Below are 72,089 nucleotides of genomic sequence, written 5' to 3'. Positions count from 1 at the left end.
AAAGGCATGACAATGTCTTTCAGGGCTTTGACTTATTTCAGCAATCTGATTGCTCTACTGTTTAAAGTGTTAGTGAGGAAGAATTGGGATTAAAATGGACTGTGTTTTCCTGCATCGGACTCTGCATGGATTTTTTAAAAATTATTATTATCAATAAGTAGAAATCCTAGTCTCAGAAAAAAAACATGAATTAGAAGGCAGTTGTTTAATACACAGATGTCTATAGATTCATGTGAGAGTAAATTCTCAGATCTAACTATTAAACTTGTTAAGAGAATTTAGTCAATCTGTTTTATAGAAGAATGGCAAGCATTGATTAATGAGGAATTCCACTGAGTGAAAGTCATTTTAAAAAGCTTCAGCTCTACATCTGAATTCCATTTTATTCTTTGAGCCATAAATGACCATGCCACAGGTCCCTACAGTGCTTATATTACCAAGTCTGAGAAATCATCAGAAATAATCCATGGGATCTTGAGACCTTTTCCACATTTCATTTTCCTTAATTTAATAATGCTTCAAAATTATATAGTATTTGTAATTTGACAATCCCTTTTACATTTATTGTCTCATGTAAATGCTCACCTTGTGTAAGGAGTATAGCATGATTATAGAAAGCACATGGCAAATCCAGGGTAATCTCTTGTCTCTAATTCCTTCTATTGTACCACCTAGATCACTTTACTATAGGCATTTAAATGCATCCTTTGTATACTATTTGTGACATTTAAATTAAACGATTGATATAATTATTAAAAGTTTAGCTATTCAACAAATATAGGCTCTTATGATTATCAACTTTTAGAGAAGTAAACTAAGTGGAAAAGTTGCAAAATAAAAGTTTCTTAAAAGCTAAAATCACAAAATAAATGACAGCTATTATTTGGTACATGATTTCTAAAATCAAAAAATCCAAAAAACAAAACAAAACAAAAAACATATTGTGAGAAATACATGTAGGCACAGTATTTAAAGGACTTCTAAATTAATATTTTTCATAATCTAGGAACTTACTCTCAACTGTTTTAGCTTATAAGGCCAAAAATTTCACATGATGATAGTTTATCTGTTGTGAATCAGAGTATGACTGTACTATTTATTCTGTCTCATTACATTTGCAGGTAGTGTTATAGTCAGTTAATTTGCTGATGTGTGTGTGTTTCAATCTGCTGCAAATAAATTTTAGTTCATCACTTTCCAGTGCAAATGAATCATGCAAATACATTTTCAATGCTTCTGTGCTTTGAAGTTTCCAAATAATTGGTTTTATTTCAAAGATTGACATGGGAAATTTCAGAAGATTAAATTTGGGAAAACTTTCTAATAATCCTGAGATGGTGAAATAATGTACAACACTTGAATGCTAGAAAATTCCTATGCTCTTGGAATTGTGAAACTCTAAAACTTAAATAGAAAAAATGTCCTAGTAGTCGACAGCATGTTATACTGCTTCCCGCAGAACATAAATACATCCTCTGAAATATTATAATCAGAGAGACACTAGTGATTGTGATCAAACAAAATATAAACAAGAATATACAACCTCAGATTCTGACTAACTTGAGTGGCTTTGGGTATTTATTCATTCACTTGCCAATGACAGCCCTAGCTTCATCACAGTTGCATAGACTTAAATTTTTTCTTTTTGTTTTCTTCTTTTTTTTTAAGATCAATCTAATTTTGTTAAGAAGCACACTTTTCTTATTTGTATCCTACTAGAAAAAAGTGTTCGGTTGAGTATAAAACCAAATAGCATACATGTCTTTAAAAACTACTTAAAAAGCAAATAACTTTCCCCACTTAAATTGTTAACTCTGTTCTATTCACCTAAAGTATCAGGGTCATATTGGTAATATTCTAAAGATTTCCCTGTAAGAGTGGACTTTAATTTTAAAACTAACAATATCTGAAAAATTATTTTCAGCTTAATTGAATGAGTGTGATGTGCTTTTGGTATTATTAATACATACACAATTTCCAACATGGGTAACCTGGATTAGATACACTGATCACACCTGGATGTCCTGGTAATGTCAAATTGCTCTACAAGTTTTTTACCTGGCTCCCATCTTCATTAATGGCAGGTCAGTAACAAGGAAGACTGGATTGATTACAAAGGCTTCACCACAAATCTTTCTGGGAAACTTGATTTTTGCTTCAGTTTGAATATCCTTCTAAATCACTGCCACTAAGTTAGTGAAAATCCTTGAATATGTCTTTTACAAAAAAGAACACAGAATTTAAAATTCCATCATGCAAAAATTTTAAGTTCAGCCACATGTTTCACTCCACACACCTATTTCCTAAATTCTGTGAAGAAATGAAATAGGCTGAGTACTCATATGATCTTGCTCTTTTTGTTCTTAATTGATTTCCACAAGATGTTACTCATCAAGTTGAATTCTTGCACATGACATAATGTTTATGACTGTGCCCTCTACCCGCCCTAGTAGTTCACTGCACGTGTCACATGCCTCTTCCAGCAGCTGTGGCTCAGTTCAGATAGCTCACCACCACAGAAACGCTGCAGTTACAAGGAGCTGATGATGGGCTTTTGCGGATCCACTCTTCCGCACCTGCATAAACAGTTTTCTCCGGGCTCAGTCACTCTCAATGCAGGAGCAGCCAGGAACAAGCAGCGCGCCCTGGGAAAGCTCTGGCCAGAACCCGCGCCCACTGTGTGCGCTCAGCAGTGCAGACCTGCGTGTAAATCCTTAAACAAGCTTGTCTGCTCCCGGTGGAAGGGACTTTTTAACAGTCCTTTTGCTCACAAAGGGAAGATTTTTTTTTTTTTTTTTTTTTTTTTTTGCAGGAAGCCTCTTGGAGGGGGCTCGCTCTCCCTGTTGTACTTCTGTCTCTGCCCACACTGGACCGGGTCCTCATCCACCTCTTGATTATAGCATTTAAGGCAGAAGCACACGGGACTCCCCATGCCCTCTGCTTTTTCGGTGGATTCGAGACTCTGGCGGTGAACTCCAGGCTCGCTGGAGGAGAGGTAAGCACTTGTTCCCAAATTTTGCTGGTAGCGATCCGGCGATCGGGTGGGGTGCTGGCGGTGACGTTTCTCTCCGCGCGGGCCTTTGTCCCAGTAGTGGCTTTGGTTTCCTGAAGACTTGTATGTGCTATTCAACAACGAAGTTATCTTCTCTTCCCAGGGAAAATACACAATTTCCTTCTTCCTTCCGTCGGTACTTGGGTTCCACGCAGTCTCCCCACTTCCAGCGCCCAGCACACCGTGGCTAATTCCCCGAGGTGTAGCGGCAGCGCCCTGACAGCGCCACCGTGTGGTTCAGAAGGAACTGGTGCCGCAGGCTTTCTGGGTGACCCTTTGCAGGGGAAGAGAAACCAGAACCTACTGGAAGGCTCTAAACAGTTCAAAACTAGTTTTAAACCTGTTAAAACCTCAGGCCAAATTTCTTATTCCTACGGACTTGTGCAGTGGCTGAAGCTCACTTAGACTCAACAAATGAAGCACGAAAAACCGTTCTTCAGTACACTGAGGTCATGAAGCAGTGCTATAGGCCTAGTGTACTCCCTGCTCCTTTTGTTGTGCTCTTGTTGGGTTTGAGAGAACAACTGCATTTTATATGATAATTATTTTAAGTTTTGATTTTTTTTCCATGTAGGCTCATCAGGAGTATTAATAATTCCCCTATCTCCTGAGGTTTCAGTGCCAATAGTAGGTTTATTTTATAAGTTGAGATTTACTTATTTATTTTTAACTCAAAGGGTCTTTGTAAGATTGGTATTTTTTTTCTTTAAATGTCATAATTGCCCAAAGATTTCTTTATAACATTTTTTAAAAAAATATTTTTTAGTTGTAGATGGACACGATATCTTTATTTTTTTATTTTTATGAGGATTGAACTCAGGGCCTCGCAGTGCTAGGCAAGTACTCTACCGCTGAGCCACATCTCCAACCCCATATAGCATGGGGTATTTAATGACAAATTTAATTTCTTCAACAGATGCTGAACTACATAGTTTGTTTTTCCATGTGTTCTAATCAGCAAATTGCATTTTTTAAGGAATGTAAAAAAACAATTTAGTTCATTTAAGTTATCAGATTTATTGACATAAAGGTATGTATTATATTCTTTTATCTTTTGTTAGCTACACTATCTGCTATAATGTTCCCCTTTTTGTTATTTCAACTCTCTGTTTTCATGAGTCCTGACTGGTTAGGGGGATATCAATTATACTAATCTTTTCAACAGACCTTATTTCAGGGGATGGGGGTGTGGCTAAGTGGTAGAGTGCTTGCCTAGCACAGGTGAAGCACCGAGTTTGATCCTCAGTACCACATAAAAAATAAATAAAAATTAAATAAAGTTATAAAAGTGTTTTTAAAAAGACCTTATTTTAATTCTCAAAACAACCCCAAGGGGTTGTTAAGTAGGATGATGACTGCATAAAATGCTATATTTTTTCCTTCCCACTGGCTTAATGAAATCTGTTGAAAAAAAAACAAATTTCTGCTAAATGAAATTGAGAATAAGGGAGTTAATTGAATACTATTAAAAACTCACAAAGAATAAAATAATAAATAAGTATTGAAAAAAAGATTAAAAAATATATGAAAACTCATAAATTTTACTCATTAAGGAGAGACCTTGTAAACTGACATATCTTTTGCCTCCTGTCAGAGCATCCCAGTAAATTATCCTGCCATTCATTGCTCAGTTCACTTAGAAGACATTTCTTGGAAATGGTCTTAAAAGATCGAACTTGGTGGTTGTGGTGGTGGTGGTGGTGGTGGTGGAGGAGGAGGAGGAGGGTAGTTTTATACTAAATTGTGATGAATTTGCACCTTATGAAAGAGGAATTAATTTGTAAAATAGCCAACATTAATGGAAGCCCATTTGTTAATAAAGAAGAAAGGTTGATATTTTGGAAGAAAAATGATGAGAAATAATGATAATGAAGTTCTACTATAGGCTATGTCCTATGATCTACATTATGCATACATTGCTAAAATTTAGTGAATTTTGTGTATTATTTTTGTGGTGCTAGATATCAAACTCAGGACCTCACATTTGTTAGTTAAGTGCTCTCCAACTGAATTATACCTATAGCCCCTGATTTGTTGAGCTACCTGTTTTGACTCAGTCATAGCACTAAGTCCTTTACATTCTATTCTTTGTTAATTCTCATACAAGCTTGTTAGGTAGGCATTATTATCATGAAAATCCATATCCTGAGTCACATATGTTTCCTACAGTGACACAATCATTAAGTGCCAGAGGAACCGTTCAATTGTTTGTGACTCCAAGGATCAAGGTTTACCTTTGTAACATTCTGCCTCTCTGTAATTCATTTAATTACAATTTAAATGTTTAAATTACAGTTTATATGAGTTAATAGAATGAATGTCCCCCAGGCTCATCACATAAAGATGTGTTTGGGTGCAACTGGAGGTACTTCAGGAGTGCTTCTGGAGAGAGGGAGCCACATTTCTCATTATGCAAATTTCATATTGATAGGGAAGTCTGGAGTGGGCACCTGTTGACCATGTAACAATAGGAGATTTCTGATTGTGAGAAAGGGCCTTATTTGAAAAAGTCAGTGATTGGTACTCGCATGTCATTAGGTCATTTTATAAATGAGCACCAGTATTCGTGGGTCACCTTGCTGTCTTACTCAACAATCTCAAGGGTGGAGGGAGAGAGTACCACCAGGATCATCCATTTACAAAGGCTCTATATTATTTCATTGTGTGTATGACTTGCTGACTATAGACTGTGAGTATGTATTTGTCCTATTGTCTATTTAGTTCATCAAATTACTTTTATTTTGTGCTGTATCCCTCATGCAATATTTCTTATTTGTTGATCTGGGGCACTAATTGCTTTGGGTTCCACCTAGCCTCATCAAAGCATACAGGGATCAATATTTCAGCAAATGTGTGGCTCAATATACCTCTGCCTATGGTTTGGGGATTTCTGATTTATGTGTGGCAAGAATAATAGGGTTTTGTGCCCCACCTTGAAACAAGATTCAGTAAGTATCCACCAAGAGGTCCAAATTCTTCCAAGATTAGTGAGAAGTTAATAACTGACTGTTTGTAAACACAATTTACAAGTTCTAGTTCAGCTAACAATCAAATTTAACATTAGAAATCTATCTTTTTGGGGCTGGGGATGTGGCTCAAGCGGTAGCGCGCTCGCCTGGCATGCGTGCGGCCCGGGTTCGATCCCCAGCCTACCACATACAAAACAAAGATGTTGTGTCCACCGATAACTAAGAAATAAATATTAAAAAAAGAAAAGAAATCTATCTTTTGGCTTTCCCAGTAAATTATTTCTCATTTTCTTTGAATTATTTCTCCTGAAAGATGATTAGAATGTTCTCCATTGGCCTAACTCCTGTTTAATTTGCCACATGGAAGTTGGTACAGTTGACGTTATAACAATAGGAGATTTCTGATTTTGAGTAGTTACCTTGTTTGAAAAGCCAGTTCCTTTTTAACTTACCACAGTTTTATCACTTGGCAAAACTGAAACCTTTAGATTTGCACCCATCTGTAGTTCTCAAAGCTTGCACCTTGCAGGAACTTATCTCATTCTCTCTGCCTGTAAGGGAAGTTCTTCGATGTTTCTGGAACATGGGGTCATGCTTCTTGGCTTGTCTGGACAGTAGCTCCCTCTCTGTGCCAATGTTCCTCTTTCTTTCCCACATGGAACATTCAATAACTATTAGCTAAACACCATCTAATAGTTTTTTTTTTATCATGTTCAGGACATGTCATGTTAAGGACATTATCATCTATATAAACCTAGGAATGTGAATATATACAAGCATTCTCTAGAAGAACAGAATCAAGAAGATATATATGGGATTTATTAGATTGGTTGACACAAGAAGCTGGAGGATACTGCAACATCCTTCTGCAGGTTAGTAAGTTGGAAGAACCAGAACCTTCTCAGTCCAAGCACCTGGAACCTCAGAATGAGAGGGACCAATGATGAAGTCCCAATCTGGTCCAAAGGACTGGAAACTCCTTGGGTAGTTGTCAGTCTGCCTAGGAAGAATCTGGAATCTGATGTCCTCTGATAATCACAGCATCACTAAAAGCACGTGATCAAGAAGAATCATGCTTCCTTATGCTGCTGCTTCCTTATGCTGCTGCTTCCTTATTCTTCTGCCTTTTAGCTTCATCCAAATCCCCAGTGTATTGGACAGTGCTGCCCACATTTATGTTGGGTCTACTCCACAGTTTGCTGTCCCACATGCCAGTCATTTCTGGAAACACCTTCCTCAACATATCCAGGAGTCTCTTAATCCAATCAACTTGAGAATTAATACAAATGAAAAATATATAATAGACAACATATGCAGGAAGTATAAATATATATGTGTATATATATTAGAGTTGTCATATATAAATTAAAAATAGTCTAAATACTTCTAAATAAGAAAATAGTTCTATTTTCTTCCCATTTTATTAATTTAAATTTATTTATTTTCATTTATTACACATGGCAGAAGAATTCCTTCAATTCATAGTACACTATGGAACACAATTTTTCATGTTTTTGGTTGTTCAAAAATAGAGTCACACCATTCGTGTCTTTATACATGTACTTAGGGTGATGTCCATCGAATTCCACCATATTTCCTACCTTCATGTCCCCTCCCTTTTCCTTTCTCCCCTGTGCCTTATCTAAAGTTCCTCCATTGCTCCCATGCTACCCCACCATCTCCATTGTGGATCACCATCCACCTATCAGAGAAAACATTTGGCCTTTGTTTTTTTTTTGGAGGGGGGGATTGGTGTACTTCACTTAGCATAATATTCTCCAACTCCATCCATTTACCTGCAAATGCCATGATTTTATTCTCTTTTATTGCTGAGTAATATTCCATTGTGTATATATACCACAGTTTTTTATCCATTCATCTATTGAAGGGCATCTAGTTTGGATCCACAATTTAGCTACTGAGAATGCTACTGCTATAAACAGTGATGTGGCTGTATCCCTGTAGTATGCTGATTTTAAGTCCTTTGGGTATGAACTGAGGAGTGGGAAAGCTGGGTCAAATGGTGGTTCCATTACCAGTTTTCCCAGGAATCTCCATACTGCTTTCCATATTGGCTGAACCAATTTATAGTCCCATCAGCAATGTATGAGTGCCTTTTCCTCCATATCCTTGCCAACACTTATTGTTGTTTGTATTCTTAATAGCTGCCATTCTCAATGGAGTGAGATGAAATCTTAGAGTAGTTTTGATTTGCATTTCTCTAATAGATAGAGATGTTGAATATTTTTCATATATTTGTTATTTGATAGTATATTATCTTCTGAGAAGTGTCTGTTCAGTTCCTTGACCTATTTATTGATTTGGTTATTTATTTACTTATTTATTTGGTGTTAAGTTTTTTGAGTTCTTTATATATCCTAGAGATTAGTTCTCTATAAGATGTGCATGTGGTAAAATTTGCTCCCAAGATGTAGGCTCTCTAATCACCTCAGTGTTTCTTTTGCTGAGAAGAAGCTTTTCAGTTTGAATCCATCCCATTTATTGATTCTTCATTTTATTTTTTGGTACTATGGAGTCTTATTAAGGAAGTCAGGGACTAATCCAACATGATGAAGATTTGGGCCTACTTTTTCTTCTATTAGGTGCAGGGTCTCTGATTTAATTCTTAGGTTCTTAATCCACTTTGAGTTGAGTTTTGTGCATAGTGAGAGATAGGGGCTGCATATGGATTTCCAGTTTTCCCAACACCATTTATTGAAGAGACTATCTTTTCTCCAATATATTTTTGGCACCTTTGTCTAGTTGAGATAACTGTATTTATGTGGGTTTGTCTCTGTGGCCTCTATTCTGTACCATTTGTCTACAAGTCTATTGTGGTGCCAATACCATGCCCTTTTTGTTACTATAGCTCTGTAGTACAGTTTAAGGTCTGATATAGCGATGCCACCTGCTTCACTATTCTTGCTAAGGATCACTTTGGCTATTCTGGGTCTCTTATTTTCCCAGATGGATTTCATGACTGCTTTTTCTATTTCTATGAAGAATGTCATTGATATTTTGATTGAAATTTCATTAAATTTATGTAGTGCTTTTGGTAGTATCATCATTTTGACAATGTTAATTCTGCCTATCCAAGAGCAAGGGAGATCTTTCCATCTTCTAAGATCTTTAATTTCTTTCTTTAGTATTCTGTAGTTTTCACTGTAGAGGTCTTTCACCTCTTTCATTAAGTTGATTCCCAAATATTTATTTAAAGGCTATTGCAAATGGGGTGGTTTTCCTAGTTTCTTTTTCAGAGGATTTGTCATTGATATACAGAAATGCCTTTGATTTATGGGTATTGACTTTATGTCCTGTTACTTTGTTGAATTCATTTATTCTAGAAATTTTCTGGTGGAATTTTTTGGATCCTGTAGGTGTCATTAGCAATTAGGAAAAGAAGAACTCAAACTATTACTGTCTGTATCCCTTTAATTTATTTTATCTAATTGCTCTGCTTAGAGTTTCCAGAACTATGTTAAATAGAAGTGGTGAAAGTGGACATCCCTGTCTTGTTCTCATTTTTAGAGGGAATGCTTTTAATTTTTATCCATTGGAATGATGTTGGCCTGGGGCTTAGCATAGATAGCTTTTACAATGTTGAGATATGTTCCTGTTATCCCTAGTTTTTCTAGTGTTTTGAACATGAAGGTGTGCTGTATTTTGTTAAATGGTTTTTCTGTACCTATTGAGATGATCATATTTTTTTATCTTTTAAGTTTATTGATAGGATGAATTACATTTATTGATTTCTGTATGTTGAACCGACTTTGCATCCCTGGGGTGAACACCACTTGATCATGGAGCACCATCTTTTTAATATATTTTTGCATTTGATTTACCAGAATTTTATTGAGAACTCTTGCATATATGTTCATTATAGATATTGATCTAAAGTTTTCTTTCTTTGATGTATCTTTGTATGGTTTTGGAATCAGGGTGATATTGGCCTCATAAACTGAGTTTGGAAGTGTTCCCTCTTTTTCTATTTCATGAAATAATTTGAAGAATATTGGTATTAGTACTTCTTTGAAGGTTTTATAGAACTCAGCTGTGTATCCATCTGGTCCTGGGCTTTTCTTGGTTGGTAGGCTTCTGATGGCATCTTCATCAGATTTCATTGCTTAAAATTGATCTGTTTAAATTGTGTATATCATCCTGATTCAGCTTGGGCAAATCATATGCCTCTAGAAATTTGTTGATGCCTTCAATATTTTCTATTTTATTGGAGTACAGATTTTCAAAATAATTTCTTTATTTCTATAGTGTTCATTGTGATATTTCCTTTTTTAATCACCGATGTTAGTAATTTGAGTTTTTTCTCTCCTTCTCTTTGTTAGCATGGCTAAGGGTTTGTCAATTTTATTTATGTTTTCAAGAACTAACTTTTTGTTTTGTCAATTTTTTTCAATATTCTTTTGCTTGAATTTCTTTGATTTCAGCTTTGATTTTGATTATTTCCTGTCTTCTACTGCTTTTGGTGTTGGTTTGTTCTTCTTTTTCTAGGGCTCTGAGTTATCCAGGGGCCAATGACCAGCATCTCATTAAGGTGTTCTTCTTCCTGTCCAGGATACTCCAAGCCACCCTAAAACTTACAATCCCGAATAGTTAGTAACAAAGCACAAATACTCAGAAATTTATTTACAAAAAGTGAAAGCTCTTTAGACTAGATCTGGTAGATCTAGTCCACATGGGTTCTGAAACTCAACAAAGGCAAAATGGCTCTGGTGGTTTATTTACGGGGGTTCATCAAAGGCATGGATAAGGTTTTAACTGCAGTGTCTTGCTTAGTGATGTCTTGCAGTCAGCAGGTCACATCTTGGCAGGTCACACCCATCTCAGGTGGTGTGTGGGCCATGGCAGAGCAGGAAAGAGATTCACATTATCCCTGGGCAACTGACCACTGGTCATTCCCAGACACCCGATGTCTCTATCCACGAGGCTTCCATGTGCAGTGACCCACATGCAACCCATGGACGGCTCCTGACATTTGAGATATAATGTTAGGTCATTTATTTGTTTACTTCTTCTTTTAATGAATGAACTTTCCTCTTATTACTGCCTTCATAGTGTTCCTGAGATTTTGATATGTAGTATCAATGTTCTCATTTACCTTTAAGGATTTTTTAATCTCTTCCTTGATGTCTTTTGCAACCCATTGTTCATTCAATAGCATATTATTTAGTCTCCAGGTGTTGGAGTGGCTTCTATGTTTTATTTTATCATTGATTTCTAATTTCATTCCATTATGATCTAAGAGAATGCAGGGTAGTATCTCTACTTTTTTGTATTCGCTAAGGGTTGCTTTGTGGCATAATATATGGTGTGTTTTAGAGAAGGATCCATGTGCTGCTGAGAAGAAAGTATATTCACTCGTTGATGGATGAAATAGTCTATGTATGTCTGTTAAGTCTAAGTTATTGATTGTAGTATTGAGTTCTGTTGTTTCTTTGTTTAGAATTTGCTTGGAAGACCTATTCAGTGATGAAAGAGGTGTGTTAAAGTCACCAAGAATTATTGTGTTATGGTCTATTAGAAGAGTTTATGTGAGGAACATAGATACTTCATTGTTTGGGGCATATGTATTTATAATTATTATGTCTTGTTGACATATGGTTCCATTAAGCAGTATGAAATGTCTTTCTTTGTCCCTTTTGATTAACTTTGGCTTGAAGTCTACTTTATTTGATATGAGGATGGAAACCCCTGCTTCTTTCCGCAGTCCATGTGAGTGGTATGTTTTTTCCCAATCTCTCAGCATCAGTCTGTGGATGGCTTTTCCTATGAGTTGAATCTCTTGAAGGCAGCATATTGTTTGGTCTTTTTTTTTTCTTTTGATCCATTCTGCCAGTCTCTGTCTATGAATAAAGTGAGCCATACTAATTCATTTGAATTGCTTCCTTTGGCTTTTAAGTTTCTTGAAAAAAAAATAAAGAATAAGTTTGCTTCTAATTCGGTCTCCTGTTGTTGTTATTCAGCCTTCTTATTGGACTTTTCTTAATAACTAAATTTATTTAAATGACTAAAATTCTCACAGGTTGTTTTATCACAATTCACTTAAGGTAAGGCACCATGGATTATGTATGAAAAATATATTAAGTGCTGCTTATAATAGTTATCAGCTATCATGAATTATAAGTGGCATTCCAGTGTCAGTGATGTTAAAATATTAGGGAAAAGAATATCTAAGACTCTGAAAAACAGAGTACTTAAAAGACATATGCCAAATCATTATAATTGCACAATTTTATACTTGAAATATTACCTTTGTTAATTAGTAGTAGTAGGAATTATGTGGACAAGTGCATGGAGTACTGAGTATATGGCATATGTTAAAGGTGCCTGAGTGGCAAACTACTCCCCTCATGCTAGGCGAGTAGCAAACCACTTATCCCATAGGCATGGCCCTGGGTGTGAGACCACTTTTTGTGGTCCCAGTGCTTGATGCATAGTCTGCTCCTCAATTGGTTGCCACGGGAACAGTTGGCCAGAAATTGTATTGGTGGCTGCCTATAATCTGCTTAGTTACTGTCTGCGTATATATACATGGTAACTATGCAATAAAATCAGACCTGCTTCCAGCTTGGTATTCAGAGGTCTTGATTCATGACTCCACAGCCACATTCTCCTCTACCTTGTTCCCTGGACCTCCTTGCTGGATGAGAGAGAGGCCATGCAGCTGGTGCCTGAACAGGGACTTGAGGTAAGCCTATAAAAAAGGGTGTGGCACCTCACAGTGTGGTGAGGAAGGGGAAATGAGAAATCTACCAAGTTCTACCAAAGACACGCAGCTGTGAGTGCTGCCCACCCTCTTAGATACTAGAGGTTTAACCCTGAATAAGAGAGAAGCCAAGAAGTTTTGGGACATAGTAATAGACACTAGCCCCTAGATTAGTGCCGCTGATGTTTTTGATTCTGTGATATGGGACAAGATAATGGCAAATGTTTGGCAAGCTGAAGTGAGTCATAGATATTTGCCATTCAGCAAAGTTTAGGTGTCCCTACAACAGACCCTTCTCAAATAATGATGGCTCTGAGGGAAGACAAGCCTATGAGAGATAGACAAGGGGAAAAAGGGGGGAGTGAAAATCTACTTCAAAGCAAGCAAATACAACAGGTGCAGGAGGGAGAGAGACAGGAAGCAGTATGCTAGCTTTCATGGTGCAGGAAGAAGTGACCATAAATGGCATAAGTGTGCCTTCTACTGAGAGGCAAAGATTATGTTCTTCCCTGAGTCAATGGCAACTGCTTCCTTATGAGGTAACACCAAAGCCAGCAAGGGACTATGATAGCTAAGAAATTACCAGGCCGCTGGACAGGCCCCAAGTCATGGTCTCCAAGAATCCCATCCAAGAGGCCAGAGATCCTTTGGAAGATCTATGTAAGATAAGAGATGAAAAGTAGGGTAAGGGAATACAAGTCTCGCCAGTCAACATGGCCCCCACACCATAGTGCCCTGCCACTTGGTATTCTCACACATTGGGTACCCTGAAAGTGTTGAAGAATGCAATAAAAGAGGATGAGTCCCAGGGGCCAATTGCAGAGCAAATGCTCGAATCACTCTTGAACTTAATTGCCCTCAAGACTGGAAAAACCTAGCCAGAGAGGCTCTTGAGCCTGCAAAGTTTTTTGAAGAGGAAGAAATTCTTCTATGATGAGTATGAACAGCAGAGGGGTCATAATCCACACCACAAATATTTATCTCCCAATGGAGTGCTTGCAAGGAGAGGGAATCTACAGTTCCCCTGCAGTACAAGCTATCAGGTTCACCAATTTATTTCAATCAGGTGTAACTCTGTGCTTTGGGAGCCTGGAGGAAATTGCCATCTGGGGGAGGGACAGTTTCTATACAGAGGCTAAGGCAGAAAGCCACTGAAGACTTGCTGCAGTTTATTGACAGAGTAAACAAGGTGGTAGAAGGGAAAGTGTCTCATGAAGGAGCTAGGTTGGCCTTAAAAAAGAATTAATCTGGTGTGTGTGGGGGGCTAAATAACTTGCATAGAGCAGCAGTGGTGCCAGTATAAAATAGCATGTTTGATGACTGGATTTTGGCCACCCAGGACATAGGGACACAAGCAGCTCAAGCCTCTCTGCTGGCCTGAGCCATGGCAGTTGCATAAAAACAGGACTAAGGAGGCCTGCAGACAACTAGTCAGAGACTGCAAAAAATGTGCATCATTTTATCCCACTGGCCTTTTACAACCTGCTGAAGTGAATCTCTGAGTATTAAAACCTATTGTTTTATGGGAAATGGATGTCACATTATGCACACTTTTGAAATTTAAAATATATTCATATAATAATTGATATCTATTTAGGCTGTGTAATGGCCACAGCCTCCACAGGAGAAACCACAAAAAAGGACATCTCCCACCTACTTAAATGATTTGGAATTATGGATGTTCCCATGTCTATTAAAACTGACAATGTGCCAGCCTATATTAGCAAAACATTTCAGGCAGTTTGTGATGATTGGCATATACAGCATTTAACTGGGATCCCCTATAACCCTCAGACTCACGGCATCATAGAAAGAACACACAAGTAATTAAATAAAAAACAGAGGGGGACACTATACCAAGTCCCCTGGTGATGCCTTGAACAAAACCTAATTTGCTTTAAATTTTCTTTCAGTTTCAAAATATTCTACAGAAACAGCATAAGCATTGGTCCCCTCACAGGGTCCGCCCATCTATTGATGGTCTTATGGAAGGATTTCATAACAAATGCATGGGATAGTTCAGGGACCCTCGGTTGAGGGTTTGCATCTGGGTGCCTGTCAGAAAGTCAAGTCCTGGACACCCACAACTACCAACCAAGAAGGTGAAGGAACTAACTCGGGAGGAGAAACCTCACAAACAAAGGTCTTAACAAGGCAAACGGACCTCATGTAAAGTAATCTGTGGTGATAAAAACAAAATTCAAAAACCAAAAGCAGTGGCATAGGCATGTAATCCCAGTGCCTTAGGAGGTTGAGGCAGGAGGACTATATGTTTGAGACCAGTCTGGGCAACTTAGTGAAACACTGCCTCAAAATGGAAAATAAAAAGGGCTTAGTATTTGGTTCAGTGGTTGGGTTGGGTACCTTGGAGTTTCATCCCCAGCAATGAATACTAAAAAAAAAAAAAATAAATAAATAAAAATAAAAGGAAAATGTCAATGGAATAGACTGCTCAGTTGTTAATTCAATAAGTAATAACAGCTAGTTATTATGTAGTAAATTTTACACTTTTTTCAGAAGGAAATTATTTTTTGGAGGGATAGGAACTACATGGTATTTAATGTTCACAATTACATGAATAATTGTATATTTTGAGCAGTAATACTGTGGCCTCCTAACAAATCTCCTTACTTTCCTAGGTTTCCTCTACATTATGCCTGAAGCACCAGGCTCTTTAAGGAACAACTGTCATTTTCACTTCTGTGATAGTGACTACAACACACCACTGATTAAGGTAGATGTAGCTAAGGATTTCTGCAGGAAATTAATTCAATTAAAATATTTAAGATAAAAATTGATTAAGGTAATTGAAATTTATCTTGAATTCCTGAAATTTACAATGTATTTCTTGGTACAAAGCCAACAGGTCATCCAAAAACATGAAGGGGAATATGCAACTATTTTTCTAGAAAATGGTGCTGATCTAAATATTAGGAATTATAGGGGTGAAACTCTTCTCCACCATGCTCTCTCTTGCCTATTTCCCAAGTGACCCATATGGACACGGGTGCCTAATATTGGTGCCTGGGATCCTGATAACATAAATAGAATCAAGAGGGTTTGTATAACAGAGAGGAAACTTCTTTGTTATTGGAAAGCTTTTGAAACTATCTCCCTGCTACTCTAATTCCCCAAATATGAATGTTTGCTATGAAAAAGTATTATCAAATAGGTGTTAGCAATGGTAAGTGATTCTTTAATATTAGACACATAATGCACAGTTTTATATTTCTTTGGCAATTCTTTAATTCATTAATCAAGGACTTTTTTCTGATGAGGCTTTGTATTTCTGGAAATGTTGACATTCTTTGGAATATAGATTGACGATCTCTGCTCTCGATATGAAAGTTTAGCTCATTAATTCAATAAGATACTTAAATCCTTTTACTACTATGTTTTAGATTTTAGTTATTGAGAATAAAGTTATATTTCCTGTCCTCAAGAAGGTTTTGGTTTAGATAGGGAGAGCAATTATATAACTCTGAGACACATGATAAAGGCTATGACAGAGGCAAAGATTCCTGGGAGGAGTAAACATTGAAGCAAGTTTTGGAGATGACTGGAGTTCATGTAACCACGATAGGCAGAAGAGGGCTTTGTAAAGTAAAAGAGCAGCTCATGTGGAAGTGCAGGGTGGTAGAAAGAAGGGGCTACTCTTCATTTACCCTATATATTGTATGTTTGTGTTCATATGGTCTGTTATAAGATTTTCAGTTCAATTGAGAAATAATTGCTAATAAATTATCTTTGTTTTCCAGAAAGACCAAACACCACTTTTCCTTGCTCTAAACAAAAACAAACAGCAGATGGCAGAATTTTTAGTTTAGATGCAAGCAAATATACATGCTGTGGATGAGTAGGGAAGGTATAGTAGTTTGATCTTATTAAAAAAAAAGCTTTAATGGTGTTGTAATATCCACTCAAATCTGAAATATTAAATTGAAAGAAGAATGTTAAGTTATAATTATTATTGTGAGAAATATAAGCACAAACCACCTTTATGTTGAAAGGCAATTAATTGAACTGGGCAATAATACAAAGATATGTAAACAGTATGATTTATTCCTTTATAATATTGCCTGATGTTTTTTATTTGTAATTGGATTTTGTTGGTCACATGATCTTATGTTAGCCAAAGAGTTTTCATTTAAGTTTGTAAGTTATGGACTTTTTGTTTATTTTTTATTTAATAATGACCTTCTTAACCTTTCTGTTGTGTTTTTAACTTATGCTTCTTATATACTTTCCCTTTTAAATTGCAATATTAAGAAACAATAGATATTAAAAATCATTTTTTCATTTGTATGATTGTTTAAATTGCTTCCTTTGAAGTGATTGATGTTAGGTTATCCCTAAATGAGAATTGCCAGATGCTGTTCTTTTTCTAATGTATCTTGATACTTTTGTTTTTAATTGGCATAGGAGGAGAAAAGAAAAATAGGTTTATTGGAATAAACATTTTCTTTAATGAATATTAAAAACATATAGATGTCTAATGAAGAGAAAAGAGACTTTAGATTCACACATGACTGGGTTGTCTTCATAGACATCCTAGTTGCAAAGTGTGTCACCTTGGAAACATTACTTATCATTAAATATGTTTCCTGATATGAAAAGGGGATTAAATATATGCTTGATGAGTGATTGTAAGATTATACATATAACATTGAGCTCAGCATCTAGAAAATGCTTATCCATGTTTTTAATTGAAGAAATGATGACTATTATAATTAGCAGTATTATTATTTTAAGAATGCACATAATCTTACTTGCTTTACCTTTAGCTGATTGTGCATTACAATATATTACATCCGACTAGGGGCAAAAAGGAATATTCTTTATTAAAATATTTCCCTACTTAAGATAAATGACCTCATCATTGTTATTGTCCATCAAAGGATTTTAAGTTTCTAACTTCCCCCTCATTAGGACAAAAGATTTTTTTTTCTTTAAGACTTAGAAATGATTTGCAAAGATGAACACTTGATCTTTCAAGATGGTTATAAACAAAGCAAGCCGTAAAATTGGTAAATTATGTCATATTACCACTTAAATAACTTTTATTAAAGTACCTAAGGATAAAGTGATCTTTGTTATTGTAGAACAGCCCTCATGCTTGCTGTGAAATATAGATCAAAAAATATCATCAAGCTGCTTCTTAAAGGTGGTATTGATATCTTTGCTACAAATAATTTTGGAGAGAATGAATTAACTTATGCTATTGGTAGTGGTCATAATGTGTAAGTCTTTATATTAAAATACTAATCAACATTAAAAGGAGGTTAACAATAAATACAACTATTGTATCTTATACGTGAGGTGAGATTTCATAGTTCATGTATGTTTAGTATAGTAGTAAACAGACTTCATTAGCCACAAACTCTGCAAAAATCAAGATTAGTTAGAAGTAGAGATGAGTGCAGGATTCATCTGAGATCTCTCTCTCTCTCTCTCTCTCTCTCTCTCTCTCTCTCTCTCTCTCTCTCTCCCCCTCTCCCCCTCTCTCTGTCTCTTTCTATCTATCTCTCCCTCCCCCTCTCTTTCTCTCTCTCTGTCTTTTGGTTATGCTGAGGATTGAATCCAGGACCTCATGCACAATAGGCAAGTGTTATACCACTGAGATATACCAATAGTTCATACCAGGACTTTTTAAACCTTTATCCTTAGGAATCCCAGAATTATCCATTTAATCCAAATATAAACCCAATTTATGATGTACAAATAGTGTCATATCTTTGATTTTTTTCAATTAACTATTTGGGTCTGGAAATGTCTAGTTGTAAGGATGGCCTTAACCTACCTGTAAGGATGGCCTTAGCATAAGTAACTCCATTTTAAAATAAACCTGCAGTCCCACCAGGCACAGCCTACAGAGCCCTCCAATATGAATCAGGAATAGCCTGATAAGGACAAGTCACTTTCCACAACCTGATAAGAGAGTGAAGTCACATGTCATTTGACTTTGCCCTTATAAGAGTCAGAGGTGTAAGATCACGGCAGAACTCACCAAACCATATGGCCTGACTCTAAGATGTAAGATGTTACTAAGAAACTTGGTAACAGCTGATAGGGACTCAGAGGGTGAGCAGAAGCCCCCAAATTTAGTATAAATGATGGAGCAAATGAACAGACATTCAGACCAGCTGACACTGATGCACATGCAAGAGAGTCTGATGAGGACCTGGACTGACAGACATCCCAAATCTTCTCGTCATTTGCCTGATCCTCTGCATCATCCTCACCACTCTCAAACTCTACAGAAGCCTTTTGACCGTGGTGAGAATGGTGACCCCTCCTTTTGACCCATCTTTTCAGCCAGCCCTTAACTCCACACCCTCAACTAAGAACCTTAGGTGAAACCCCCATGATAACTCAAACCTTCATGGTGAGTTATCTTCTGAGGCCTTTTTTTGTCTTTCCTGGAAGCAAATATTAAATGGAATTGTTTAAAACCATCTGATAACTTCAAATGATGTCACAGGAAAAGATTGGAGTTTTTTGTGATCTTTTCCTTTCCTTTTATATCATGGAATATAAAAGCCTTATTGTATCCCATGAAGTACCTTTTCTTTGATTGTGGGAGACCTCATCTCACTGTTTCCCAGGGTGGGTACCAACTTTTGATTGGCACTTCTGGTGATTTGTTTTCCATACTAGTAATGCAAATTTCCCAAGCTCTTTTTACCTCTGCTTGAGGTTTTCAGAGTCTATCAATTCTGCCTTATAAGAAAGGCATTAAGAAGAATCTTCTGAACCTAAAGCAGAATCTTTGCACCTAAGAGAACTAAGCCCCATGTCGACTCATCAGTCTTTCAAGTCAGTTAGAGATCAACATGGAGATTCAGCATCACTCTTCTGGATCTGTTTGATTAGTTAGACAAGAAATAGTAGTAATCCAAGCCAGCCTTGAAGTTTATTAATTTCCTTCCCTTGGTGTGATTGATCAGTTTCATAATAGGGGATAATAATATTGTCTAATGTCTAATTTAAGGAGATAAGATGTACATATATAGTCATAAATTATTGAATAACTATTTTTCCCTGAGTTAAAAATCACAAAGAAGAGCACAGCCAATAACAAAATTAAGACTCAATAGCACTTTTCAATAACTATAACATTGGGTTATTAGAACCTGTGAAATAATAGACATTTAGAATTCCAAAAACGGTCATCATTAAAGAACAAATTATTTCATTATTTCACTGCTTTTCTTATCCTGCTTTGATATTATCTCATTAAATCTTTGTAACAACCCAGTGAACTAAAGCAGTACAACCCTAATTTTTAAAAGAACATTTTAAACCTAAGAGAAAGGACTTGTGTAAGAAAGAGAGCTATTGGTTACAGAGAGATGACACCTTCTGAATTCAGGACACTTTTATTTAAGTCAAGCTATTCTAATTAATATATTGAGTTGTATTGTCAATTCATGATCATTTCATCTTACCTCTTTTTTCTTTAATAACAAACAATTACAAACTTATGGATGCAGCAACATGTGCCTTTTCCTTAGCTGCTAGGGTGACTGAGGTAGAAGTGTTGCTTTAACGTGGGAGTTTGAGACCAGCCTGGGTATCCTGGTGAAACCCCATCCCCCAAACAAATCAAAACAAACAAAACAATAAATAAATAATTGTCAAGTAAAAAAAATATTCATAGGGTCTATAAATTTAAAGTGCATGGAATAAAGTTCTGATATTAGCTTTAATGTTGTCTAAAACACTATTAAAATGGAACAGATTTGGGTTAATTTTTTATATCAGTATTAAAATACTAATTTTATTACTTTTCTCATACATGGTAATAGGAACATAATTTTGAACATATGAAAGAACATAAACTGAGAAATTAGCAATCCAGGTAACACTTCTGAAAGTGAATTACTCTTGCATAAAGATTCCTGAAAGTGAATTACCCTACATAAAAAAGTAGAATAAAAAGATTTTGATCACAAATGAGTGGTGAAAAATTCAATGTAAAATGTGCATATTTTTCTTAATTTCTTTCTTAATAGTCTATAATCTGGAATTATTTAAGCAATTAGTTGTGGGAAATTTATAATCTGAAGTGATATTATCTGAAATAATTTTACACTAATTTAATTTTGGCCCCTGAAATTATATATATCTTTGTATAAATAAGAAAATGATCTTTAATCAATATGTTGTGTTTCCTCTATAATTACTTTATAGAAAATTTGACTTGTTATAAAAACCAATGTTCTTTTTTACTACAAATGTTGAGCCCTATTGCACAAATTAGTGGATTTGACTGACATTTCCATGCACACATATGTCATACTTAAATCCTATTCACCGTCCCTATTCCCGTTTCTTTCCCTCCCTCACTTTCCCACCTTCCAGTTCCCTTCCCTAATAACTCCTTTTCCATTTTCAGGTCATTCTTTTTTTTTTTCCTTCCAGATTTCATATATGAGGGTGAATTGGAAATTTTAAATAATATGACATGAAGAACTTCTTTTCCGATCATATTCACTTGGGGTTCTAAATGTTCTTGTATATGGATGTCCATACCTTTCCCAATATTTGAGAAAATTTTTGTTACAATTTCACAAAATAAATTTTCATTGCCTGTAGCCTATACCTCTACTCCATTCTCTGTGCTTACGATCCATAAGTTTGGATTTTTCCTCATTTTCCATTGGTCTTATATGTTCTGTTCATTCTTGCTTTATTTTTGATGTTGTTACTATCTGAATGTGATATTTAATCATAATCTTCTAGCTCTGATATATTTTCTACTGATCTACTTTATGCATATGTATGACTTCAACTGAATTTTTTGAGATATTGAGCTCCAAGATTTGTGTTTGATTCTTTTTCAGAATCTCTATTTATTGAATTTCTCTTTCATATCCTGCATCATTTTTCTTAATTGGCTTTTTATTTGTATGCTCTCTGAATTTATCAATCATATTTAACATTTTAAAAATTATTTTTCTGGCATTTTATCAATTGAACTATATTTGGAATCAGTAAATGGATAGTTATGAACATGTGGAGGAAAAACATGCTACTTTTTAAAATTTTTCTTGTATTTATTTCTTTGTTAACATGCCCATGGATGCGTAAATCTTATCTCTTCTGGATTTATGTGAGTGGCTCTTAGGTAATAGCCTTCTCTCAATGCATTCTAAGCTTTGGGTTTGTTGAGTACTGTTGGGACTTTATTTCCAAATAGAGCTTGTACTGTAGTAGCCCTGTGTCTTCTCTGATGTGAGTTTTGACACAGTTTGTACTGTAATAGCCTGAGAGGAAAACTTTCTTTGTTCATCCTGCAGGAGTAGAGTCATTTTAGTGGCAAGAGTCTTGTGGAAAATGGTGTATCTGGGATGCATTCTCTATACTCAACTCTTTCAACCTTGTCACTGAAGACCAATATAGGCACAGTATTCTTGAGTTGTGTCATTTCTTTCTGCTCTTGCTGTGGAGGTTAGTGTTCAGAGAATGGATTTTAGTCCTCTCTCTTCATACTTTCATGGGGACATGTCATCTGGGCTTTTATTTCCCTGGTTCTTTAAGTTGAAATATCTGACAAGGTTTCAATGTAACTATGTTTTGGGTGGGGTAAGGTGCAGTTTTTTTTTCACCTGTACTGTGAGCTTCAGGATGTGGCAAAGCACCCACCAGATGTGATTAAGGAATAGGATGGATCCTCAACACAAGGAAGAAAACAAGCAATAACACTCTTTAGACAAACCGGATATATATATATATATATATATATATATATATATATATATATATATATCCGGTAATGCCAAGAACAAACACCAATAACAATAAGAAGAAATTTCATTTGTAATTTTCTATTCTTTTTAATTATACACGACAGTAGAACATATTTTAACATACATACATGGAGGATAACTGACCATTCTTGTGGTGAGAACAAATATATATTAAAGTATAACAGATAATAAGTGCCCACACAGTCTGGCACCCACAGAGTCCCTGGGAGCCTGGCACCCTCTGGGTTGGGCACCGGTCTAGTCTCCTTGGCTCCCTGGCCCCCAGCCCAATCCTGTGCCTACTAGGCCCGAAGCTTCGCTGCTGGCCCATAGCCCAGCCTGCCAGACTCACCACTTCATAGCCAGGCCCACCTACTCCAGCCAGTGGCTTCACTATCTGGCTTGCTCCCTTGCCCAACAAGCCTGCCATTTTAGTGCCTGGACTGCCTGGCCCATTGCAGATCACCATCTACCAGGCTCTAGAAGTACCTTGATTCAGCACTGCCAGCTGAATCAGACTTGCAGTAAAGCAACTGGAACCTCACTAAATCTAAGTCCCTGCAACTGGGAACTCTACCCATAGGAACTCCTCGCACAGAACCCAGTGGGAACATACCCTGAGAATGGAATGGACATCTCTTTCCATCTCACCCCACACCAATCTTCCAAGAAGGGAAGTTGGAAAGTCTTAAACATCAACCTTCAACTTGATGAGCAGTACAATAAAAAGGAAGGACTCAACAGCCCATACTCTCATGCTCAATTCTTACTTCAAGAAGAAACAAAAAGAAAATTATTTGAATACAGGCAGAAAACACACATGATCACTGAAGATTTTGTCCACCATAGAATAGTAGAAACGACTCCTTAATTTCTTAACTTTTCACTTTTTTTTTTCCTGATGGGGTGTGTGTGTGTGTGTGTGTGTGTGTGTGTGTGTGAGAGAGAGAGAGAGAGAGAGAGAGAGAGAGAGAGAGAGAGAGAGAGAGAGATCTGTTTTTTGTTTTGGGTTTTTGTTTCATTTGTATACTGATTGGTTCAAGGACATCTATACGTATAAATAATTATTTCTCTCTCCTCATCTATAGCCATTTTTTGGAAGGTGTTATTTTTTCATGCTCTATTTTTTGAGGATTGTTTTTTGATTAGCATATTTTGATTTTGTTTTGTATAGTCTTTGTCACTACTCTATTTTCCTTGGCTTGCTCTTTCTTTTTTCTGTTGCTGACAAATTCCATTCTCTCTCTCTTCCTTTATATTCTTTTTTCTTTCCCTTCATCATTAACAACACATCCTAAGTTACCACTGCATGTGCTCTATTCACCCTGTGAAGTTATAAGTACTTTTCTACCCTCCTGTCTCTGTTTCTTTCCCCATACCCAACTCTGTCCTTAACACCTCTTAATACTGATATATATAGAATCTGCCCCACCACCAATGCCATAGCAATTATTAATACAGAGGAAGCCATAGACAAAAACTATTGTTTGATTTTATGCTAGACATAATTCATGAGTACTTACTGTTTTTACTGATGGAAATTGCTGGTTATACCATATCTGCATATTGTACCAATTAACACTGTAGATATAAAATTAGAAACTAAGTACTAGTCTACTGCTATATATTGTTTGCATAGATTGTTGCTATCATTGGGCTCCTCCCTTTAATCTGTGAAGACACTAGTAACAGAGAGAGACATTATAAACTCTACAGCTTCAGATCCACTCAGATGGATGGGTAGACATACAAACAATATGAAAAAGCAAGGGAACAAACTATCCCAACAACACCCACTACCTCAGCAACAAATTGCATTGACACCCCAGGGGAGGAAGTGTCCTAGATGGAATTTAGAAAGTTCATGGTTAAACTGATATACAAGGTAAAAGGTGATGTAATAAATAAAATCAGAGAGGAAATATAAGAAGTGAAAGTCCACTTCAATAAGGAGTTAGAAACCCTGAAAAAGAATCAGTTGAAAAGCCTCAGAAGAAAGAAACAAAACAAAACAAATTAAAAAAAAAAAAAACAAAACCTAAAATTCCAAAGAAAATCATCATCAACAGACTAGATCACTTGGAAATAGGTTTTCAGGACTTGGATACAAAAGTATATAATCTTGAAAATAAAAATGACTACAGAGAGAATTATGTTAAGAGACTCATGAGCAGAACTTTCAAGAAATATGGGATAACATGAAAAGGCTAATTTAAGATTCATTGAGAGGCGGAGAGGCCCAATGAAGGCAGGGTGGGGGGAACGCGGGAATGGGCGTCCCAGAGCGGATGAGCCCCCAGAACGCCCCGGGCATACCGCGAGGGAGAGGGCCCAGCAGCTGGGCCCTGCTGGGCGGGGTTTTAACATCTGGGACGAGTGGTAAAGCATCATCCTGCCCTTGGGGAGTCGGGAGGAACCCAGTCCCATCCAACTGTGCAAACAGAAGGAGGTCCCAAGCCTACCCTTGGGAGAGGGGCGAGAGGGGTGGTCAAGCCGCCGCCACGACGGCCCCAGCGGTGCGGGTTGTGCCAGCCTCCTCGGAGCCCGACGCAGAAACTTTTTGCAACAAACCAGCGACCGCCGGTGCCCCTAGCAGCCAGCGGCGGAGTGGGTGGGCGGGCGAGAGGGAGGGGAAGGCTGGCGGACGCCGCAGCGAACTGGTGGGCAGACCCGGAGTCGCCGCCTAAGCGGGGCCGGCTCAGTGCGGTGCGGCAGGCGCGGCTGTGCGGCAGCGGAAGTGCTTTGTTGCAGCACAGTCCCTGGCTGAGCCACAGTCTCTCCGCGCAGCCCAGCCCGAGCTCAGCGCGCCGCCGCCACTGCAGCTCGCGGCCCCTTCGCCTCCGCCCGCCTTTCCCGCGGCTGATTTGCCTTAAACTCCCTAAAATCTCCGCAGCCCGGGTTCCTGCTGCGGCGGCCCATAAGAGACTGAAATGGTGAACAGAAGGAGGTCAGCATACCTTTTAGAAGTAACAGCTGTTGGCTTGACAAGGGGACAGAAAAATACCAGCAAACCAACCAACAAACCACCATCTCCAAAAGCAGGTGTCTCTAATTAATAGAAGATGGCAAAACCCAGCCACAGCAGCTACGTTCTTCAGCAGCTAAACAACAAAGAGAATGGGGTTTTCTCTGTGACTGTTGTATTGCAATTGATGACATTTACTTTCAAGCCCACAAAGCCATTCTAGCTGCCTGCAGCTCCTATTTTAGAATGTTTTTCATGAACCATCAACATAGTACTGCACAACTGAATCTCAGCAATACGAAAATTAGTGCTGAGTGTTTTGATCTCATTTTGCAATTTATGTATTTAGGAAAAATTATGACAGCTCCCTCCAGTTTCGAGCAGTTTAAAGTGGCAATGAACTATCTACAGTTGTATAATGTTCCTGACTGCTTAGAAGATATACAGGATGCAGATTGTTCTAGTTCAAAATGTTCATCTTCTGCTTCCAGGAAACAGAACAGCAAGATGATATTTGGAGTAGGAATGTATGAAGACACTGTGGCTAGAAATGGAAGTGAAGCCAATAGGTGGTGTGCAGAGCCAAGTTCAACAGTAAATACACCACATAATAGAGAGCCTGATGAAGAATCTTTACAATTAGGTAATTTTCCTGAACCATTATTTGATGTATGTAAAAAAAGTTCTGTGTCCAAATTATCTGCTCCAAAAGAACGTGTATCGCGACGCTTTGGACGGAGTTTTACCTGTGACAGCTGTGGATTTGGCTTTAGTTGTGAAAAATTATTAGATGTTGGGCTGGGGATGTGGCTCAAGCGGTAGCGCGCTTGCCTGGCATGCGTGCCGCCCTGGTTCGATCCTCAGCACCACATACAAACAAAGATGTTGTGTCCGCCAAAAATTAAAAAAATAAATATAAAAAAATTCTCTCTCTCTCTCTCTCTCTCTCTCTCTCTCTCTCTCTCTCTCTCTCACCTCTCTCTTTAAAAAAAAATATTAGATGAGCATGTGTTGACCTGTACTAACAGACATTCATACCAAAACACAAGATCTTACCACCGAATAGTAGATATTAGAGATGAAAAAGAGAGTAATATCAAAGCTGAATTTGGTGAAAAGGATTCTTCTAAAACATTTTCTGCACAGATGGACAAATACAGAGGAGACACAAGCCAGGCTCCTGATGATTCAGCTTCAACCACTGGAAACAGGAAAAGTAGCACAGTGGAGTCTGAAATAGCCACTGAAGAAAAAAGCAGAGCTGCTGAGAGGAAAAGAATCATTATCAAGATGGAGCCAGAAGATATTCCTACAGATGAGCTGAAAGATTTTAACATTATTAAAGTTAATGATAAAGACTAACGAATCCACTGACAACGATGAATTGGAAGATGAACCCGGAGAGCCATTTTATAGATACTATGTTGAAGAAGACGTCAGCATTAAAAAAAGTGGTAGGAAAACTAAAACCTCGGATGTCAATAAATGCTGATGAAAGAGTTGGTTTAGAAAATATGAGACCCCCTAACAACAGCAGTCCAGTTCGAGAGGATACTGAAAATGCATCTTGTGAGCTGTGTGGACTCACAATAACTGAGGAGGACCTGTCATCTCATTACCTAGCCAAACACATTGAAAATATCTGTGCATGTGGTAAATGTGGACAAATACTTGTCAAGGGTAGAGAACTTCAGGAACATGCCCAAAGATGTGGAGTACCCCAAGATCTGACAATGAATGGGTTAGGAAATACTGAGGAGAAAATGGACATGGAAGAAAATCCTGATGAGCAGTCTGAAATAAGAGATATGTTTGTTGAAATGTTGGATGATTTTAGGGACAGTCATTACCAGTTAAACAGTATCCAAAAAAAGCAGTTATTTAAGCATTCTGCCTGTCCTTTTCGATGTCCTAACTGTGGCCAGCGTTTTGAAACTGAAAATCTAGTGATTGAACATATGTCTAGCTGCCTAGACCAAGATATGTTTAAGAGTGCCATCATGGAAGAAAATGAAAGAGATCATAGGCGAAAGCATTTCTGTAATCTGTGTGGAAAAGGATTTTATCAGCGGTGTCATTTAAGAGAACACTATACTGTTCATACTAAGGAAAAACAGTTTGTTTGTCAGACATGTGGAAAGCAGTTTTTAAGAGAACGTCAGTTGCGTCTGCACAATGATATGCACAAAGGCATGGCCAGGTATGTCTGTTCCATTTGTGATCAAGGAAACTTCAGAAAACATGACCATGTACAGCATATGATTTCTCATTTATCTGCTGGTGAGACTATATTCCAGGTCTGCTTTCAGATATTCCCAAATAATGAACAATTGGAGCAGCACATGGATGTTCATCTGTATACATGTGGAATATGTGGAGCAAAATTTAATTTGAGGAAAGATATGAGATCACATTATAATTTGCCAAGCATTTGAAAAGAACCTAAGTGATTTTCTACTGTACTAATGTCTAGTTGATAGCAGACAAAACACCAAAGCAGAAAGGATATGAGCTATTTAGAAATTGATTTTATAAGATGAATTGTTTTAAAAAAAATTCAAGTCCCTTTTATCTTTAATATTTTTGTTTAGGATATTAAGTTTCTACATTTTAGGCATTAAAATGTTTTTATCATTTTTTGTTGTTTCTAATAGCATTCTTTGTTTCTAGTTTTCTTAGCTTGGATTAAAATTACTTTTACATGTAGACGATAAGTGGCTGTTACCCCTTCAATGACTATTAAACTTTAGTTTTTTTTATCAAAAAAAAAAGATTCATTGAGATAGATGAAGACCCTGAAATACAAACTTAAGGAATACACAATCTTTTCAATGAAATAATAGTAGAAAATTTCCCAAACCTTAAGAATAAAATAGAAAATCAAAACAGGAAGCATACAGGAATACAAATATACAAAATTACAACAGACCCATTCCCAAGTTACATTATTATGAACATGCCTAACATTTAGAAAAAGAATTTTAAAAGCAAAAAGAAAATTATATTGACATTTAGAGGTAAGCCAATCTGAATCTCAGCCAAATTTTCAACCCAGACCATAAAAGCTGGAGGTCTTAGAATAGTATGTACTAAGATTTAAGAGAAAATGGATACCAACCAAAAATATGATATCCCACAAAATTAAGCCTCAGATTTGAAGATGAAATAAGAACCTTCCTTGATAAAGTTAAAGAATTCACAATTTAAAAACTAGCACTATAAAACATACTCAATAAAATATTTCATGAAGAAGAAATGGAGAGTAAAAATGAAAACCAGTGGAGGGAGATACAACACTAGAAGAATAATCAATCAAAGGATAATCTAATTCAATATTTAAATTCAAAATAAACCAAATTGTCAGGAATTAAAAATCATCTTTCAATAATAACACTGAATGAAATGATCTAAACTCATCAATCCAAAGACATAGGCTTGTAGATTAGATTAAAAAAAAAAAAAACAAGACCTCAAAACATGCTATCTCCAAGAAACTCACCTCATAGACAAAGAAATTCACAGACTAAAGGTGAAAGCAAAAACAAACAAACAAACCCTATCATTCACATGGATCACATAAATAAGTAGAGATTTTTTTTTAGAGAGAGAATTTTAATATTTATTTATTTATTTTTGGCGGACACAACATCTTTGTTTGTATGTGGTGCTGAGGATCGAACCTGGGCCGCACACATGCCAGGCGAGCACGCTACTGCTTGAGCCACATCCCCAGCCCGAGATTTCTATTCTTATATCAAATAAAGTGGACTTCAAACCAAAGCTAATCAGAAGAGACAAAGAAGGCCAACCTACTAATTACCATGCCCCCTTCATCTCATTAATCTTGTCAACCATTGATCTCTATCCCTTCCAGAATTTTGCTTTTTGTGGAATAATTATATACTTGGAACAATGTATTAGGCATCTTCTTGAATTTTTAAAGTATTAAATTCTCAGGTAATTAAATTTCTAGTCATATCTATCTTCTATTGTGGTGCTAGTCATTGAACCCATAGCATCATGCAATTTTAGAATGTACTCTATGACTGGGCTACATTTTTAGCCCTTGTCTTCCAAATTTTTTGTGATTTTTTTTCTATCAGCATAATACATAAGGGCATGTAGTTTACATGCTTAAAAAGCATGATGTCTATAGAAATTTGTTGTATAATAAGGAGGATTGAGAGAATTTACAGCATGCTCAAGGAAAATACTAACCTTAAACTTCTGGTCTATTGGGACTAGATAGACTCTTCATAATGGAAGTCTGAAGAATTGGAATTCATAAAATTATCCCAGAGTCTTTTATAAGTAAATACCTTTCCACTGGGATTAAGACTAGAAATTGAACAGTATGCATGAATTAAAATCTTCTACTTTTCTTTGAGAGATGAGTATGAAATCAGTCTATACTATTATCACAGCACTGACATTTTAAAAAATAATAATAATAATTATTATTATTTTATTATTATTATTATCTCAGTTCTATGGATTGTACCCAGGGCTCATGCATGCTGTGAAAGCACATTACCACTAAGCTCCATTCTCTGTCCTGACTACTTATCAGTACATTCTGTCTCATGGAAAATATCACTAGAGTCACATTGTTATTTTGTTTTTATTTCATACTTTACATGAAGTGAGAAGAATTGTTTTCTTCCACTTAGGGAGTGCCAATGGCTGACACATTCTGAAAACTTGAGTTAAGTTGATGGTTTTATTGAAATATTTTCTCATACAGGCTATTACTTCTTGGAAACTTTTTGCTACCTCCCTAGTTCTTTTTTTTTTTTTCCAATTTCTCTATGACAGTGAGATATGGATCAAAGTGTATGAGCTCCCAAGGGCATCATCTTTCTAATGGTTTTTCTATGGGAGGTAAAGCCTTATTTGCACTACACAAAAGCTGGAGAAAGTAGCTGGAACTAAGAGATTAGTATTGTCACCAGAACAGCATTAGTGAGGGTAAGCACATTGATTTTTAATGTTCTCAACTTGAAGCTGGAATGTCAATGTAAGCTTCCCAGTCCCCGGTCTGTTGCCAAAGTGCATTGCTCAAAGTGTCCTTAAGATAAGGTGTTCATCCTAAACTGAGCATAATTGACTGAAAATCTGGAGAAGCTTCTCTGTGTCATAACAATGTAAATATACTGTCTTATAATTGGTCTCATTGCCATTAACCCAGAAAGAGCATGCTCTTTGTTCACCATTGTCAGCTTTATGATCCTGAATCTGCTAATGATATTGTTTTTTGACAGTTTTCAGTTGGGATTTTGGTCATGGAACACAACAGTTTACATTTAGCTATCAGATTTTGATAAATTCCATTTTTCTATGCATTTGATAAATGTAAAGGAAGAGGACATAGGGACTCTTAGGCATTAATTGCCCATAAGCCATATAATTAATATTCATTCTAAAGTAATCTCCATGTATCATCCCAAAGAAATATTTATAACAAGGCATCAAGCATATACTTTTAATTTTTATATTTCTCTATTGTTGATTAAACATATTTTAGAATGAGAGTTCTAAAGAAGACTCTTTAACCAGGTAGGGTTTTACAGATTAGAAAAATTTATATGTTGACTAATTAGGGAATGTAGAGAAAAGGAACTAGTATGTGTTGAGTGTTCTAGTCTGGGATACAAATCACATTAGGTGTTTAACACTTCTTATAGTCATCACAAAGTTTTGAAAGTGTCTTTTCTCTTACAACCTATTATTTACCATTAAGCAACTATTATTGAATGAGAGGTTAACTAATTGATCTACAATCCCCCATTAATAGTAGCTGGCAAAAAAAAAAAAATAGTAGCTGGCCTGGGATTAGATTGTCAGCCTGCCTAGCTCACAATGACATTTTCTTGCTCCACTGCATAGATTGATAGGGATTTGTGCAACATTAAGATCAAGATGCAGATCCATATCAAATCAATTTAGAAATACAAAGTTAGTTACATGTTAATTCTGATTCATGTTTTATCTAGGAAGCCTGGTTACAATCAAAGAGTTTGTTCTGATATTTTTGACAGTTGCATTGATAGGTAATCAGTACCTTTTTCATCCATCAAATCATTTAGGGACAATCTCATGCAGCTGTGGCCATAGAACTGTGGATTTTCGTAAACAAGATCAAGCAATTCCTGGAGAGGAATTATTTTACTAGATGTGAAGAATACATATATGTAGATCATGTTATATGAATTACATTAAGCTTCTATTTATAGGATATAAATAGATTTTCCAGTTTGGTTTTCCCTTCAGGCTCCGACTCCTATCTGGTCATATGAAGACTTTTCTTCTTTTATACTCTTTTTTTTTTTTCTTTTTCTAATGACTTTAAACATTTTTCAAGCTTTTTTTTTCTTCTTGTTCTTGGTGCTTCCATTTTTTATTGATGAAATGTAAAACACAGACAATTTTAGGATTGTAAAAAAAAATTAGTAACTAATCAGAATACCCTCTAGTACTACAAAATGAGTTTAGTATGCTGGCCCAATGGTGGTTATGATAATGAAACTGAAACTTAATGATGTTAAGATGACTGTTCTGGGTATAGAAGGTGGCAGCAATGAGATTTAAACTCAGGTTCTTTAATTCTAAGCCAGTACTCTTCCTTATTATCATTCTGTAGGTTAAGGTTTTGCTAAGAGAATGAGGGAGTGAATTTAGGAACCCAACTTTAAGAATATAAGAGTAGAATTAGGAAGTGAATTCAGTGGTAGAGGATCAGAACAGAACTAACAGAGAAAGGGCAAGGTTGGTGAACCATGACCCTCTCTTGGGTAGGAATGAGGGTTTTGGAAAAAAGAACATTGGGGTTTATGACCATTTTAATAAAGACAAAACAAGAATAAATAACACAGGATATTGGGAGCTATCAAGAAAGGCATATTAAAATAGGGTGTCAAAGGGCATTCTAAACAGGTCATCAGGAACTGACATACTTCAAGGTTTCTGTTGAAAGTAGTTAAAATGATTTGAACCGCTGAGTAACACATAGGAATATGAAGGTGGTTTAAAGATCCTCAAGCACCAGGGGACTAGAATTTGCTGAATCTATGGCCCAGAGCAGGTGTCTGTTCACCTCCGCTTATTTTCCCAACTTGCTGATATCTTCCCTATGTACACGTAGGGTAGGGCATGGGAACGACTGGTTGGCAGAGTCATCATGGAGCTTCAACTGGGTAGTTGGTAACACACTTTTGCTGATGCCAGTGATTGAGATTCCATTTAGCTTGTTTACTAGGTGCCAAGGAAAGAGAATTCCAACCCTTGGTTTTTTTGAGCCCAATCTTGTGTCAGGTATCTGTATTTTATAGGATGTAGATTGAAAGGTTTTAGTAGGTGGTTTTCATGGTGAAGAACCAAGACTACCATTTCCTAGCTACTCGACTTAGTCTTTGATGTAGGGATATACAAAAGAGAGGGCACAGTATGTCTTTCTACCTTGTCTTAGATTATCAGAGGTTTGTTTCAATTCAGGTTACAAAAATTATGTCAGCCAACAATTGGATTATCAGTTCATTTTTCAAGACAGGGAATTTGTAAAGATGAATTATTCTCAGTTTCTACCAATATATTCATTGTCACTCTTTGAAATGGAACCAAGCGCCTTCATTGAATATTTCATAGATTGGAAAAAGTGGAGGCAATAAGATATAACAAGAGCTTTTAAAAACTGAGTCCATATTTTAATTATATCAGTCAAGAAACATCATTTAATATATTCAAACTCTCACCAGAGTTTATTTTTGTTAAAAAATGACTAACCCATTTTTATATTAGTTTTTGCTGTAAAGATTTTATAATAAACCTGGACCTGGTAATTCCTGGCCTATGTCATATGAGGGCAACAATCAATCTGATAACCAAGGAAAAGTTCTCTTTTGTGAACTTAATTTTATTGCTCTGAATTTTGAATTTTGATGTATTAGCTCTTAAAATTTAGCATTGATCTCTCTATTATAGTACATGGAAATTTGCTCAGAAAAGTCATTCCATTGAATTAGATTGACTTTTTTTGTTATTTTTAACTTTTATAAATAACAATGTTCTATCAAATACTTTAGGGTAGTAGGGGTTGGAATAATATACATAGTGATAGAAAAATTACATTAGGAGCAGTTTTTCAGCTGAAGAGGAAATAAGAAATTTGGTCAAGAATTATTTGTGTAAATTTACATTACTGTGACTTACAAACCATACTTACATGACTTATAATACTCATTCCTTAATTAATTAATGGATTGAATTGATTTTTTCAGAATCATGGGATTTCCCTGATGCCTTTAGTTTGAAATTTAAAAAGCAATTGAATGTAGTTTTTTCTCTTGGACATTTTATATTTTAGTATCATATAATTTTTAGGACAGCTTTTTCTCTATTATTGTCCTTGGTTTTGTATTTACACTGAAATACTATTGGAAATTGAGGAAATTTAGAAATTCAGAATCTGTTTCATAATACTTTTACAGAGGGATTATACTTTATTATCTGAGTCTACTAGAAGCATATTTATTTATTTTTTAAAAATTTTTATTTATTTATTTTTAGTCATACATGACAGTAGAATATATATATATATATACACACATACATTGAATGTACATACATCAATCATATTGTCTATTCTATTCTGCTGCCCTTCCTATCCTCCCTATTCCTCCCCTCCTCTCCCATCCTTTCTCTCTATCCAATCTAATGTGACACACTTTTTTTTCTTTTTCTCATTACAACATCATATATGTATTCTGTATAACAATGAGGTTCTCCTTCCATCTTCTGTGCAACTCCCCTTCTCCCTCTTTTTCCCTCCCACCTCTCTTCCCTATTTAGTGGTAGTCTTCTTCTCATGCTCTTCCTCCCTATCCCATTTTGAGTCACCCCCCTTATATCAGAGAAGACATTTGGTATTTGATTTTTAGGGATTGACTAACTTCACTTAGCATAATCTGCTCTAATGCCATCCATTTGCCTGCAAATGCCATGATTTTATTATTTTTTAGTGCTTAGTAATATTCCACTGTGTATAAATGCCATATTTTTTAATCCATTCATCTATTGAAGGGCATCTAGGTTGGTTCCACAGTCTAGCTATTGTGAATTGTGCTGCTATATACATTGATGTGGCTGTGTCCCTGTAGTATGGTCTTCTTAGGTCTTTTGGGTATAGTCTGAGGAGAGGAATAGCTGGGTCAAATGGTGGTTCCATTCCCAGCTTTCCAAGGAATCTCCATACTGCTTTCCAAATTGGCTGCACCAATTTGCAGTCCCACCAGCAATGTATGAGTGTACCTTTTCCCCGCATCCTCGCCAGCACTTATTGTTGTTTGACTTCATAATGGCTGCCATTCTTATTGGAGTGAGATGGTATCTTAGAGTAGTTTTAATTTGCATTTCTCTGATTGCTAGAGATGGTGAGCATTTTTTCATGTATTTGTTTAGAAGCATATTTAAAACTCTTCATCTAATTGAATAGTAGGTGCTTTTTGCAAAATAATAATCAGTTCTAGAAGCACAGGCTCTTAATAACTGTATGGTAAAACTTTAGCTTCAGAGGATTTTTTTTTTGTTTTTTTCTTTTTTAGATCATGTAATAACTTTATTAGTTTTTCTTTTTTTATATATTTCTTACATATATGACAATAGTGGAATTCATTACATTCATAATTATCCATTCACAGCACAATTTTTCATAACTCTGTATATAAAGTATGTTCATGCCAAATTATGCCATTATACATGAGCTCTCTTTTTTTGCATTACAATTCTTAATACACCTTTATACCACAATTTATCATATCTCTGTATATAAGGTATATCAATACCAAATTCACATCTTCATACATGTATTTTGTATAATGATGACCGTCTGCTTCAGAGTTTTTTTGTGTTGCATTGTCTTAAAATATTTATTCAAAGTTCTTATGTCACATTCTGAAATTTCAAATTTTAGAAGTTTCTTTACCTGGTTATTTAATATTCATTTTAAAGCCTTTCCATGGCTAAAAGGTATTGGAGGTTAGGAAACATTTGCATATATTCTGGAACAGCTTGAGTAAAGTTTTGAATCAAAGCAATTTATTAATGATTTTCAACATGAATAAATGTACAGAAAAATAGATTTCTATATAATGAAGTGTTATAAGTAATATAATATGCATGATATACCTAACAATTAAGATAACTTTCTAGAAATATGGCTTAAGTTTACATTCTCTCTTAATGGTTAGGATGTATAAGTTCAGGGGAGGTGTCTTGAAGTAATATAATAAGGAATTAGCAAAGAAATTAGAGGAATATCATAAATATGAGAGTAGGAAGAAAAATATCCCTAACATACCCCAGCCAAGAGCTTAGATTGGGATCATGGATTAAAATTTCTTGTTAATTTCTTTTGAGCCCCATCCCATTTGCTACATCTTTTGTAGCTGTACATTACTCTTTAGAATTCTTATACTAAGTCTCTTTTAGAGAAATTGTTGGAATTTTTCTATTTTTTCCCACTAGTAATGGTTCACATTTTAGATAGTAGTTTCTAACCATATTTGGTTGAATTTATTTTAATATAGTAATAAAATTAAGTGCCTTATAATAAAAATCTTAACCAAAAAGCAAATGTAGTGCAATACAAATTAAAATTATCCATATTATTGGTATGAATGACATTTGTGTGGTATTTCTTATTGTAAGCTACTCTTAATTCCTTTCCTTATCTTTGTTGGCTTAAACTTACATTGAATTGAATTGTCATGTCTTTTAATTTGTTTTTGTTCCCACCTTATTTTTACAAAAGTTATTTGCTCCTAAGACTCAATATTTCCTTGCAGAAAACATTTCTTCAGTCTGTATTTTTTCAGTCATCTTTGTTAACATTGTTGGATTATTTAGATAATCTTCTGTTTAGTAACTATGTGGCTTTAATTCATCAATCCTTACCCTACAAGAATATTTCTGTCAGTTCTTCTCGTTCTTGGAAGAAAAGGAATTCACATAATTATGACTTTTGCTGTTTGACACACAGTTGAAAGCAATTTATAATGCATGTGATTCCAACCCATGTCATTTATAAGATACTCTTAAAACTCAAGTCTCAGGTTTTTCTCTTAATGAGGTAGTTTGTACCAATACAAGTTATGAAAATACATTCAAAATATCACATGCAATTATTTTAATTTTTTAAATGTTAGTTTCTTTTCAAAAGTACTCTAAACTACAGATGGCTATAATTTTTATTCTAAATGACTTGGTTTAAGAAAATGGTCTATTCAATGTCAATATTGGTGTAATAATCATTTGGTGCTATTGGGAGCAATATTTTGGAGATCTCTATATCATCTCTCATAAACTTTACCCTATGAGAAGATGTGGTAGCAGAATTGGAGTTTGAGTGTACATTCAAATGAATTAGAAACCTATGTGTTTTTTTGTTGTATCATGTGGTAATAGAGAATGTAATAATCATTTTATCAATTTGGTGCTTGTTAAACCTAGATTTTTTTTCCGTCCTAGAATATGGCAAAAGAAAAAGGAAAATTACATGAAGTTTTCAGTAATCCAAGAAAGATGGTAAGCTATTTAAAGACTGTTTATTCTTATGCTACTAAATGAGTTCAAGTTGAAGACATTTTAAAGTACTCTTTTCTTTTTATTGTCACAGAAGGAAAATATGCCACTGGGAAACCAGAAAATAGAATCTTTCTTGGCATCTGTGGTTCTGATAGTCAAAAGGAAGACATGGTTGAAACCATACTCGTAATATCAATCAGAGTAAAGAGGTTTTATGATCCTCTTTTTCATCATCTCACTCAAAATTAAGGTGTTTTTTAAAACTATTTTTCTCATGATTTTTTCACATATCATCTCCCATATGAATACAATGTTGGAAAACATTCTAGTAAGAAATATAAGACCCCCAAATCATAATAGAGAACAAGGACATCAACAGCCGAGGAGGTGTATGTACAGATTGAACATTTATAGAATTGGTGGGAGTGAGAAATTCTTAGGTATGCCATATGGAAGGAAAAAAATAGAAAGCAAGCAACAAAACAGATAGATGAATATGAAACTGGGAAATAGGGATGCATAGGAAGAATTGATTTAAGAAGGGCAAGATAAGTAGCCATTGTTAAAGTTTCCCTTACAACTGCTTTCACTGGATTTGGGAAGGGAGCAGTAAAGGCAAAAGAAAAGTACAGGGGAATAAGATTGATCAAAATATGTTATGTGCATGTACATATCTGCCATAATAAAACCCACTATTATGTATAATTATAATGCATCAATAAAATAAAATATATTGAAACTACTGTATTCCACAAATTCTGGGATGCTGTCTTTCTATTCTCATTTAGTTCTGAAACTTTAATTCCTCCCTTATTTCTTCAGGAACTCAATTCATCATTGCAAAAGTATATTATTCATTCTCTCTGTATTCATATAGTTTCTGTAGTTTTTCATGTTACTAATATCTAATTTCACTCCATTGTGACATGATAGATTCAAGAGAATTTTATTTTTGCATTTCCTATGACTTGCTCTTTTTTTCATCTATGTGCTGCTGAAAAGAATGTGTTTTCTGCTATTGTCAAATGAAATATTCTGTAGACATCTGTTAAGTCCATTTGATGTGACATACAGCTGAACTCTAGGAATTCTTTTTTGATATTTTGACCTAGTCACTGGTGTGAGTGATGTATTGATGTTGTTACTCCTCATGATATTGGAGCCCATCTGTATAAGTTTGGTAGAGTTTTTCTTTTTTTAATGAAATTAGATGCACTGTCACTCAATCATATATACGTACTATCATTTATCTTGTTGTGTAGTCACGTCTGGGTAATTGTTGCTTGGAGTCTGTTTTGTTGAGTATGAGCATAGCTACTTTTCCTCGATTTGGCTTCCATTTGCATAGAATATCATTTTCCATCATTCCCATTTTTCTGTGAGTGTCTTTGTCTTGCAGACAATTTATAACTGACTCTTTCTGTATTAATTCAGTATTCTAGTCTAAATCTTTTAATTAGAGAATTAAGATAGTTTACATTCAGTGTTAATATACAAAGAGGTATGTTATTTTCTGTCATTTTGTTTCATGTCTAATATATATAGAATTCACTCCTAATTCTCATTTTCTAATTTATTCTTCTAGTGAGATTTATTCTTTCCCATGCTCTCGTGGTTGATTTTAATCTCCCTGTGTGTGTAGGTTTCCTTTCATGTCTTCTGCCATATTGGCTTAGTTGTCATAAATTATTTTAGCTTATTCTTGTCTTGGAGGTTCTTTATTTCTGCTTTGATTCTGAAGGGTAACTTTGATGTATATAGCAATGCAGTTTGGGCAGTATTTCTCTTTTAGCGCTTGAAATGTCATTGCATGTGCTCTGACCTTTGGAGTTATTCTGATGTATGACCATTTATAGGTCACTTGGTGCATCTCCGGAGTTTTTAAAAATCTTTCTTTGCAACTTCCTCTCAGATTTGCAGGGATCATCAAGCACCAGTATTGGCTTCAGTTGCTGAACTTTTGGCAGTGCAGCTGGTCAGGGAATGCTCAGGGTCAAGGGAAGTCATAGGCTCAGGCACAGAAGCACTGGATCCAGCGCTGACTGTTGCCATGGGCTTCAAGGGATTCAGGAAAAATGCTTGCACATTTAACTTGGAAACAACATTTGAGCAAACTTGAAGAACAACTGTGGGAAGAAGTCATAAAACACTAGAGGAACCAGTATTTCCAAGGCTATGCCAGAGCTGGCTCCCAGAACAGTATACAAACATGACTTATGAACCAGACAATATAGAAAATTAAGACAGAGTTAATGTGACCACTTCTGTTGAATCCCTGCTTTAATGACTTGTATTAAACATTTAATCAAGGTCCCTATTTCCAGAGCAGTTAGATACCAGATAGTTGGAAGTTCTAGGTACCACCTCAGGATCTTCAGAGAAGTTTGACTTCTCTCCTTTGGATCCGATTCACTTCATTCTTATACTAGAGGAGGGGCTAGCAATCACACAGACTGGACTCCTGGAAACTTTTAATCTAAATGAATTATTATGGCACTTTTCATTAGTTTTAAAATGATAAATGGTTTAGTAGCAATATGTAATATTTGGGCAGTGATATTTGAAAGAAAAGACTTTTGGTGGTAAAAAGACAGCTATATACGTAAGTTTTTTTTAAAAGCTTCATTATTGTGTAAAATATCAAATTACACAAATTATTGTATAAAATATCAAAACCACAAGAAGAGTAATTAACTTTTACCTATCACTTATATTTTAACTAATGTAACAAATCACAGCTAGTGTGATTTTTGCTTCTATTCTGATTATTTTGAAGCAAATCCTAGACATACTGCTTCATCTATAGGTAGTTTAGTATGTATCATAAAGCAATATGTGTCCTTTTAATAAATAGAACCAAAATGACTTCTAAGTTATAGAAAAAATCAAACTGTTTTTCCTTTTTCAACACACTTCACTCAGTACTTTAAACACCAACTGTATTGGAGTTTTGCCTTAGGTATTCAAAGTATTCGTTTGTGGACACCAACAGGGTTTACAATGATTCATTTCTGATACTGCCTACCCTGGAGACCATCACAAGACTGCCACTACTTCAGATGTTAACCATAGGTTATAGGTTACCCATGTTTCTTATTCACTGGCTATAAACTGGGGTTTTTACAACATCCCTCATCAACTTCATAATTTTCTAGGACAGCTCCCAGAACTCAGGGAAACATTTCACTTAAATTTACTGGTTTATTAAGGATGTTCCAGAATAAGGATGAATAGCCAGGTAAAGTAATGGAGTGGGCAAGTATGAGGTGGGTAGATGCAGGGGATATCAATCTCTCAGCACCTCCACATGTTCAGCAAGGCTGAAGCTCATCAAATCTCGCAGAGGTTTTATAGAGCTTAATTTCCAGACCCCCTTCTTTTCCCAGAGTAATCCCACCCTGAGTGTGTCCTGGGGCCCTACCCCAATTTACCTTAGTAGCATAAACTCTTGTGTAATCAAAAGGGGCTCCTAGTGAATAATAAGACAGTTCCTATAATTCAGGACATTCCAAAGGTTTTAGAATCTCTGTGCTAGGATATGATGACAAAGAACAAATATATTTTATAAACCACAATGCTCTTATCACATCTAAAAATGATTTAAATGTCAAAAATATAACAAGTGCTTGCCATATGAGGCATATTTACAAATATTTCAAGCATTCATCAACATTTTCATGAATGGCTTATATTATCAAAATATAGTATCTTGTATTTCTTCTTTAAGTACATCATACAATAAGCTTTGACCAGCATATTTATAGTCTCAGCAAAATGAGTTTTTAATATATATTTGAGGAGATTAAATTGAATTTAGAACTTAATGTTATCTTTAAAAAATAAAAGTCTGTTTATCTTTTAGTCAGCTTTATTGCTGCTTTGACTCAAGGACCTGACCAGAACAACTGTAAAGGAGGAAAAGTTTATTTGAGGGCTCACAGTTTCAGAGGTCTTAGTCCATAGAAGGCCAGCTCCATTCTTTGGGGCTCGGGGTGAGGCAGAGAGATGACTTACTTATAGAGCTACAGAAACAGCTGGAGGAAAAACACCATCGTATAGTAGAGTTGTTAAATGAAACTGAAAAATACAAACTGGATTCTTTGCAAATGAGACAGCAAATGGAAAAAGATAGACAGGTTCACAGGAAGACGTTGCAGACAGAACAGGAGGCCAATACTGAGGGGCAGAAAAAAATGCGTGAGCTCCAGTCCAAAGTTGAAGATCTTCAGCGCCAGCTGGAGGAGAAGAGGCAACAAGTTTATAAGTTAGACCTTGAAGGAAAGCGATTGCAGGGAATTATGCTGGAATTCCAGACGCAAGAAGTAGAACTAGAAGAAAAACGAAGTCGACGAATTCTATATCAGAATCTTAATGAGCCAACCACCTGGAGCTTAACTAATGATCGAACAAGGAATTGGGTTCTTCAACAGAAAATAGAAGGAGAGACAAAAGAATCAAATTACCCTAAAATGAATGGAGGAGAAACTGGTTATAACCATGAATTAGAAATGCTCAGACAAAAGCTTCAACTTGTGGCTTCAAAACTGCACCATCTAGCCCAGAAAGCCTCTAATAGGTTAGACTTTTCTGCCTTATCTTCAGAAATGGCATTCTTAGACAGGCTAGGTAGACTCTGTCCCTTATGAATAGGTAGCCAAGAGTAGAGAATTAAAATTTTAAAGATGATGCATATTTACATTAGGAAACATCATTCTTTAAAAATAGCCCATATGTCTGAAAATACCTTAACACTTAACCCAGGAAAAGAGAACACTTAGCCTAAGGAACAAGTGATAAGCAAAGCAGTGTGTCCCCTAACCTGTGGTGTTTGTGTTGTAACTTTTCCCCTAATGGCTTTTTCTGCTTTACACTTTCTTCCTCTGTCTGACTAGCTCGAGAGACCTTCTCTTTTACTTGAATCTTTTCCTCTGTCTGACTAACTTGAGAGACCTTCTCTAAAGGCAGGAGAGTGTGGCAGAGAGAAGCAGCTCACATGGTGATCAGAAAGCAGACGGAGAGACTCTGATACAAACATACCCCAAAGCCATGTACCCAATTCCCACTTCCTCTAGCCATACCCTACTACTTCAGTTACCACTCAGTTAAGACCTATCAGGGGATTAATTCACTGATTAGGTTAAGACTTCTTAACTCAATCATTTCTCCTTTGAATTTTCTTGCATTGTCTCACACTTGAGCTTTTGGGGGACACCTCACATTCAAACCATAACAGCTTATTTGAAGAAAAGGTTTAAAAAGCACAATCCATTGGAAAGAGCTTGGTGTTTGGAGTTGGAGAATCTAGGTTTGAAGGTCAGCCCCACATTCTACTTGTTTAATAAAACTAAATGGATATTTAAATGTCTGATCCTTCACTTCCATATTAGTGGGTATGATAAAGTTTACCTTAGAAGGTTTTTAAAAGAATTAGTGTGTTGGATGTAGTATCTTATAAACAGTAAAACACCTTATACATGTTAATTTTAATTCCTATATTTTTTTCTTAGTAAAGTAAATACAGTTCTTCAGGAGAACTTCAGGGAGTAATCAGACTTTTACATCTTCAAAAAATTGTCTCTCAAGACTGTTTTACTTTGATTTTTGTGGACAAGTTAAATATATTGAACTTTATTTAGTATGAACAATCTTTTTGCTATGACTTTTGATATTTTAACTAAAATATGATGTGGAGAGGTTGTTTTGGTCAGCCTGTGTGGGTTCTAAATGCCTCCAATACCTTGATATCTATCTTGTTCCCCAAATTGAGGGAATTTTCTAAGTTCACTGAATGTTTTCTATGACATTAGTCTATATCTTCACTCCTTCCTCAAGACATAACTCTTCAATTTTACCTTTCAATGTTTTGCCAAACCCTTGCATATTCTATTTGAAGTTTTTCATTTTTATTACTGTCTGAAATTCTATTTCATCCACCTTTTTCCAAGTTTTACCATTCTTTGTTCCACCAGATGTGACTATTCATGATACTTCCCACTTAGATTTTTGAGTTAGTAAACTTATCATTTCCAAAATTTCTGTTTTTTGGAGAATTAGGAACCTTTGGCAATGTCTTACTGCCTTATGTCTCCTGTTTGCTGTGTTATATCCTGACGTTTGTGCATATGTTAGTTGTGCATGGATAGTTTTTTTTGTTGTTGTTGTTTGTTTGTTTGATAGATTGCTCTTTCCCTCTTAGTTTAGGTTACTTTATTGAACAGATTTCTCTTTTGGATATGCCTTGAGCAGGGTTAACGTCTCATTTTTGAAGCCAAACTCAATTTGACAAAAGTGCTAGGATCACTCACATGAACCACTTAAGAGCAGAGGATAATGGCCAGTCATAGCCGCAACTTATTAGCAAACTACATGTTAACTTATAATATGTAATTGCATTGTCTCACACTTGAGCTTTTGGTGTTTGGAGTTGGAGAATCTAGGTTTGAAGGTCAGCATTTCTTCAACTGCCCAGGACTCTAAGCAGATTTGTGTCTTAGGTTCTTTCCTAGACCCAGCATGACCCTTGTTGGGGATGCCTCATGACACAGTGAATTCATGTCAAAAGTTATTTAAGATGATCTATATAACTCCACTACCAACGAGAAGTAATGAGTAAATGTAGACTGTCCAACAAATTATCATTAATGTTTTTAAAATTAATACTAAAATATAAAGAAAAAGTGTAATAGAAAAAGAAAGAAAAGTGGTGGGAGAGAAAAAAGAGAATGAGGATCAAAAAATGAAAAAGAGAAATGATACAAATAAAAATGAAAGACAGGAAAACAAGTGCAAAGAAATGACCAATAAAATAAATTAAAAGATTATGTGAATTAGAAAGATGAAAACAAATAGAAAAATATTTTCAAAAACTTACAAAAATGCAAGACCAATGAGTTTACGATTTCTCCTTGCTGATGTAATTAAAATTGAGACACTCTCCTCCTTGCCCTTCAGGAGGGACCATTTTCACTTGCAGAGGTAAATCAGCAGTTGCCTACAGAAAGTCCATGAGTGGAATCTGTACGCAAATCTGTACTGTAGATGCCAACTTCATCACGATGAAATGAAAGTCCCTGACTTTTTCCCCCCCTTAGGTAGACCACAGGTGCATTTCTTCAGCTGCCCAGGATTCTGAGCAGATCTGTGTCTTAGGTTCTCTCCTAGACTCAATATAACTCTTGTTGGGGATGCCTCATGACACAGTGAATTCATGTCAAAGTTGAGCTTTGGAGATATAAAGTGGAAAATTTGTTATTTCTGATCTCCCTTGAAGAAAAGGGAGCTTCGTGAAGATGGCTCCTGGCCAGGCACTCTGAGGAGCCACAGGAAAGAGTTCCAGTGCATCTATTTTTCCTTGACACATCAGGCAGAATCCAAACCTCTCTTTTGCTGAAACTGATTGACTGTAGGGGAACTGGGTTTTGTTGAGATTGTTGAGATTCTTGCATGAGCCCACCAGAAGGCAGCCTTCCTTCTTCAATGCAGCCAGTTATCCATGGGCACTCTGGCAGTTCATTTCTCTTATGGATGGTTTTGTTATTCTAAAAAGAAATATCCTGGGTTTCCTCTGGTCACTGGCTCTCTGTAGTTGTACTCCAGAGTTTTCCCACACTGTATCTTGTTGTAGCTTCACACCACTTGGGGAGAAGTCAGTAAGCTTTGTGTCCTTCTATAATGCCTCTTTCCTTCCTTGGTGTCCTTTTTGTTTTTTCTTTCTTAACTGGAAATCATCGCATGCTCTCTACCTGATGGATATGCAATGTTAGGTAAAGGGAATATATAGAAATGTAATTCTTAGTCATTTTTTCAAACTGATTTTATTATCAGGAAAAAATTTTACTGAAAGATAATTAGAATTTGTAAACTCTTTTTTTTAAAGATATATTTTAGTTGTTGATGTACCTTTATTATTTATTTATTTATATGTGGTGCTAGGGATCAAACCTAGTGACTCAAACATGCTAGACAAGTGCTCTGCCACTGAGTCACAAACCCAGCCCCATAATGATTTAAAAGAAGCAGCAGCAACATTCTTCTATTTCTGTTTAATTTGGCATAATCCAAACTCTTTCATCACAACCAGTTTCTTATTTATACACTAAAATAATTCTGTCAGTGGAATATTTTCAATATTTATTGCTATATAATAGTATGCATATTTCTAATAATTTTTTAAAATCCGTTTTTATTAAATATCCCCTTTTGGTAGAAAATAAGAAGTATATGCAGAAGTTGGTTCCTTGTGGAAAAATGCACATCACTTAGTATGTTGTCAGTGAATATGTTTCCTGGTGCTTCATCCTGGTTTTACAGTGTCAGTATGCATATGAAGATAAAAGTGCAGCTTAATCTGGAGAGCATATGTGAGGTTCTGTTTTGAAATATTTAAGTTTTCAAGAGGCACTTGCTTGATTTTTATCTCATTGGTCTCAAAACTATAAATTTAGATGTCTTATTAGATTTTAATTAGGAAATCTTTGTGCCATACATTGTTGATATTACTTTATCAGGGTTGCTTTGAGAGTCTTCTTAAGGAGTTTCATATATTTTTATAATTTTTATTTTATTTTTTACACAAATGGAGCATAACTTTTTATGTCTCTGGCTGTACTTGATGTAGAGACACACCATTTATGCATTCATACCCATACCTTAAAAAAAGAAGTTTATTATTCATTGTTCTAAAAATTTATCTGGTGATGCAAATCAAAGAGAAAAACAAATGGTAAATGGACATGTAAAAGGTAAGAATTACATATGAAAATAATTCATTAGGATGTTTATCTAAAACCTGAGCACTAGTATATTGTAATAATTGAAGAAATGTACCTATTAAAACTATGTTGAGGAAGAAATAGCAGAAGGTAGATAAGTATTATAGCAGTAGTTTTCAATAAGTGGTTTAATAGGGATTGTAGCTATAAAGTGTGAATTATTAATTCAGTTTCAAGACATGCTCAGACCAAAGGAAATTTAAGAAATGAGCAAGAGGAGAGGATAAGAAAGCATGAATAATAAGAAGACAAAGAGTATAGAAATTAAATGATGGGGAAGAAAGCAGCTATGTACAGTGGAGAGAGGGACATTGAAAGCAAACATTGGAAAGAGGAAGAACAAAGAATTTGGATTGTGAGAAGATTTTATGAATTTTCCTGACCCAACTTTGGCTGAGAGGTAGAATGATTTTTCACACTCTTTGTCTTCTCATCATTGGAAAATCATTGAATTGATCCTGATCACAGAGAGCAATATTTTGTTTACCATAAATAAATATAAACCCATATGGTCAGCTACCTATGTATATAATTTAACTTCATCTAAAATCTAACTACTTCCTAGGTCAGTAAATAGCAGACAGAAACAAATGGGAAAGAGAAAAAACATTTTTTGGAGTGATTGCCAAAGTCATAATTTGATGTCCACTGGAATGTTTATGATTCCTTATAGTTTCAAATTAAGGGATATGACCAGAGGAACCTGTGGCCGTGTTTTAAATAGAACATTAAGGTAGAGGAACTGGAAGTCAAAAGTCTCAAAAATTTAATGAATCATCTGTTGGGAACATGTTTACAATACACATTCTGATTCAGGGGTCTTTGATTCTACATTCCTAATACATCCTAAGGTGATTGCAATGTTTCTGTTCCCTAGGCTACATTCTGAGTAACAAGGGTACGGACTTCACTTTAGAGAAATCTAGTAATGAGCTATCAAGGCAAAGCATAAATGTTGAATTAAATCTGAGCATGTCTCTTTGACAACTGGAAGGAAGTAATGAGGAGCAAACAGAATGCATTTCATCTAGCATTATAGTATATTTGCATTCAGTACAAAGATGAGATTATAGTGGTCCTGAGGTTACTGGGAGACGGGAGACTTCTTGCATTTTGTAAACTGCAGCTACAGTTTATCCTCTCCATAATTACCAGGCACTGGGACTATGAGTTGTTTCATGTTGTCATTTATGTGTGATACATAATCATCCTAGGAACACTGGCTATTTTATTTTTCATTTTGGGTAGGGTGATGCTGGGTATTGACCCCATGACCTTGGGCCTGCTATGGATGCACTCTTTTACTGAGCTTCTTTCTCATCCTTAGATAGCCCATTTTATGGTGAGATAGGTATTTCATGAAAATCCTCAAAATTCCAACAAGATATATCAAACCAGGCTCTTTTTTCCCCCAGACAAAGGCTTTACAACATTTAATCCTTGAACACCAACATTATTATTTTTTGTATTCAACATAATGGTTTTGAAACCTAAATGGTTATTGATATATGATAATTCTGTGACATTTCAGTTTGTTTTGTCTTTGTTATTACCACATTTCAGTATTTTCAGCTTATTATACATTATTTCATAGATGTGGTTCCCATGTCTTTTCACATGAGCGGATCAAGGTGGCTAAACCAGAGAATACAAGAATTGTCAGTGCACACATGTCCCCCTAGGTATGGAAAGACAAGAATATTTTATGAGCTGTCATTCTGAAAGTATATGCCTGAAGTGATCAGTGCAGAGAACTTCATTTGATAAGCAATGAATTGTAGAATTCCCTAGATTATTATTACAACTTTGTACTTCTGAACTTGCAGAACAAATGGAGGGACAGTACGCCCAAATATAATATGATGGATGAAATAATTCTTTCATAATAATAAAGTCATATGCTGTTATTTTTATATAATAGCTTTGACATTTATCCTCTTAGGGTCCCACTTTTGTCCTCTGATTAGGGGTCACATTTCTCTGCATCAATCTGCATGTTTAGAGTGGTGTACGTATACATTTCTGTTTTATTTTGATTGAGGAAACAATCTCACTTTTGGAAACTTCTCTGCATATTTTATCAAACCTATCTTCATGGTTTTCTTTGGTAGGTTTTAAGTATATGATTGTACTAACCAAAACATGCAAACATACCATAATTAAAGTAATCACTATCAAAGCTAAGCCTGTGATTCAGCTGTTGACTAATTCGGCAAAATGTATGAGTTGTTTTGATCTATTCACATTTAGAGATATATGTCCCTTTTGCTTTTTAGTATTTCAAGGGAAATTCTCTAATGTGAAGGTAATTACATTTCTATTTGTATCTTGAATTTTTAATTACATATTATATGAAATATACAATAATGATTTAGCATATTTTAAAAAAATTCATCCAGTCTAGCACTACAGTGAAAGATTCTATTCCAAATAAAGTAGTAGATGAAGAATGTAAGGACACTCAAACCTGGTAAATTTCACAATATAAATTCTCTGGAAAGAAGTATATATTTTTCTTCTTCCAAATTTGAGGGATAGATTTGGCATACTAAAGGCTAGTGTCAGTGTTGGCACCCACGATGAACAATAGAATTTACAAGCACAAGAGAAAAATTTTTAAAGTGTTAAATTTATCTCAGATATTTCTGTGTTTTAAATTTTGCTATTGGAGTCACTACACCTTTTTAGGGCTTCATCCATGTGGATTACTAGTCCTTAATATTTCCACAATGTTTAAAAGTTTTATTGGAGAGGTGGGCAATAAGGCACAACTATAACCTGAGCTTCTAATGAGATTGAGTCAAATGTTTTACTTGATCTCAGGAGTTTGATGCCAGTTTGGGAAATAGGGAAAGCTCATGTCTCAAAAAAATTTTATTTTCAATATGACACCCAGCTTTCTGTGATTACACAAAAGTATCTCAGAATATTGTTCCTTGTTCACAATAAAAAGTTCATTAGAAAACGAGATAATGTGATAAAGAAGCCTGAAGGAAACAAACACTACTTTATGGCATGAATGATAGCCATAATCAAGGAAGACAATGGCTATACTACCAAAAGTGTTATACAGATTTAATGCAATTGCTACTAAAATCCCAATGACATTTTTCATAGAAATAGAAAAAGCAATTCTTAGCAAGAAAAGTGAAGCAGAAGGCATCACAATACCAGACCTTAAACTATACTACAGAGCTATAGTAAAAAAGTAGCTGGTATTGGCACCAAAATAGACTTGATGTCTTCTGTCAGCAGGTTGACTGACAGCTAGGAAGGCCACACCCAAGGGTAGAGTAAGAGAAGGGGACCCAAAAAGGGTGTTTCCACGGAACATTCTATCCTAAAGAGGGCAAGGGGTAATATTACAAAGGAGCAGGTGAACATAGCTCCACCCATGGAGATGTGTGAAGGCATGTCTGTGCACAAAGACACAGTCACTTGCATCCTAAAAATCAGAGCTATCCTCTGGGTTCCCTAGGCAACCAGATCACAGAGTGACTATGCTACACCAATCAGAAGTGGAGACAGATATGGTCACATGCTAGTTTGGCCTCCCACATATATATAAGACTACATGACTAATATGATTCTGCCACATGTACACTCAGAAAATAAGAAATTATATTCCATCTATGTACAATATATCAAAGTGAATAAGTGCACTTTACGGTCATGTATAACTAATTAAAACAAATAAAAAAATTAAAAACAAAATCAAGGAAGACTTCATAAAGCAAAGTTTTAAAAGAAGAAAGGAAATCGGTCAGAATGGAGGACAAAAGTATTTCAGATGTAAGGGATAGGGTATTCATTAATAATGGTGTGAAAATATCAGTCCATTTGGAAACCATTAAAAATGTTTAGCAGTTATTATGAGGTAGAACTTAGTGAACAATGTGAATTTTCATGTTTCTATTTTAAAATTTTGTTTCTGAAGACTTCCACTGATCTTGAGTGGTGAATCTTTGAGGTGCTGTGTGAATTAAATCTGCTAATACATAGTGTCAAAGAACCCAGATGTTTTTTGAGATTTTGGATCAGTAGAAGTATTTCCTTCATAAGTCAATATTTGTCAGGGACATTGAGCAGTTCTGTAATCACAGTTACTTGGGAATTTAGGCCAGTTTCTGGCCAGCATGGCACTTTAGAAAGGTGGTATCTCAAAATAATATAAAAGGCCTAGGGATGAAACTCAGTAGCAGAGTATTTGCCAAGCATGCACAAGCCTTGGGTTCAGTCTCAGGATCATATCCACCCCCACAAGGCAGCAATAAGAATTGTAATATGAATATTCAACAAAATTAAGCTTAATTTAAATACATATTGGGAAATATAAATAAATTATTATGGGGTATTTATTTTTATTTTGATCAAGTACTCTCTTTATAACTAGTCTAAGTAGTTTAAATAAGTCTATACATTTGTCAACAGAACCACATTTAGATGTGGCACTTGAGAAAGGGCAAAAAACTTTCAATGGTACTAAAAAGAAGCAGCCAAAGTATGTAAACATGCAAATTTAAACTCCTGGCTCCCTATGGTTTTAATTGGTTTAATAATAAAAATCAGGTCAAATGAAATTATCTTTAAGAATAGTCTTTGAAATCCAAAAATCATCATTTAGACACTTAAGTCTAAAAGCATATGAACTGTTATGAAACTATAAATAATTTCAGAATTTATGATAACAAATCTAAACTTTATCGTTGGGATTAAGGCAAAAGTTTTCTGATAATTGTGCTTCTCTTTTGATAGCCTTCTTATATGATCAATAAGTTAAGATAAAATAGAATACATTAACTTATTTTGCTTAGTATGATATTCTCTAACTCTATCCATTTACCTACAAATGTACCTATTAAAAAGTATTAACAGAAAAGCCTGAAATGTTAATGACTGTTATCGCATCAGTTTTCAACAAGAGGTTGAATTTTGAGTGTTGCTGTATGAGCTGATTATTAGCTTCATTTGAAGACATATTTTGTTCAAAGGGAATTTGGGAAATAAGAAAGTGGAGAGAAGAAAAAGGCATGAAGAATAAAAAAATCAAGGAGTACAGGAAGTAAATGATGGGAAAAGAAGCAGATGTGTGCAGTGGACGGAGGGGCATTCAAGGGAAGAGGAAGAGCAGGGAATTTGAGTTGTGGGAAGAATTTTTGAGTTTCCAGAACCATTTTTATCGAAGAGGTAATTTTTCACACTCTGTCTTTCTCATTGCTAGAAAGCCATTGAATTTCTTCAGATGACACAGAGCAATAATATGATTACAAAAAATATAAACCTATATGTTTATCCATATAACTTAATATCATCTAAAATGTTACTAAGACAGTAAATAGCAGAGAGACAGAATGGGAAAGAGTGATTGAAGTGATTGCCAAAGACATTATTTGATAAATGTCCACTAGAAAGAGTGACTCATTTAGCTAAAAGTTAAAGGACATGGATGGGAGGAGCCTGTGGCTACCTCCAAGTAGGAAATTTAGGTAGAGGACTTGGAAATGAATCAGTAAATTCCAGAACTCTCACAATTTAATTAATCATATGTTGGGGACCATGCTCACAATGCACATTCAAATTCAGCCATTCTTTGATTCTACATTTCTAATACAATCTAAGGTGATTCTAATGTTCCTGCTCCATAGAATATATTCTGGGTGGCAAGGGAAAAGACCTCTTTCTAGAGAAATCTCAGTAAGGACCCTAAGATCCTAGTTCAGGATATAACCAGATCATGGGGAAGTATAAATCTTGTTTATTTTTAAAAATTTTTAAATTTTTTAAAATGAATCTTCTTTATAATCTGAGCATGTCTCTTGACAGTTGGGAAGGAGGTAATAATGGAGAAACAGAGGATGAATTTCAGGTGACTTCAATACAAAGATGAGATTATAGTGGCATTGAGGTAGCCACTATATTGTGTACACTATAGCTACTCATTTCTCCTCTCCTCAATGGCCAGACATTGGGAATATGTGTTGCATCATATTATTAGTTCACATGAGATACATATAATTTTAGAAGCATTGGCTATATTATTACACATAGCTATTTTTTTTCCATTTTGGGGAGTGATGGTACTGTGAATTAACTACATGGCCTTGGGCCTACTATGGATATACTCTTTTACTGAATGATATTCTCATCTTTATGTAACTAATTTTCTGATAAGATAGTCATTTCATGAAAATCCTTGAAGGACTAAAAAAATATCAAACCAGAATAATTTTGTAAGCAGAAGACTCTGTAGAGTTAATTTCATAGAGTTAATTTCTTGAACACAATAATTATCATTTTTAATATAATGATTTTTGAATCGTAATTGTTATTGATGTGATAACTCTGGCATTTTAGTTTGCTTTCTTCTCTGTGATTACCACATTTTAGTATTTTATGTTTATTATACATTTTTCATAGATGTGTTTCCTATGTCTTTTCATGAATGGATCAAAAAACGACGAGGTGGCTAAACCAGAGGATACAAGAATTATCAGTGTACCATGTCTCCCTTAGGTATGTCAAGACAAGAATATTTTTATGAGATGTTATTCTAAAAGTATGTCTGAGCTAATCAGTGCAGAGAACTTTGTTTAATGAGCAATGGATTTAAAAATTCCCTCATCCATTATTGCAACTTTGTACTCTTGTAGAATAAATGGAGGGACAGGACACATAAATATAATATGATGGATTAAATAATTCTTGGATATTACATTAAAGATACATGCTGTTACATTCTGACATCAGCTTTGACATTTATGTTCTCAGGGTCCCACTTTTGCCCTCTGATAGAGGTCACATTTCTCTCCCATCAATCTGTGTATGTACACATTCCTATTTTATTTTTGTCATTGGAAACAAACATAATCTCACTTTTAGAAACAATTTTTTAAAAATTTTACACAATACCTTTATTTATTTTTATGTGGTGCTGAGAATTGAACCCAGTGCCTCATATGTGCCAGGGAAGTGCTCTGACATTGAGCTACAACTTAAGCCCTCACTTTTGGAAAGAAGAAATATAGTTGATCAACAAATATATTCCTGGTGTTCTTCAGTGCATTTCAGTCATGTGAATGTACTAATCACAACAAGCCAACACACCCCAAAACTAATTATCAAAGCTAAGCACAGTGATTCAGCTCCATACTAATTCAGCAGTAATGGATTTTATCCTCTTAATGTTTAATGATATATGTCCTTTTTGCTTTTCAGTGTCTCAAGAGAAATTTCCTAAGGTGAAAGTAATTACATTTCTATTTGTATCTTGAAGTTTTAATTGCATATTGTATGAAGTATGTAATATTTATTTAATATCTTTTTTTCTGAACCCATCCATTTCAAAGAAAGATTATTTTCCAAATAAAGCAGTAGGGGTGAAGGATATAAAAACGCTCAAACCTGATAAATTTCATGACACAAATTTTCTAGAATGAATTATGTTCAAATGTGAACTGGAAAATGCAGTGTATATACACAATGGACTTTTATTCAGCCATAAAAAAATGAAAGCATGTCATTCACAGGAAAGTTGATGAACTAGAGATCATTATGTTAAGTGAAATAAGTCAATCTCAGAAGGTCAAGGAGCATACATTTTCTCTCACATGTGAAAGCTAGAGAGAAAAAAGGAAAAAAATTGTGGGGTAAAATCTCATGGAAATTAAAGGGATATCAGTAGAGGTAACGAATGAAGTGAGAAGGGAGGGAAGAAGTGTTGGGGAGAGATATTGGTCAAATTGTATTGTTATATTTTGCACATGTATGAGTATGTAACAAATCCCATCATTCTGTACAACTATAGTACATGAATAAACATGTGGAAAAAAAATCAAAGTAGATGAAGCATCCTATTTGTCAAGAATACATTGGTTTTACTCCCACATAGATAATGGGGCTAAGGAGGTTATTTATATATTCTACTATGGTTATTGAAAATGAAGTTTGGGAAGCATCTCAGTTCCTAGAATTTCATTCTAGCAATGCAGCAGTTTCATTCTGCTCCTTCTATTGTGGCAAACTCTGGTTTATGTATTTGAGTGAGCTTCTTCACTCTTGATATCCCAGGGTTCAAACAAGAAGAGAACATCAAATGACAAGGGGAGAAAAATAGCTCAGCACAACAAGAGGAAATCTTCCTTCTGTTACCAAAGCCCACAATGCCACAGTCCCTAATCCTGGCTGTTTAATATAAAATCCCCGGAGAAAATACTAAACAGGGCACATCTTGTGTCATCTCTTTATTTCTTCCAGTCATACAGGGTATGCAAATGTAGGTAGCAGAGAGTGGAGAAAAAATAAAGTACAGAATGAGTTAATTATGGTTTATGTAATTCTGAAAAAAGAATTTGTTCAACTCAAACAGAAATGACAAAAATTCAAGGATCATTTATAAAATTAAAGAAGCAAAAAATATTATTATGGACTAATAGCATGACAATCATACTGTCAATTTATGAAGTCAGTGATGAGAAGAAAAATAATTCTTATTGAGAACAACTATTATTCTGAGCATTGAACTTTCATTAAAGGTGGGAATAAAAAGGAAGAAGTATAAAATTAACCAGATGAAGGCATCACAAACCCCATATCACAGGGACAAGGACACTGATGATGATGGTGATAAAGCCACAAATGCTCTGTGGACATGTCAAGTAAGCCATCCCTAACCAGAGGTGTGCTTCTTGAAGAACTCTTGGTGTAATTTCACTGAACTGAGACTGCTTCATTGCCTTGGCAAACGTCCTGCTCAAAGAATTCTATGATACTGCGGAATTTATTGGCTCAGACAGCCCTAGGTTCAAACTTAACTCTCCAGAGATAGGAAGAGATACCAGTGCTAGATACCTAGACTTGAGGTACCAGCTGCCTGCAGTAGGAAGAATTACTGCAGAAGTGATAAGTCCCCAATCAGGCCAACTTCCCCACAGCTTCTAGCTTCTTATTCACCTTGAAGGACCCCTCCTCACAATAAACTCCTTTGGTTTCACTATAAATAAATCATTCATGGGTTTTTTTTCTATTGTTAGGATCAGACCCATCAGGTATCTTCCACTGATCAAGCCCCCACTTTAAAAAATATTTTTCTGCATCTTTTGCTTTATTTCTTGATATTACTTTTCAGCCTTTTATTTCCAGCTGACCCACACCTCTGTTACTTATTCCCTCTCCATGCAAGCCACAGGTAATAGTGATGGATTAATTCAACAAAGAAAGAACTGAAATGCTGATCACCAATGGTTTTCTCTTTAAAATAATGAAGAATACAATGGGAAAGGCAATGGCAATATTCCCAGTAGTAAACTGTCATTTTTCTATGAAAATAGTTTTGCTTAATATTCTTGATTAACAAAATTTATGCTTTTACTGCAGATATCCAGCCTTGTGGGGCATCAGAAAAATGCAAATAAACCATGAGATGCTATTTTTCATATATATATTGATAAATATTTACTTAAAATAATAACCAATGTTGGCAATTATAAAGATAAAGACATTCTCATGTCCTGTTGATAAATAAAATATGTCAGTACTTTTCAAATGATGTAGTAGCATGTACTAAAATTTCAAAATATTATTTCATAAATCTAACAGCTTCTTTTCTATTACTAAATCTTTCTGGAACAGGAAAATGTGATTTATAAATGTGTTCATACACCCATTTGTTAAGGACCTGTGTTTTAGTCAGTTTTTTTGCTGCTGTGACTAAAGGACCTGACCAGAACAACCATAAAGGACAAAAGGTTTATTTGGGGGTTCTGCATTCCTCAGGGCTTGAGGCTGAACATTATGATGAAGTGTATGGCAGAGGAAAGCATCTCACAAGAGGATCAGAAACAGAGATCTCCACTTGCCAGATATAAAATATATACCTCCATAGCCACATGAACCACTTCCTCCAGCCACACCCCACCTGCCTCTAGTTACCACTCAGTTAATCCCATCAGGGATCAATTCACTGATTATGTTAAGGCTATAACCAAATAGTTTCTCCTCCATACCTTTTTGCATTGTCTCATATGTGTGATTTTGGGGGACACCACATCTAAATCATAACATTTCTGCTCCTGGCCCCCAGAAGTTCACACTCATCTGACAATGCAAAATACATTTAATTTAGTCCATTTCCACGAGTCCCAATAGTCTCAACAGTTAGAAGATTATTCAAAGTTCAAGTCCAAGTCTTCTCTGAGGCTCAAGGCAATCTTGCATTGTGAGCATCTCTAAAATTTCAAGCAATTTACAAGTGTCAATATATAATGGTACAAAGTAAACATTTCCATCCACAAAACTAGGGGCACAGAAAGAAGGGATAGGACCAAAGCAAGGCTGAAATCCAGCTGGGCAAACAAGTCCTATAGCTTCATGTCTGACATCTGGGGCACATTGTTAAGGGCCATACGACAATTTTGGCATATAGGCAATGGCAATTTTGCCCATATAGACTCCATTTTGCCCTGAGACACTACATCATATAAGAAATGCTTCTCCCAGGGAAAGCCCCACCTCTGTACTCATCAACAGTTGCTTAGCATAGCATGTTTAGCAACACAAAATGGCAATTCTTACACAATGTAAAAGCATTCTCTCTTTGGTTTCCATTTTTCTTGGATAATGTACCCTGTCAGATTATCTAGATGTTAGTAACCTTCTTTAACTTGTACTCAACTAGGACGTTTTGGCCCACACTCTTTTCTGCTTATGATTTTAGATCTCATGATGTTTGTTTATGGTTTTGAATCATAGCAAGAGCCATGTATGCTTTAATATGGTTTTGGACTATAAAAGGTGTACTCAAACCCTGGGAGGGGGTTGAAGGATATAGACTTGCAGCCTACCCCTTGGCCTGCCAGCTGGTGGATCTGGACTGCCAGCTGGTGCATGAAGTGTCCATCTCCTGCTTTAAGATCTCACCTTAACATGGCATCATGATGTTCTCTCCAAAGGGACTGTGTAGCTTTGCCCTTGTACCCTTGTTGGTTGCACCCAAGTGGACTTTCTGTTGGCTTCCCTCTGCTCAATTCCTGCAGTTTTCCTAGGATGATGTCCCCATGTTACTGGCATTTCTTTTTTTTTTTCTTTTTTTTTATTGATTGTTCAAAACCTTACAAAACTCTTGACATATCATATTTCATGCATTAGCTTCAAGTGAGTTATGAACTCCCATTTTTAACCCAAATACAGGTTGCAGAATCACGTCGGTTACACATCCACATTTTTACATAATGCCATACTAGTAACCATTTCTTAATCTCGGTGTTCTCCACTAAAGCTTTGGTTTCCTCCTCACATCTTCACACTTTTGATTTCTCAGGGGGTGCCTGCAGGCACTCCAACCTGAAGCACTTCGCCTGGCTTTCCAAGCCTTCCTTTGAAATCTTTGTGGAAGCCTCCATGACCCCCTAATTACAGCATCCTGCATTTCTGCAGAACCAGCACCAGATGGTTGACGACCAAATCTGCCACCCTTGAGTAGTAGCCAAGCCTCCAGGGACTCTGTCTGCATTAGCCTCCAAGTGCCTGGGTGGGTAAAAACATTGAAAAAACTTCCTAGGTCCTCTTTCATAAGAAGGGTGCCCCTTCAAGAGAAATTTCATTTTTACTCCCTTGCACTTGAGATGAGTGTGGTCTTGCCAGCTTCTAAGAAGCCCTCAAGCCATCTTATTGTCTCTGGGCAAAGTCTTTAGCATTTCTTTAGTGGCGGTAATGTCTTTAACAACAACAACTTTCTTACCCTAGTTTTATTGTGGCCTTTCAAATCCATGTTTTTCAACTCTTTCTGTGCTGCTTTCTGCTCCTGATTATCATAATAAATTTGGCTAAAAGCTGCCAGCAGTATCAATGCCATCACCTGAATGCTATGCTGCCTAGAAATTTCTTCCACCAGATGAAGAAGTCAGCCCCACCAAAAGTCTTAGAACATGGGCAAAATGTAGACAACTTCTCAGCCAGAACATAACACAAATGGCCTCTAGTCCAATTACCAATATTGTCCTCCTTTTCCTTTGAACCCTCTTGAGTGCTGTCTTCACTGTCCACAGTCCTATTGGCCTCTGGTCTTCTGAGCTCCCACCAGAATTAGCCATTAAGCTCTGCTTACAACAACCTAAAGCATTTCCAACTTGTACTGCTAAACATCTCAAAATTCCTCTGTTTCCAAAAGGCAACAAAAGCTTCTGAACCTCAGGGTAAGTTATTGTCACTTATAGGTACCAATTTCTGTTTTAGTCAACTTTTTAACCACTATGATGAAAGGACCCGACCAGAACACTATAGAGAAGGGAAGGTTTATTTAGGGGCTCATGGTTTCAGAGGTGCTGATTTACAGGCCCAGCCAGCCGGGCTGCGGAAAGACAACAGTCTCTATTCCTCAGCCCAAGGTGAGACAGGGCATTATGGTGAAAGAGTATGACGGAGGGAACTAGCTCACAAGATGATCAGGAAGCAGAGACCTCCACTCACCAGATACAAAATAGATACCCCATAGCCACATCCCCAATGAACAATCTCCTCCATCCACACCCCACCTGCCTCCAGTTACTACTCAGTTAATCCCATCAGGGATTAAGTTAAGGCTAAACCCAATAATTTCTCCTTTAAACCTTCTTGCATTGTCTCACACATGAGATTTTTTTGGGGGACACCTCATCTAAACTGTAGCAATGTGTATTTTGTATTATACAAAACTTAGAAAGGTGACTATATCTGATGTGTATGTACATGTACTTTGAAGATATGCAGTGCAATATGTACATTGAAGATATGCAATGCATATACTGAGCACATTTATATAAATATTTTGTACTAAATGTGTATGTGAAGGGGGCATTTAGTATGGCTTGTCATATTAAATTGGAGCTAGTTTATATCCTCATCAATAAGGAAAGATTTAAATTGTCATGTTTATAAAATAATTAAGCATATAGCCATTTAAAATTATATTAGCTCTCTAGTGTACTATTTATTTCACAAGTAAAGTGTATTTAAGGCAACTATTTTAATGACACCTTTTAAGCACAATTTTATTTTACTACTTACAAAAGGAAGTTACAAAAGGAAGCTGCCTGCACACTAGCACTGTACCTTGGTATAGCAGTACTACTTATCAATAGATTGAGGTACTTGTTCCTAATGTCCACATGCTCAAATAATGAATCCCCATATTAATCTGAATATTGTGAATGCATTGCACATGGGGGTCAATGTTTTATCAATACTTCATCATATTGGGTAAGATCTATTAAAATTAAATCTTCAATATACTAAAGTAAGTATTGGCAAACTTTTTCTGCAGACAGTAAATATTTTAGTCTTTGTGGACAACAAAGTCTCTGTGTTGTATCTCAAACATGTTACAGACACTAGTGGATGAGTATGGGTGCATTTTACTAAAACTTTAAGGGGATGTAAATATTCCTATGGATAGCATTTGTTTAGGCTGCATGTTACTCTGGGTTCTATACCCAGCACAACAAAAAATGAAAAACAAAACAATAAAATTTTCTTTAGAAAAATATGCAAAATGATGGATCTGTCCTACAGGCACTAATTTGTTGACTTTTGAACTAAAACCAAGGTGTAGCTAGTGAAGTGAATCTTTCTTGTAAAGGCCAATTGCATGTATATCATTATCTTTTTTATATTTGAGCATGTGTAACACCATATTATTCAACAGTGACTTAATATACAACTTATGAATTATGAGTTTGTAAAATTAAATTATGTTTGGAATTGCTACCTTTTTATTACTGTTACAGAATTAAATGTTTTAATATAACTAATAACTTTGTACATGCATCCCCCCCAAAAAACAAATGGCGAATGTTTTCTCTAATAAGGAGGGTGACTCAAAGTGGGGTACGGAGGGAGAGCATGGGAGGATTAGATTATTTCTAGATAGGGAAGAGGGGTGGGAGGGAAAGGGAGGGGAAGGGGATTAGCAAGGGTGGTGGAATTGATTGTCATCATTATACAAAATACATGTTTGAAGATTTGAATTTGGTGCCAACATACCTTATATACAAACAGAGATATGAAAAATTGTGGTATATATGTATAGTAAGAATTGTAATGCAAAAAAAGTACATGTGTAGTGGCATAAATTAGTGTGAACATACTTTATATACGGAGATATGAAAAATGTGCTGTATATGTGTAATAAGGATAGTAATGCATTCCACTGTTGTGTATTTAAAAATAAATAAATAAATAAATAAATAGTATCCTAGAAGTAGAAGATTTGCTTGAAGTAAAAATTGCCATCCTTGAAATATTTTGTCTTTCTGTGGTAATGTCAATATGAGCAAATGATAATCAATTTGTATATCTAAGAAATTTTAAGGGTTCTTTCAGTTTAGTTTATAGTTTCATGAATTAATGATTCAATAACTTCATCCAGTTTCTTTGCGTGGCACATATTTAATTGAAAAAAACATGAAAGTGTCACAAATATACTATCTAATCATTATATAAGGATTGAAAAATGCAGTAAATTAGAGAAATGTTAGATCATCACCAAATATGCTACTTAGATATGAGGCAAAAGGATATGTACTCACTGACATAAATCCCCTCCCCATTTTCTTTATTTTCTTTCTTCTTCTTTTTTTTAAATTTATTCACTGTAATTCCAGTAACAAACCCCAGGACCCTAAGCATACTAGGCAAGTGCTGCACCATTGTACTACATCCTCAGCCCTCCATGTTTGAATTCCAGCCTTTCCTCCAAAATTGCTTTTTCCAATTTTACCTCCAATTTTCACCTGAATAAACCTGGAAACAATTTCTTCCATATCATGTTACTTAACCTATGGGTAGTATTGGACCCCATGGAAACATCCTGTAGCACACTTTCTTCACCTGGCTTTCAGGATGTCACTCAACCCTCTTATTTCCTCCCACCTGAGTCCTTCAATCTTTTTTTTATATATCTTTATTTTATTTACTTATTTTTATGTGGTACTGAGAATCGAACTCAGGGCTTTGCATGTGCTAGGCAAGCGCTCTACCACTGAGCCACAACCCTAGTGCCCGCCCCCCCCCTCCTGAGTCCTTCAATCTTAAGTCTGTTTTATTTGCTTCTCTTCATACCCTCTTACCTTTTACTTATACTTTTTTTTAATTTTGTTTTTTTTATTATTATTTTTTTATAATGATTTATTTTTTCTCTGAGAATTTATTCCTATACAAGGCATGTAAAGACTCATGTCTTATTTTTTTTTAAAATTTTTTTAAGAGAGAGTGAGGGGGGAGAGAGAGAGAGAGAGAGAGAGAGAGAGAGAGAGAGAGAGAGAGAGAGAGAGAGAGAGAGAGAATTTTTTAGTTCTCGGCGGACACAACATCTTTGTTGGTATGTGGTGCTGAGGATCGAACCCTGGCCGCACGCATGCCAGACGGGCACGCTACCGCTTGAGCCACATCCCCAGCCCTTAATTTTGTTTTTAATGATGGAAACAACAACAAAAATATCTAAAACCAAAGCTTCTGGAAGAACCATTTGTTCTTGCCTGTCTTGTACCTCTCTTCAAACTTAATCTTGGCTTCCCGACGGGCCTTATGTTTAAGAGCAGGGTCTCTGAAGACATCCTTGTTGACGACAGTTTTGTCCAAGGGGATATCGACAGAGTACCTTGTGGGCATGAGGTGATTGTAATTATAAACTTTCACAAAAGACTTGATCTTTGACCTTTTGGCGATTTTCTTCTTGCCCATGGCAGCTGTCACTTTGCGGGGATAGTGGTCTATTCCAGCCACCAGAGCATGGCTGTAGTTATACTTTTTATATACCAGTTATTTCCAAATTGTAATCCTCCAGCACAATCTTAACTCTTTAATTATAAAACTTTATAATAAATTGCCTTCTTAGCTGTTGAGTGTCCACTCAGCAGGTCCAAAATTGATCTAAAACATTTCCTCATACCTACCCCTCATTTCTACTTGAGTTAAGTGACAAAATAACATGGTGTCTTTCTTGACTCATCTTTTATGCCTCATATCTTTTCTGTTTGTAAATATTGTCGAGTCTGTTGTCTAAGTTAGCCACATTTTCCACTTCCAACCTACCAGCATCTCCTGTTTAGATAAGTGTAAATAGTAGGCAAGTTGGTCTCCTAGTCTCTTTTTAAATCCTTTTTCCATCCATTCTTATCATAATGGACCAATTAGACCACCTCCGATTTTATTATAGATATGTTATATACGCCCACACTGCTCTAGTGGCCTCCCATTTCCCTGAGTCCATGTAAAAACTCTTCCTAATGTGTACCAGATAATATACCATCTGTCTCCTGTCACAAGTCTGACTCTAGTTTGTATTTTCACTCTTCTAGTCCTACTGATCTTCTCACTCTTCTTTATACTCTGCAGGCATACCTCTGTACTTGAAGCATTTCTATCCACTTCCTAGCTTTCTCCTTCTTTCATTTTTTTTTCTTTAAAGCAACTCTCTTAGCAAGATATGCCACTCTCTTGGCCATCCTGACTCACATGTGTACCCACTTCTCCCATACGATGCGTAGACATTTTTATTTTCCTGCTTTTGTCTTCATTCCCTGCCACACTTTACATTTTGGCTGTCTAAAGTGTTTATCGTTGTTGTGAGCCTACTTCACTCTCATAACTGAGATTTTTGTCTGTTTACTCCTATGTCCTCAGTGCCTATAAGTGCATAGAGTAACTGTGGAACTATATATATTACATTTGTGAGTGGAGTTTGCTCTTGGTGTGGTGTCTGAAAAATTCAACTAATTCTCACTTAGGAAAAGATAGATATGTCTATTTTGACAACCTTACCTAGTAATAAAATATGCAGGTTTTTGATTCTTTGTGCTCTTTTATTTTTATAAGCTATACTCTCTACATTAATGTTGTTCCATTGAGTCACAAAAGTCCAATATCATTATTAATTATATTAATATTTACTAATAATTATGATCTTTTAGCTCTATTAAAATGGATTAAATCACTGCAAACTTCATTTATATCTTATTAAGAAAATTAAAATGAAGGTAGTAAATTTCATGAAGCTTAAAAAGTAATTGTCAAGAGGATTAAGAATCTTCAGTAACTGAAATAAAAATTTAAATGTATTACTTTCTTTGGTAAGTGTCAGGTTCAGTCCCTTCTAACACAGTAATCTGATTATTTTTTATAGGGTTTTGCAAACAGTGAAGTTTAGGGATCATCCAACTGTCAGAACGTAAGTAAGTTTATCCCGTAGCAGCATGTTTATTCAAGTCATACAGTTTTTGATTGCTTGGCATTTTAGAGCATGCTCATTGAAATGAGTCTATCTCTGTTTGGCTGCCTTTTAGGAAACAGCCAACTCAGACTGGTTGGTATTTGAGGCCAATGGACATTTATTGATTTAATAGTTTTCATAGTGTTTAGATGCTACTTATTACTGTGATTGAAGATCAATCCTTTCTCAAGGATGTTTACTGTTTAAAAGATGCTTTCCATCAACTTCAAAAATAAAAATGATTTAATATCCCAGAATATAGACTTACATTTTAACTTTGACACAAGAGGTATTACTTAATAATTGCTCAAAAATATCTGTTTAAAAAAAGTTTAGATGGTTAGAATTCTTAGTCCAAACAAGAAGAGTTATGCACATTAATTTTTTGGTAAATATTAATTTTGATTTATTTTTATGGGCTCAGGCTCAACTTCTAACAAAATAATCTCAAAGGGTAAATTTCATTTTCTTTATAAATTTGTGTAGATGGGTAATGGTGATGTCTTGTGATTATTCTCTATGTTTTCTCATATAATTACAATGGTCTGTAGTTAAATTCAGCTTTTTTTATATTAGAATTACATACCAGGATAAAGCCTTAAAATTTACAAATTCATTTTGAAACAAATTCATAAGTAGTCAGAATGTTACTATTCTGAAGTCTGTATAATAGCATTCGAGTATTTCATGAGAGGTTTTTATCACCATGATGATGTTTTCTTTCATCTTGTATGATTGTGTGTTTAAAAACTATCTAAATTGCTTAACATTATATTTAAAAACAAAACCAAGCAAATGTAGCATACATGAATTGTTATTTTCCTAAGCACCACTGCTTGTGGGTAAGGAGCTCTAGTCTCTCAGTACAGCATCCAAGCTTTGTGAGCAATCATCTATTATTACTTGCTGCTACATATTTTACACTCTCTGAATTTTCTAGAAAGCGCCTAGATGCCATATACTCAATCTTTGTGTTATTCTCTACATAGAATGGTTTTCTTGCCTGGTAGGATCTCTTATATTTTACCCGTACCATAAAGTCTTTCTTGGGCTCAGATCTAACGTTTTGTGTACTAACTCTTATATATCACATTGTATCATAATTATACATTTATTTTTCAAAACAAAACAGAAAATGTACATTTTCTTATATTTAGCTTCCACTTCATAGATTTTTAAAATTAGTGAATGAATTAAGATGGGAAAAATTGGAGTTTTACCAAAGTTGCCTTTTATTCTGTCAGTAGAATTATTGGAAATCGTTGGCTTTTTTTGTGGACTTTTTTAAACTAGTGGTCCTGCCTTGCCCATGAAGAAAGTAAAGAAAGACAAAGTTGAAAAATGGATCTCCAAAGAGTATGCAATTACACCATCTTTAGGGTTGGCTGACTCATTTGCTGGTAGTCTTCTGCAAATGAAGGATGGTTGCAGCTTAGGTGAAATAAATCAGGAATAAGGAAGAAAAAAAAATCCATCCTTCATTTCCCTTTGAAGGGGTATTAGCAGTCAATACTTTTTTTTATATTGGCGACCTCTTTAATATCTAGAGACTGGATATTATAAAATCAGGACTCCTTTATTTATTTATTCAGTATATACAGAATATATACAGTACAGCAAAGTTAAACTAAATGCATAATACAGGGCACTCTAAACACCTTTTGCAATTTCTTCCCTTCCACCTCCTCAACCCAGTGAACAAATATAGACAGTATTCTGTTCACAGGTAGTTTAACAATTCCAAACACAATATTTCCCATCAGAAGAACTATCTTACAAAAAGTTTTACTCTACTACTTCTACTTTCAAATACATCAAACACTTCTAAATATATAGAAGGACTAGATATGCCACAAAGAACCTGTCCACTCTTTTAGACAGTACTGGTAAATAAAATTGCACATGTAGCAGTGATTATAAACTAAAGTATAATAATATGACCATTTTTTCCTCAAACCTTTTCCTACTCACTTCTCTCTACTTTCAGTCCAGTGGACAAGAATAGGCATATAAGTAATACTTAGAGATGGCTGAACAAATTAAAATCCAAAAGTCATTTATGAAGGAAAGCTTTTTTTTATGAATTTCAACATGAAATGTAAAAATGCGCTAATTTTACTAACTACTTGGTCACATACTGGTAACCTCTTTAACATCTAGACTAGACGTTGTAAAATTGGGACTTATTTGTCCATTATATACAAAATAAAATGTACAAGACATACAGAAAACTGATGTCTGAAAATGTCCAAATTTGAACACATCAACATATTGCCTTTTACAATTGCTTCCCTCCTACCTCTTCCACATCATTGAACAAGTACTCTCATAGAGGTGGTTTAACAGTTCCATTCCCAAAAGACAGTATTTCATATTTTTAGCAGAAAGATATTTACAAAGGGATATTTTACTACCTCTAAAAATATACACACTCGATATTTCAAGTAAGGACTCAATTTGTCCACTAATGTACATGACAAGCTTGAATAAAGTGCACACATGTAACAATAGTTCTAATTTGGAAATGTTTTCAAAATGTGAGCATTCTGGTCCTTTGCTGACCCTGTGGGCTTTAATGCTCAAATTTTCAGAAAATACTTCCTAGAATTGAAACACAAAACATACAGAATTTGTTTACTAATTCTCCTTTTGTCATATACTGGTGACCTCATTAACATCCAGAAAGACTATATGTAGATTAGGACACATTTGTCCTTTATATACACTATGTATACAGCAAAATAAAACAAAACCCATAAATATGTGGGATAATGGTTTCTCTTGCCTCATTTAAGCATACTGGCATGGTGCTCCAGAGAACCAGCACACAATGTATACTACTCAATAGGAGATTTGGCTATTATATCTCCGAGACATTTCATAAAAATTTTCACAAAGAAATTTACAAAAATGTGTTATATTTCACTACTTCTACTTTTAGCATATATCAGTCACTTTAGAATATCTAAAAAGTCTAGATATTTCAAAAGAAAGTATTTAGCATTTTCAACTATGTATACAGTAATGAAGAATAAAACGGACACACACACAAAAAAACAATGGTTACAAGATGAAAAATGTCTTTTATATATAACCAGTCTGGCATAGGACCTCCTTCTTCTGTCAAAAGTCTTCTCCATGTCCTCTAACCTACTGATCAAGCATGGACAAGTGTCACTCCTAGAGGTGGTCTAACAAATCTTTTTCAAAGTCACTTCCAGAAGACATTTCTGATTTTTTTTTAAAAGACGTTATTTAACGTTATTTTCTCTGTCATACATGGGCAACCTCTTTACATTAATAATGTTTAGAAGGAGCAAAAGTTTTAAATGGTTGGGGGGGAAAGTTGAAAGCAGCATTTTCACATTATATACAAAGTGCAGGTAAACTCTCCCAAAGGGTGGTGGGGTTTCCGACTGGTCAGATAGGGTAGGGGTTATAATGCAGATGCTACCCGACCGTTTCCCTCTGGTACAAGGAACACCAACCGCCCAGGTCTAACCGTTCCACCGGTTCCACCCGTCCACCTCTTTGCTTTGCAAAACCGTCTTCCAGGACGGTTAAGGCCTTTGTCTGCCTTGTCAGGTCAATGTGCCATCTCCTGGAGCCGCACCACGCGGTCATGGAGAGTCCTAATCTGCCAGGCTCCACTGTGTAGTGGCCAAGCTTTGGAGCCTCCACTTGCCTTCTTGGGCCCTTGAAGCCCCTACCGGCCTCTGTGGCATTCAGGAGGCTGCCAGTCTCGCTTGCCTCCCCTCCCCTCGCCAGTCCTGCACTGCTCAAAGGTGCCAGGTCCTCAGTGCTTCTGGTGGACTGCGGCCAGTCAAAAGGGACTTCCACCCTACTCGCTGGCCCAGCCCCAGAGGGCCCGGGGAAGCAGATCTCACTGAGTACCTTACATCACGCTCTCTGCCGGAATTGGCAGTCTATACTTTTTGTGAAAATAAGATAGAATGATGTAGCTCAGGTCAGAGGAAGGGAAAACTCCTGCTGCTGACAGGTTGACAAAGATGAAGCCAAGTGACTTGGACAAGGAGTAAGTACCTTGTCTTCATGAAAGCCTGACTTCAATGGAAAATTGTAGGAAACTCCTTGGAGAATTTCTCCAGGGAAAGGCAATGGAAAAGTGAACAACGACTAAAGAAGAATGTGGAACTAAGGAGTTAAAGAAGAAAAAAGCCATGTTTTGGGTGTATTTAAATTTTATTCTTTGTTTTGATTCTATTAGTAGTAACATTCTTGATTCCTTAATGCTATTCTTTCAGTTTACACTTGAAGCTTCCTTGTGGGAAATTATTATAAAATTTATGTGTATAAGAAATAAATTAAAAATATAGGCAATTTATATATAAAAGATAATAGTCTTAATGCATTTTATTTTTATGAAAAAACTTTCTTTGTTTTCTTTTTTAGGCCCTCAGAGAAAACATCTAATGAAAAGGGCAAGGTATTGTTAGAAATAATACAAAATAATATTTTATTGATAAAGTATATTATGAAAGGCAAAATGATACAGTACAAAAAATATGAATTAAAAATATATTGTAAAAGATAAGGTGAAAGAATTGAGAATTTCTTGTTATATATAAGGTTTACTTTGAAAATGACTAAGAAAGAATAACCATTGATAAAGGTTTCCTTTTGACAGAAATCAGTTCTTTGAAAACCTACCTGTGCTTTATATCAAAGATGAGTAATTACTACCTCTATGTATTTAGTATATACGGTACATTTTTATATTGGATTATTGTTTGATAGGTCAGAAAACAAGTAAACGCTATGGAGGATCTTGGTGAATCACAGTCAGCTGTAATAGCCGCACAGGCTTCTGAGGTGGCTCACCCTGATTATGAGAATATTTTGGTGGTAATTGAACAACTAAACAAGCCATATGAAGGTAGGACCTTTGCATAAAGATGAGGCCTTCTGATGTATATTATAGAAATAGATGCACATAGGATGCTTAGCACAGTACCATAGAACACTGATGTGTTACAATGATGTTCATTTCAGAAATGTGCTTTGCATTAAAATACAATGAGAACTGTGATATACTCTCAAGTAAACACCTGGATTATTCCCACTGTTCTTTTCTTTGTGAATGTCACTCCCACTTCTTTTCTTGGCTCTCTTCCTCTCTTGTGCCTTGAGGATCATCGGGTCAGGTTACCATTGTCTCTACCTGAATTTTGTAGTAAACTTAGACCTATTTTCCCTGCTATTTCACCTCCTGAAACTATGCTCTTTTATGCAACCTTATGTCAATAATACCTCATTAAATCTTTCGAAAATAAAAATCTGTATTCTAAGAAGAAACATATAAGACAGTGGTTGGGACCCAGAGAGATACAGGATAAAGCTAGAGGTCTTGAGGTCTTTAATATTATAGCAAAGAGAAGAGATACTTGGGTTTTAAGGAAGAGATAAGCATTATCAGAAATTATATGTTAAAAATATATTATTGTCTGTATTTTCTTTTCTTGATGTGTCTTTGTTTGATTTTGTTATCAGGATTATATTTGCTCTATAGCATGTATTTGGGAGTGTTCCCTTTAAGTTTCATGGAATAAATTGACAAGGTTGGTGTTTGTTCTTCTCTAAAGATTTGTTAAAATTGGATAAGATTCCATCTGGTCCTGGAGTTTTGTTTTATGGAAGGCTATTAATTGCTGTTTCAATTTCATTACTTGTATCTTCCTGGTGCAATTTGGGCAGCTCATATGTGTCTAGAAATTTTTCAACGTTTCTAGATCTTCCAACTTATTGGAGTACAAACTTTTAAAATAGTTCCAAATGATCCTCTGGATTATAGAAATATTTATTATGATATCTTTCATCTGTAATTTTGTTGATTTGTTTCTTGTCTTTGTTAGTTTTGCTAAGGCTTTATTGACCTTATTTATCTTTTAAAAAAGCTGACTCTTTGTCTCATTGATCATATGTATTTTTATTCTCAGTTTTTATTAATTTCACCTCTAATCTTAATTGTTTTCTGTATCCTACTGATTTTGGAATTAGTTTGTTCTTCCTTTTCTAAGACCTTGAAAGATGGAACATTATTTATTTGGAATCTATTTTTTTAAATGAAGGTACTCAATGCTATAAATTTTCTTCTTAAAATTGACTTTATAGTGTCTCAGAAATTTTGATATGTTGTATTTCTGTTTTTGTTTTCAAATATTTCTGGCTTTATTTTCTCATTTCTTCTATGATCCATTCCTTATTTAAAAGAATATTGTTCAATTTTGTTCTGTTAATGTGATTTCTGTTATTTTTCCTGCAGTTTATTTCTAGTTTCATTCCATTATGATCTGATAGAATATCAGATATCTGATAGAATTATCTGTTTTTTTTTGTATTGACTATGACTTACATTATAGAATATGGCTTATTTTGAAAAAGTTTCCACAAATTGCTAGTAAGAAAGTGAATTCAGCTATTAGGTCCACTTGATTTATAGCATTACTTAGATTAAAACATCTATTTTTTATCCTTGCATGACCAATGTATTGATTACAAGGCTGTGTTGAAATTCCCCAGTGTTGTTATTTTGGGATCTATCTGGGATTTCAGTTTCATTAGCTCACTTTAGGGAGTTAGGTAGATTAATTGGGTTCCTTCTCCTTGAGTCATCTACTGGAAAATTTCTCAAAGCAAGGAGTTAACACAATTGCAAGGCTTACTTCATTTACTTTATGTCAGGAATTATTATCCTCATTGCCTGAAGGACAACAGTCTTGAAACTATTGTTATTTTGTTTTTTGTGTGTTTTGGTTTTACTTGTTTCAGGTAGGAACCTAAAGTTGTACCTGTTATTACCACTTGACTTGAAGCAGATTGCACTAGTATCTCAGCACTTGCTGTATGTTGGGGATAAAGCCGTCTTCATCTTGTGCCCAGACGCTTCCAGTTCATTCCTTATTTCTCAGTGTAATCATATTATGTCCAGGGAAATCCTCCTATGGATCAGATTCCCTTATGTGATCACATAATTTATTATTTCATTGCATCATTATCTGAATTTATAACAGTCATGTTATTTGTCATTCTTCTCCACTGGCTAAATAAGGGCAAGATTCTCATCTGTTTTATCTGTAGATCTTAGTATAATGTTTTCCATGTGATACATTTGTTCACCGTACAAGAGTATATACAAAAATATATACTCCTTCATATATGAAATATTCAAATATTTTGTTTCTATTTTTTTCTCCACGATGCAGATTCTCATAACCTAAAGAAAATCCAAAATGCAGGTCATTCATATCAAGAAATAATAAAACTTAAAAAAAACAACTGTTCACAGTGTTTATTACATAAGAAAGAAGTTGCAAAACTGGAAAATAACCTTTGTGTAATAAAAGAGGAGTTATCAGAAATGAAAAAGGTGAAACCTAAGTTAGAGCAGAAAGAAATAAAATGCAAACAAGAACTCTGCAACTTGAGGTATGATACCCTAGACTGAAAGAAATCTTTACACTAAAGGAACATAGGGAATTTTTGTAATTGCTGACTTACCTGCTGGCATTTTGCAACGAGAAAGCTACTTACTTTGCAGTGTCTGAAATTCTTGCAAATAAGGTAAATATTGCTAACCCTGTTTACTTCTAATAATTAAATGCATATTATTTTCAATCATAATTTCAATGGTTATATAGAAATGCCACTATCAGAGGAATCTCACTATTTAAATTGATGGTTCATAGAACCATGTTTTTATTAAGGTATCATAGTTGTACATAATGGTAGGATTTGTTGTTCCATATTCACACATGACTGCAATAATTTGGTCTATATCATGCCCTACTTTTTCTCCTTTCCCTCCCCTTCTTTCTCGCTCTAATCACTTTCCTCTACACTAGTGATCTCCCTTTGATTTCCATGAGACCATCCCACCCCTTTCTTTTCCTTTTTCTTTTCTATTTTCCCCATAATAGAGAAAACATGTAGCCCTTGATCTTACAAATTTGACTTATTTTGTTTAAAATAATTGTCTATTTCCATCTATTTACTGAAAATGACATAATTTCATGGAAAATATTTTCTAAATATGTTTAGTTTGAAAAAATTCTTTAATATAGAATTATTTGGTTAAAGAAGAATAACTTCATGAAAAGATATTTGATCAAAATTTCTAAATTGCTCTCAAAAAAGTTTAATTTACAGTTCCACCAAAGAGGATAAAATAGACATTTTTTTGCACCCCAAAATATGTTTTTAAATATTTCTGCAGTTTTCTTTTTTTCTGGTGTTGGGGATGAAATTCAAGTTTGGTGCAACTAGGTAGGTATGCTGCTACTGAATTACACCCCCAGCTACAGTTTTAACCTGAACATTGATTAAACAAAAAGTGAAATGAGAAATATTTTATTCAAATTCTCCCTCATACATAAATAAAATTTCATCAAATTTCTATGTTGAAAGAATATATATTTACTATTGGACTAAATATTAGGTCCTGCCTTGTTCCAAATTGGATTTTGAGTTGTTGATAAAATACATAATGATAAACAAGCTAAATAGAAAGTGTTACCCTAAGAGAAACATAAAAGATATAATAACAAGTACTCAACTACATAGCCTGGTCTTGGGTTATACTAATATGCAGATGTATGGTGTATGAACAACTATGAAGGTAGTATGTTACACTGGCAATCAATAGCAGTGATTGCTGTTATATTTCATGAATATAAAAGCTAATTCTAGTAAATTTATAAACTTGTTTATAAACTAATTTAACTTTATATTATATAACTAAGGAAGAATTATGAACCTGTGAAAATGATCTTTGTTTTTTGTTTTGGCAATTCTGGGCATGGAAAATAGAGCCTCCTACATGCTAGGCAGGCATTCTACCATTGACTCATGTCCCACATCCTCAACCCAAATCATTTTGAATGTATCAATTTACTAATCCATTTCAAAATTTCTTTTCTATGATATCTACTAGAGTTACTAGTAATAGAAACTTCCCAATTGACAGAAGTTTTCATTGTTACTTTTAAATACATACATATATATATAATATATATATATATGAGAT

General features: G+C 35.3%; 1 protein-coding gene and 1 pseudogene across 1 annotated transcript; one reads left to right on the top strand and one right to left on the bottom strand.

The window, feature by feature from the left end:
- The first annotated feature begins 25,556 nt into the window (after window positions 1-25,556).
- LOC144255143 (zinc finger and BTB domain-containing protein 1-like) lies at window positions 25,557-27,905 on the top strand. Its single transcript, XM_077799242.1, is given in 6 exon segments — window positions 25,557-25,602; window positions 25,605-26,251; window positions 26,465-26,817; window positions 26,819-26,923; window positions 26,925-27,879; window positions 27,882-27,905. Coding segments are annotated over 6 exon segments (2,130 nt in total).
- Window positions 27,906-61,275: 33,370 nt separating this feature from the next.
- Window positions 61,276-66,670, bottom strand: LOC113176617 (large ribosomal subunit protein eL27 pseudogene; annotated as a pseudogene).
- Window positions 66,671-72,089: the final 5,419 nt, after the last annotated feature.

Source organism: Urocitellus parryii, chromosome 5 (assembly GCF_045843805.1).
Source record: "Urocitellus parryii isolate mUroPar1 chromosome 5, mUroPar1.hap1, whole genome shotgun sequence".
NCBI lineage: Eukaryota > Metazoa > Chordata > Mammalia > Rodentia > Sciuridae > Urocitellus > Urocitellus parryii.
The sequence above is the reverse complement of the archived record's forward strand: the minus strand, read 5'-3'. Positions and strand labels throughout refer to the sequence as shown.